Raw genomic sequence first — 72,089 nt, forward strand, 5'->3', positions numbered from 1 at the left:
TAGGGATGGTAGCTGCTTCCTGCAATTCTATGTTCCCTCAGTATTCCCCCTTTATCTTCCAGTCCCCAACACCTGCTTAGCCAGTTTCTTCAGGTTAATTCTTTCTATTAAAAAAAACACACAACTGTGTTTTTTGCTTTCTTGATTAAATCCTTACTATAGAGTTACTGCATTAATTTGCTGGGTTGCTATAACAAATTACCCCAAACTGGGTGGCTTAAACAACAGAAATGTATTGTTTCACAGTTCTGGAGGCTAGAAGTCTGGAAACAAGGTTGGCAGGGTTCGTTCCTTCTGAGGGCTAGGAGGGAAGTTTGTAAATGGCCATCTTATGTCGCTATTCTGTCTTCGCTCTGTGTGTGTCTGTCTTCAAATTTCCCCCTTCTATAGACACCAGTCATGTCGGATTAGAGCTCACCCTAATGACCTTGCTTTAACTTGATTACCTTTGTAAAAATCCTATGTCCAAACAAAGTTACATTCTGAGGTACAGGGGGTTAAGACTTCACCACACAGATATTGCAGGACGCGGCAGGAGGCCACAGTTCAACCCCCTAACAGTGGCCTTTAGCATAACGAGTAGCAATTAGAGAAAATTGTGTGTTTAACTTTTGGTTAGTCCACTTCTAGCTTTATGTCCTTGGGCAAGTAGCTTAATCTCTCAAAACCTCAATTTTTATCCTTTAGGAAATGGATACAGTAATTCCTACTTCAAAAATTAAGAGATAATATTTTTAAAAATTTCGGGGCGCCTGGGTGGCTCAGTCGGTTAAGCGTCCGACTTCAGCTCAGGTCACGATCTTGCGGTCAGTGAGTTCGAGCCCCACGTCGGGCTCTGGGCTGATGGCTCAGAGCCTGGAGCCTGCTTCCGATTCTGTGTCTCCCTCTCTCTCTCTGCCCCTCCCCCGCTCATGCTCTGTCTCTCTCTGTCTCAAAAATAAATAAACGTTAAAAAAAAAATTAAAAAAAAAATTTCAATTCTCTTCCCTCTCTTTCTTTCTTCCTTCTCCTTTGTTTCTTCTTTCTTTTTCTCCTTTCCTTCCTTCCTTTCTTCTTCCTTTGTTTTTTTGTATTTTCCTAGGAGAAGATAAACATGTTGCTCCTTCACCTTCTCCTGCTCACTCTATTATTCTCATCCTGTTTGGATGAAAAGATAGAGCAAGGGTTGTGCTGAGCATTGGAAAGTCACACCTCCACTAACCGCTCTCTGCAACACTTATTCTAACTCAAGTGCTGCCACTAGGGTTTCTTTTTGCCCCTCCCTCTGTAACTTGTTTCTCTGCTCCCTTTAACACGATCTGGGTGTGTCCCTGTAGAGACCCTACTTTCCCAAACAAGTCTTGGCCAAGTATCTTGCTGCAAATCATACCCCACGTCTCAGGGGAGAGTGCTTTTCCACACACTACTTTGTTTAGAAATCCTTGTTCCTGGAAGCTAACAAGCTATGAGTTTCTTAAAATGTAATGATTACCTATGAACAGGAAAGCTAAATATAGTCATGCAAAATGTAATATTTTGAAACAGAAGAGCATTGTTTAAACAAGATCATGTATAGTTTTCTACCACGTAGGGATACAGTGAGAGATCTCAGTGGAGTTTGTATTATATGACATTTTGTAAAAAAAATGTAATTTTTAGAGTGGTATGACAGTTAATTTTATGTATCAACATGACTGGGCCAAAAGGTGCCCAAATATCAGGTCTAACACTACTCTGGTTGTTTCTGTGAAGGTGTTTTTGGATGGGATTAACATTTACGTCAGTAGACTGGATAGACTGCCCTTCCTAATTTGGGTGGGCCTCATCCAATCAGTTGAAGGTCTGCATAGAACCAAAAGGCTGACCTTTTCCTGAATAAGAGAATTCCTTCTGCCTATCTTTGAACTGAGATCACAACTTTTTCCTGTCTTTGCACTCAAACTGAAACATCAGCTCTTTCTGGGCCTTGAGACTGCTGACCTTCAGATTGGAACTGCTGTTTTTCAGGTTTTGGACTCCTACTAGAACTATACCATTGGCTCTCCTGGGTCTGTAGCTTGCCAACTCACCCTGCAGACCTTGGAACTTGTCAGTCTCCATAATCATGTGAAACCAATGCTTTATACTAAATCTTTCTATATATATTTACATCCTACTGGTTCTGTTTTTCTGGAGAAACTGGTTCAGGCTAGAAAAAAATTTTAGCAGTTCTTCTCAAACTTCAGTGTGAATACAAATCACATGGCATCTTGTTAAAATGCAGATTCTGATTCAGGAGGTCTGAGGTGGGGACTAAGGCCCTACACTTCTAAAAAGTTCCTAGGTGATACTGATACTGTTTGTCCACTGACCACACTGAATACTGAAGCTTTAGGGATCATAATGCAGAGGTTCTCAACTAGCTGCACATTAGAATTATCTGGAGTGCTTTTAACAAATATTCATGCCTGGATCTCAACTCCAAGAGGTTTAACTGATTTAACTGGTCTGTGGCTAGACTCAAGCATCAGTGTCTTTCTTTAAAAGACAGGTGATCCCAGGTGATTTTAATGTGCAGCCATTTTCGAAAGTCACTGCTCTCATTCAGGGCCTCTCAAAACTTTAATATGTGTAGGAATCACCTGGGAATCTTGTTAAACTGCAGATTCTGAGCCTGGAGCCTGAGATTCTGCATTTCTAAAAACTTCGATGTCACTTCAGGGCTGCTGGTCCACAAACCACATTTTGAGTAGGAATGGTCTAATTCAGGGTTTCTCAACCTTGGCATTATTGACATTTTAGACCAGCTAATTCTTTGTTTTAGGGGGGCTCTCCTGTGTGTTGTAAAAGATGTTTAGTAGCATCCCTGGCCTCTATCAGATGCTAGTAGCACACTCCCTTACCCTGGACCAGTTGTAACAACTGAAAGTATCTCTGGACATTGTCAAATCTTTCCTGAGGGGCAAAATCACCACTGCTACCGCTATCCCCTGCCAAGTTTGTCTAAGCCAACTTCCTCATTTTGTTAGAAACTGCAGTCCTGTTACAATGTCCCCATCTTCTAAGGATCTCAGTATCTTTAGATATTTGAAAGCTGACAGATCACAAGGATGATAGCTCCCTCAAATGAACTGTCGTAGGTAGAATAATGCCTGCCTCCCAAGATGTCCATGTCCTATTCCTGAAACTTGTGCATATGTTACTTTACATGGCAGAAGAGACTGTGCAGATATGATTAAGTTAAAAACCTTGAAATAAGGAAATAATTCTGGATTATCCAGGTTGATCCCATGTAACCACTAGGGAATAGGAGAAGCAATGATGAAAGAAGGGCTAGAGAGAGAGAGAGAGAAAGAGAGAGATTAGAAGATGCTATGCTCTTGGCTTTGAAGATGGAAGAAGGGTCCACAATGCAGACAGCTTCTAGAAGGTAGAGTGTCAGAGGGAACAGATTCTCTCCTAGAGCCTCTAAAAGGAATGCAACCTTGCCTACACCTTGATGATGGCCCAGTGAAACCCATTTCATATTTTGAAACTTCAGAAGTGTTAAGAGAATGAATATGTGTTGTTTTAGGCTAACAAGTTTGTGGTACAATGCTACAGCAGCAATAAACTAATACACAGGGGAACATGATAAACAGGTAAACAGTCCTTTGTTGTGGGAGAACCTTTGTTGTCACGTCACACTTGGGTGGAATGGAGTGGATGGGAAGGTGACTGAGGAAGCTGAACAGACTCTGAACTGGGAGGAAATTAATAACATTGTTCCAAGTTAAGAGTAGTTTTTGGACAATACCATGTGGACCAAGGCAGGGCCAGTGGGAACAGATGGACAAGGCATATGCCTGGCAGATTAGGGTGGAGTGCATTGGGTGTGTTGTGTATGGGGGACTATAGACCATCAGCTCACTGTTTCTGAGTCATGGGCCCAGAGGGCTTGGATAGGGCTTTGTCATCCTCAAACTTTGCGCATTAGAATCCCTGGGAAGACTTAAAAAAAATCCTGCTGTTCAGTATGAATCTCATACCAATTAAGTAAGACTCTGGGAACTTAAGTAGCTTTCAAAACTTCATGTGATTCCAATGTGACATCACCCTTAGAAGAAGAACAGATGAGCAACAGACCAATAAATACACTGAAGTCTAAATTAATTGGTTTCGGGAATAACAGTCCTTTGGTACTTTGGTTTGGCTATGTTCTTGGGGAGGATAACGTGAATAAGAAACATGGTACCACCTGATGTCCCACAGCCAGTAAGTGGTGGACTAAGGATGCGGATGCAAGCAGGTGTTATGTAGGTGACACCTCACCAGCAGGCCAGGGCATCGGAGGAGAAGAAAGCTGGGAATAGTGAGGGCCAGGACTGAGAGTGAGCGTAGGTATCTAAATCATGGCATCCTTAGAAATTAGATATAATTTCTAAGTATAAACTTGTGCTGGCCTCAAGGTCAATATCAATAAAACAAAGGAAAGTCTCCAGGAACCCATGAACCACCAGAGCCTTCATGAGTATAACTTTCCCTGGTATTTCAGGGCATGTCTTAGATACTTCTTCCAGAATCCTCCCCTAAACTTCAAGTTCGAGTTAGAGCCTCCCTTTTATTTTTATTTTCAATTTCTTTAACTTTTATTTATTTTTGAGAGGCAGAGAGAAACAGAGCGTGAGTGGGAGAGAAAGAAGGAGACACAGAATCTGAAGCAGGCTCCAGGCTCTGAGCTGTCAGCACAGAGCCCGGCGTGGGGCTCGAACCCACAAACTGTGAGATCATGACCTAAGCTGAAGTCAGATGCTTAACCAACTGAGCCACCCAAGTGCCCCTAGAGCCTCCCTTTTATTTATTTATTTATTTATTTATTTATTTATTTATTTTTATTTATTTATTTATTGGTCATTTCAAAGTAGAGAGCCTCCTTTTTATTTTTATTTTATTTTATTATTTAAAAAAAAATTTTTTTTTTAACGTTTATTTATTTTTGAGACAGGGAGAGACAGCATGAACGGGGGAGGGTCAGAGAGAGAGGCAGACACAGAATCAGAAACAGGCTCCAGGCTCTGAGCTGTCAGCACAGAGCCTGATGCTGGGCTCGAACTCACGGACTGCGAGATCATGACCTGAGCTGAAGTCGGATGCTTAACCGACTGAGCCACCCAGGCGCCCCGAGAGCCTCCTTTTTAAAGCACTTCCTAGACTGCCACGTTTAATCCTTCCATCTGGTATGGTGGTTAAATGATCCTCTATGTCCTCAGGCTAAGTGTGATTTATGTAAAAGCAATGCTATTGGCCCCTATGTAGAGTCTATTTATTATTCTATAGCCTCTGGATAGCGCAAAAAGATGGCATCTGTGGCAGAGTAGGAAAGCATGCATTGAACCTTGAGGTTAAAAAAAACAACAACAGGAACTACAACCAATGTAGGTAATTAAGCTAAATGTTCAGGGTAATGTGCCCAAGGGCCTTTCTATACCCTGATAGGACCTCACCTCCCAACTCCCACCCCAGGCTGGCCATAGCCACCACCAGAGAGCATGTGTCAGGAGGGCCTAGAGGAGATCCCATATTTGTGCCTACCAAGTATCTCTAGTTGATAGACTGTATCCTTTCCTGACAGCCGTAGCTTTTAAGCCTACAGCAGCCAAGTAAAATTTGCATATAATCTGAGTGTTGGTTCTTACCAATTCTAAAACCCAGTCTTCTATTGGACTAGTGACCACTTTTCACTCAATATTATACTTGCCTGTTTAACTGTTTAAACCCTCCACCAAACCAGAATTTTTAAGGTGGCAGAGAACTCTATCTTCTTTACTTCTTTTATTTTCATTGTGAGTATAGTGCCTACCACATAGTAAGCTCTTATTTATCTTTGCTGAATGATTGAGAATGAGGATGAGTTTTTGGCATGTTGAGTTTGAGGAGCCTTTGAGACGAGACCTTGAGGTGAAGATACTTGCTAAACAGCAGGTATGTAAGGCAGAAGCTCAGGAGGTTGTTCTGAGCTGGAGTTAGAGAAGGTGGTTGATGCCCTGGATAGGAATGAGGTCACTAAGTCAAAGTGTCTAGAATAGAACATTATTGACACTTGGGGCTTGATAATTCTTCATTGTGGAAGGCTGTCCTATGCATTGTAGAACGTTTAGCAGCATGCTTAAACTCTTCTCACTGGACGCCAGTAGCATCTTCCAACTTGTGACAATCAAAAATGTCCCCAGATTTTTTCAGATGTTGCCTGGAGGGTAAAATTGCTCCTGGTCCAGGATGACAAAAGCATTGGGAGGGCAGCACTTATTTGTGTGCACGTCCCCCAACACTTGGCTGTGTAGAGCCAAATGAGGGGCACTTCCTCATTGCTTCATGATCTCATCCATGCTTCTATCCCGTTTCTTCAGCCCAGACACTCACTTTGATAATGGAAGTAGCAATGTAACATCAACAGAAGCAGTAATTATGACCATGCTACATAGAAAAGACAAAACAAAAACAAAGTCATAATCTCAGTCCTGTAAAACTGGGGCTCTTTCCCTCATTTCATGCAAGAAGAATGCCCCCTTCCAGATTGAGATCCCCTTCTGAGGTGCTACACGGCAACTTTGAACTCTTGGGCCCTTGGATACGAGCCGAGACTTCTGAGAGAATGTAGGTCTGCCTGGAGGTGCGGTGGTTCTGAGGAAGTAGTTTGGAGCAGGTGCCAAATAAGATATTTCTTCTGAGGCTCCACACATCAACCCTTTCCTTTCACACTTGGAAATATGTGCTGAGCTAACCACACAGTAGCCTCAGTCAGGCCAGTGAGTGATGTTTCCCAAGATAGATTTAATCATTGGAATGCTGCATGTACATTGAAGTCTCAAAATGAATTCACTTTGTTTCTTAAACGATAGGAACGTGAGAAATAAAGACACAGGGCAATTCAGAGAGGGTGGATGTATGTCATCTCACAGCAATATTGGTAGGATGTTTGGAGGGCTTTCCTTCGGGGTCTAGTTGGGAGCAGGAAGGGCTGGCTTTTCTCCCTATATCCCTTCCTATATCTCCCAGAACATTTGCCATGTTGGGAAAAACTTCATTTAGATCTCTTTGGGAAAAAGAAAATCAAGCTCGTCTAAGAAAACACTGCTTCTTCTCTGTTTATGGTACTAAGCATCTTATTTTCTACTATGTCTCATAATGAAATATTCATTACAACATGAAAGGGATCATAATATGAAAGTAAAAAGCATAGAAGGAGCCAGTGGTCTCTGTCAAAAGAGTAGCATAATGAAGGTGGGTAAATGGGTCACTTGACCCTCGTATCATTCAACATTTATGGAGCTTCTATTATGTTCCATTCTGTGTGCTAGGCGCAGTAGATGCAGGTAGAAAAGATACAATTTGGAACCACAGGTTGGTAAATAGCTGACTGCCAGCCAGGATGATAATCTCAAGGAGAAGTAAGGGGGGGCTTTGGGTACACGTAAGGGGTACTGTAGATGAGATGGGGTCTGGGAAAGGGTCCCAGAGGAGGTATCATGTAAGCAGGTGGGAGTTATCCAGGTAAAGGTGTGGCTGTTGGGATGGGCAGGGAGTGAGGATTCCAAGCCTAGGGCAATTCAGAGGCCCAGGGGGTAGAGAGAGAATGAAGACTAGAAGCAATTTAGTTTGGCTGGTGTAGACAGTGTCAACTGTTGGGGGTATGGGAGGCTAGCAGAGGAGGCAAGGGAGGTGTGCTTGGAGGAATCCATGTAAGAAATTCTTTGGTTAGCAGCAGGAGCCAGCTGGAAGCCAGATCTAGAGAAACGGGTATCTCCAACATTGGAGCCTGGTATGGCTTTAACAAGAAAGCCCCTTGGGCTTCCTGCTGACTCCAACCCACAGGCTCAGTAAGTAGCTAGCAGGCCCAGAGTGGGGTTTTGGTCTTGGCAGGTGGTGGAGTTGGATTTCTTGAGCTCTGCACGGGCACAGATATGTCTAGTGACACTGTAGTTCCAGGGCCAGACCGAACTTTGCTCCAGTGTTGGTAGGAAGTATTCTGAGGGAATACATATGTAGAATAAAACAATATGATTCATTTCAAAAGAGGAAGGAATTCACAAATAATTGATGCTAATTAGAGGTAAGTGACAACTTAGCTGGAGTTTCTGTTGGCCATCAGGGATAAGTGGATAGTGCCAGCTTGAAGGTAGAGTGTCAGGGTGAGCCCTCCTCCATGACACCTGTCAAAATCTCTTCTCCAGTTTGGCCAAGTCCGTGATCTCACCGGACCCCTTAAGAAATCCCAACTCAGTACTCTAAGCCTCACCCTGCAGCCGCCTTGCCTGTAGCACTTCTGTTCCCTCCCACCTACATGGTTGGCCCTCCATGCCTCAGGATCCCTCTCAGCAGCCACCACACGGGACTCCTAATAGAATTCCATCAAATTTAAGAGGCATATTTTCAGTTATAAAATAAGTCATGGAGATATAATGTACAGCACAGAAAATATAGTCAGTAATATTGTAATAACTTTGTATGGTGACAGGTGGTAACTACACTTATCATGGTGATCATTTTGTAATGTATAAAAATATTGAATCAGTATGGTGTATACCTGGAACTAATAGGATATTGTATGTCAATTATGCTTCAACAACAACAAAAAATTCAGAGCTAGAGGGAGTTTGCAGAGGAAGGTATCCAACTTCTTCATTTAACAGCTGAGGAAACACAATTTACAGCTGAGAGCTGTTGGAGGAAGCCATTATCTGCTATGCAAGCTGAGCAACAGAGAAAGCCTGACTGCAGCAAGAGAGGCCATGAGGCAGAGAAATACTCGGAAAGGGGCAGAGATGAGAGATGGTCAAAGAAAATGCCATTTGCCTGGTTCCACCTATTCTTGAGGTCCAGCTGCTTTCCTGCCTTCAGGCTCTTTGAGGCCCTCCTGGACCCTAATGACAAATTCTCTTTTCCCTTATGGTAGCTAAAGTCAGTATCGATTATATGTACGGGTGCTACCTCACACACATAATGAATCAGGATTCAGGTGTGTAAAGTCACCTGCAAGAGAAAAAGGTGAATTTCTAGCTGAAATTAAGTATTGGTTTCTTGTGGCCACTGTAAAAAAAATGACCAGAGTCTTTGTGGCTTAAAACAACAAAAATGTATTTTCTTACAGTTCTGGAGTCAGAGGTCCAAAATCAGGATCACTGGGCTGAAACCAACGTGCCAGCAGGGCCATGCTCACTCCAAGACCATGCTCCTTCCACAGAGGAGATCTTTCCTTCTCTAGGAGAGAATCTGTTTCTTGCCTCTTCCAGTCTCCAGTGGTTGCTACCATTCCTTGACTTATGGTCACTTCAGTCTCTGCCTGTTGTCTTCTCTCTATGCACTGAATGTCCCTCCTCTTGTAAAGATGCCTGTGATTGCATTTAAGGCCTTGTCATATAATCCAGGATAATTCTCTATCTCAAGATATTTAATGTAATCCCATCTGCAAAGACCCCTTTCGCCATATAAAGTAACATTCACAGATTCTACAGATTCGGATGTGGATATCTTTCAGGGGAACATTATTCAGCCTACCACATTTTGTTAAAAAACAAAATGCCAATTTAAAACACTGATAGCTGGCAGTGGAATGGTAAAGAAAGGCAGAGCCAGTGAAAGCACCAGATTGGATGAAGAACACAGGCTCTGACCCTCCAGGTCGGTATAGCCCCCTGGAGGAGATGGATACATCATGTTATCCTGGTCCAGGCACCAGCCACCATCCCTTGTTCTGATTTCAAGGAACTTTAATAATTTGGCTGCTTACGTAGATTAACCACCAGTGACAGAATGGGCTGATCTGTACACCAAAGTATCTAGTTTGTGGATCATTATATTTCTCACTGTGCATGTGAATATAATTTGCCAGCACCCTAATAGTAAATTCATCCCTGAAGGGGCAGTCAAACTGAGGAGTAGTAGCTTGGTCCTAATTTCAAATTCCCAAGAAAGAAGTTAAAAAATTTTAAGTCAATATCTGGGGCACCTAGATGGCACAGTCGGTGAAGAGTCCGACTTTGGTTCAGACCATGATCTCATGGTTCGTGGGTTTGAGCCCTGCTTCAGTCTCTGTGCTGACAGGTCAGAGCCTGGAGTCTGCTTCTGATTCTGTGTCTTCCCTTCTCTCTGCCCCTCCCCTGCTCACACTCTTATCTCTCCCTCTCTCAAAAATAAATAAATATTTAAAACAAAAACTAAATAAATCAGTTTCCTACTGTGGAACAATCAACTGTGTCTAGGGAAGGAAGCCCCTTTGAACATACTGCTTTTATTTTATGCTCATTTGGGAAGGATAAATTGAAAGTTGGGTAATATGGCAAAGGACATAACTGTTCCCCGCAGTCTGTGTCGTACTTAAATTCTCAGAGGGCATTCTATTTCCAAATGCTCCCTATGCCATCTAGTAACTCTTCTTCATGATTATGTGTTTGTGTGTATTTTCAGGATTCATGGTAAAACTAGTTTCTCCTTCCTCCCATTTATTCTTCTTACTTTCACCTAATTAGTCTCTATGAAATACCTTTGATGTATAATCTACAATGACTATTACTCATGTATAATTTCTGTGTTTTTAGCCTTATCTATGTATCACCTGTATTTTATTACTTAATATTTTGAAAAAATCAACTCACTCTATAATTAAATACATTAATTTAAAAAATTACCTGTCTCTACCATAAGTGAAAAACTAGTATCTCTATCCTTAAATAGAAGTTAATCATACAAATAAAAGTAGCAGGATGTTAGAATGTGGCTTTTAACCACCATTTTGACTGAGGCTCCAATGCAATATACAATAGATACATTACCAGAGTTAGTATAGATGGACTCCTCCCATGCAAGTTTACAAAGGAAAATGGGGATAACTTGTTCCATGGTTTTTGCATCCCTTAGTCAGATCAGTGATATTTAAAATGAGTCGGAGGGTGGAGGGAGAGGAAGATCTGTGAAGGATCTCTTAGGAGGGGTCTGGTGCCAGAGACCCAAGAGAGAAGGCGTACTGCCTTCTCCTCCAAGCTACTGTGACAAGCTTTGCTGGAAACACACAGAAAGCTATAGAAGGTGTTCCCTGCAATTAGGGGACATAGAACAATGAATGGCAACTGACTCTATCTAAGAAAGGGTGGAAGTTAGAAAGACTGGTTAAAAAGTTAGGATTGGGCCATACTCCTAGAGTTTGGGGGACAAAGGAGGTGTGACCTATTCCTGTGGACCAGATGTAGGCCACTTGGGAGAAAAACAGCTGGAGTGTAGTCAGATCATCTTGGGTATTTCCACTGAGTGGCCAGGAGAAACTCCAGCAAGAAAAACTAGAGGGAAGTGCTGGCTTCTGAGGGCTATGAAAGGAATCATCCATGACCACTTAGACTAGAAATGCTTGAGTTAAGTGCCCTGCGACAGGGAGTGATAGAAATTTCCATGAAATGCCCAGGCCAAAAGGAGTCCTCTAGCATGAATGATGCCTCAGCAGAGGTGAGTCTGATCACTTTCCCCAACTCTTCAATGAGGGCCAGCAACTCTGTATAATTGCTTTAAGGCACCTGGCTATTCCCAGTTTCCTGGGTGTAGCCCAGGGATGGTGGCCTTTAGTGATTCAGTACTGTATGGACATTGCCATGAAGGTAAAAGGTGAATGGATGCTTTTAGCCTTGTTGTAGGAAGCCATGGTCATTTGTGCAGTCAAGTTAAGTTTGTGAGACATGCCTCCCCTCCCCCCACAAGTGGTAGACAGCACTTGGGTGAAGCCAGGGGCCAACCTGTGAGTGTGGCAGTGGTGAGATTGGGCCAGCAGGCAGGTGGCAGTGGTGACTTAGTGGCCCTGGCATTTGTGTGCTGGTTTGTATATTCATCTGTGTACCCTGAACACTTCTTGTTTTCTATTTTCTGTTTTCTCTCTCTGATTTTCATTTCTCTGGGTTTTTTTTTTTTTTAAACTTGCCTTCCTATGGACTATGTGAACATTTTTTAGAATTCCATTTTGACTTTTCTGTAGTGATTTGGAGTATATCTCTTTGCATAGCTTTTTTAGTAGTTGCTGTAACAATTACCTTATATATATCTAACTTGTCAGTCTGTTGGTGTCATCATTTTACCGGTTTGAGTAATCTTAGGGAAGCCATAACTCCCTTTATGTCTCTTTACCCTTTCCTATTTATAATATAATTGTCTTAAATATTTTATATTTGAGACATCAGTGTCATAACTTTTGCTGTACTTATCAAACATAATTTCAAAAACTCAAGAGAAGAAAAAGTCTATTGTATTTACCCATATTTTTGCTTACTGTGTTCCTCTTTGGTGATGTTCCAACGTTTCTTCTTTCACTGTTTCCTTTCTGTTTAGAGAACTTTGTTTAGACATTTTTAGTGTGGGTCTTCTGATGACTAATTTTCTTAGTTTTCCTTAACCGGAGAATATCTTGATTTCCCCTTCATTCCTGAAGGATATTTTTGCTCGGTATGGGACTCTGGAACTGAAAGTTCTTTCTTTTAATTTTTTTTTTAACGTTTATTTATTTTTGACAGAGAGACAGCATGAGTGGGGGAGGGGCAGAGAGAGAGGGAGACACAGAATCCAAAGCAGGTTCCAGGCTCTGAGCTGTCAGCACAGAGCGCGACGCGGGGCTCGAACTCACGAACTGCGAGATCATGACCTGAGCCAAAGTCGGACACTCAACCAACTGAGCCACCCAGGCGTCCCTGAAAGTTTTTTCTTTTAAGAACTTGAAAAACATTGTGCCACTTCCTTTTGGCCTTCATGATTTCTGATGAGAATTCTGCTATACAAATTATTTTTCTGTTATAGGTAAGGTGTCATTTTTCTTTGACTGCTTTTGAGAGCTTCTCTTTAAGTTTTCCAAAGGTTAATGATGATATGCCTTGGCATGGGTTTCTTTCAGTTTATCCTGTTGGAAATTTGCTAAGCTTCTTGAATCTGGAGGTATATGTCCCTTGCCAAATTTGGGATGTTTCCAATTACTATTTCTTTGAATAATTTTTTAGCCCCATCCTTTTTATTCTCTTCTGGGACTCTGATGACCCAAATGTTAGGTCTTTTCTTATGATTCCACAAGTCCAAGGTTCTGTTCAGTTTTTCCAATGAATGTTTTTTTTCCTCTGTTGTTCAGATTGGGTAATTTCTATTGTTCTATATTTTATGTCATTGTTTCTTTCCTATGTCACCCCCCCCCCCCACTCCCATTATGCTATTAAGGCCATTGACTGAGATGTCTATTTTGGTTTTTGTATTTTCAGTTCTAAAATTTCCATTTGGTTCTTTATGTAATCTGTTTCTTTGCTGAGACCTTCTCTTGTTGGCTGGAGATTTTCTAGTTTTCATTTGTTTTAAACATTTCTAATTGCTCATTGAAGCATTTTTGTCATGGCTACCTAAAAATCTTCTTCAGATAATTCTAACATCTCTGTTATCCTAGTGTTGACATTTATTGATTTTTTTTTTCATTCAGATTGAGATATTCTGGGCTTTTGGTATGATGAATGATTTTTTATTGATATCCAGACATTTTCATATTATGTTATGAGTCTCTCGATCTTATTCAAACCTTCTGTTTTGTCTGGCTTTTTAGGACACTGCTCTGGCAGGAGAAGGGGACTGACATCTTGTTACTGCCAGATGGATGTAGACATCCAGGTTCCTCACTCAGTTTCCAATGATACCCAAGGCAATGAGCCTTTTGTTACTGTGGGATAGAAATGGGAGTTCTGATTCTCTATGAGTTCTCCACCATCACTGTGCTGGAGGTGTCTTGCTTACCACAAGGCAGTGTGATGGTGAGATTCCTGACTCTACACTAGGCCTCTTAAGATAGCATCCTAGCAAGGAGATTGAGGGATGTCTCATTACTGCTGGGTGGGAATGGAAGTCAGACTCCCCACATGGTCTCCACTGACACTGTTGTACCACCCCAGCAGAGAGATTGGGTGTCTCATTACAGCCTCCCAAAGGTACAAGTCTAAGTTCCCCACTTGGAGTTTGCTGGTATGAGAGGGGTTGAAGCATGTTTTTTTTCCTTTGGTGCTTGCTTGAGGTAGAGGGTGTTTTGCCCAAAAACTGTTTTGCTACAATGCCCATTTCCTGGTCCTTTGGTTAAAGAGAACAGGCTTTTGATGAGGGTTTTTTTGTTTTTGTTTTTGTTTTGTCTGCAACTATTTGGCATTTCTGAGTTGCATGCTTCCTCAGCTCCATTTCTGAGTTGTATGAAACAAAAAGAAAACCCAGGGAGTTCACCACCATGCTGTTCCTTGGATCTCAAAGTCCTTTCTTCTCTCCATCTTTCAGAGTACTCTTATGTTTGTTTTATATTTTATGTCCAGGGTTTTCAGTTGTGCTTACTGGGAGCAATAGGGAAAAGTACATCTCCTCCATCTTCGTGGAAGCAGAAGTCACAGGTATCTTTTAAATGCTAATAAACACTTGGTGATTTGACTTGAGTTTATCATTTCCTCCCTTTCTACTCCTACCCTTCGCACAAATACAAAAGAATAAAAGCACCAAATTAGTAATATATTTTTAATCAATTAATAATATAAATATATTTAATCAAAAGGCAATTTAAAAAAAAAGTAAATAAAATAAAGATATAATTTAAGATACATGTCTATCTACCCACATAGATATTTTTATACAAGTGATCACATGAAAGTTAGCAGATTCAAAAATATGTATACACTGATGCTGCAAATTGGTGAACGAACCGTGGGTATCTTCTAGAGGCTCTCAGTCCTTGGGGTAGAAGCTGATAGTTACACTGGCCAAAAGTCCTGGGCAGAATCAAGAGTAATATGTTTCCTATTCTGCATGCAGGCAGTAGATCAGGGCACTTTGCCTTTTAGTTTCCTAATACACATATTCTTATCCATCTCTCTTCTAGGACAGATACAGCAGGGTAGTCAGACAGATAAAACACATACTCCCTGTGACACACTTGAACTAGACTAAGAGAAAAGTGACTAGAAATGGTTTTAATATAAGAAAAGAGTATGTGAACAATTAATTAGGAAGCATGGTGGGGCGCCTGGGTGGCTTAGTCAGTTAAGCGTCCGACTTCAGCTCAGGTCATGATCTCGCAGTCTGTGAGTTCGAGCCCCATGTCGGGCTCTGTGCCAACAGCTCAGAGCCTGGAGCCTGTTTCAGATTCTGTGTCTCCCTCTCTCTCTGACCCTCCCCCATTCATGCTCTCTTTCTGTCTCAAAAATAAATAAACATGAAAAAAAATTAAAAAAAATTAAAAAAAATTAGGAAGCATGGTGTGGAACACTAGCATTTGTTGATATTATACTATGAATTGGATACTCTGTAAGTATTATCTCATTTAATTTTTTAAAATTTATTTTGAGAGAGAAAGAGAGAGAGAGAAAGAGAGAGTATGAGTCAGGGAGGGGCAGAGAGAGAGGGACAGAGGATCTGAAGAGGGCTCCATGCTGATAGTAGACAGCCCAATGTGGGGCTCAAATTCACAAATCATGAGATCATGACCTGAGCCTAAATCAGATGCTCAACTGACTGAGCCACCCAGGTGCTCCCATCTCATTTAATTTTTAAAGGTTGGTATTATTACTCCCTTTTAACAAATAAGTAAATTGAGGTTTAGAGAAGCTAAATAGCTTGCCTAAGACCACATCTAATAATTGCAAAGCCCAAATTCAGTTTGTTGGATTTGAAAATCTGCCTTGCTACCTATCTCTCATGGAAGAAGGTGGGATTCTGGGGAAAGTAGTGTTAGGAGATAAGGAAACAGAGATGCTTAATCAGTCTATGAAGTGACCACAGAGGACTGACTGATGTGGCTGGACTTCACTGCATTTTTCAGTCTCTTGTATTCTCACAACTGAGCTGTACGTTGTGCCAGAGTCTACAACCTTCTCTTCCTAGGATGCACTTTTATTTCAAGAGGAAAGTTTGGGCTGGTTCTGTTCTCCTCTTAGATTTAAAGGGAGTTGGCTGGTCTTCTCTTCCTGAGTGTATATGACTAAGAGAGATGGGAGGGGGCCCACAGCACAGAAACTCATTGCCAAGAACATCTCAGGGTGGAGAGACCTCTGGAACATTTTTTCCACTCTGCATCAGACAGATTAGCATTTAATTGGTTTCAGCTGTTCTTAACATGCTGCCTAGAAAACTTCGATGTACTTTGCTAAATTCAATATTCCTTATGGCTAACAGATTAAAAGCCAAAAATACTCTTGAAGATCCTTGCTTTGGATCACACTGAGTTCTCTGCTATTGTTCACCCATTTGGAATGCTCTGGGAATGCTAAATACTTTGGATTTTGTATAAAAAAAGAAACAAATTTGTCTGTTATGACTTTTGGAATCAAGATATCTAGATCATAGTCCCAGCTTTTTCTGCATAGCCTGTGACTTCAGTAAACCTCTTCACCTCACTGGACTGCACTCAGTTTCAATCTAGAAAATGAGGAGATTGAGCTCAATGATCTCAAAAGTTGCTTCCATATCTCAGGTTCTGTAATTGTTTTCATTGTTCTGATGTTTCAGTACAATTCTGAAAAAACAATGATATGATGGTTTCTAATTAAGAAGGGTGCAGGTCAGCAATGGCAAATTGCATCTTGGAACCCATTCAGGGAGGGGGTTCAAAGAACATAAAATGGATACGGCTTACTCAACAGGTATTTTACTCTTCAAAGGCCAAAGGACAAAAATGAAGGGCTGGGAAGATCTGTTTCATGGTATGCTGTTGGATAAGGACACTTCAGTCTCCACCCTTCATGTCTCCATCTATGAAATGCAAATAAGAACACCAACCCATTAATGCAAAAATTTTTAAGAGGTTTAGTCAAAAGATGGGATGCAAATAGTGTGTATCAGACACTGAGGACCACAGCGGGGGTACAGCTACAGTAACTACTCTTTTCTTAAACATCCCTCCTTGTTCTTCCCCACATTCCCTTAAATTGCTTATCCTCCAGCTTTTCTTTGCTTTTATTTCTTCTCCCTTGCTGAATCACCTTCATGGATCTTCTCTTTATCACTGCTAATTGATGACAGAGGTGGCACCTAGAGCAGCGGAAAGCTCAGAGAGGTTCTGCCCAGCTGTGTAGAATGACCTGAGGGGGAGCTTCTGAAGCACTGTTTGCCACTCACTTTACAGAAATTACAGGCCAGGCTTTACAGGGTCCCCAGCAGTTATTGCTACCTTATCACCCAATCTCAAATTAGCATTCAATTGACTAATTTTCAGGCTTAATCCCAAAGCCTGGGGGGACTCCCAACCCACCTCTGGCAGACCCAGGAGCTTCCTCACTTACCTTCAGGGCTTTGAGGCCAAATGTGGGTTTACTTGAGCTTGAGGAGAGAGAGAGAGAGAGAGAGAGAGAGAGAGAGATGTGAGGTGTCTCTATTAAATGTCTTCTCCATCCTCTAAAGCTAAGGATCCCTCTATGCCTCCATGAAGGAATTAATGCCTGAAATAGCTCACATTGTTGGTCCCATAGCTGGTGGTGCTGCATTCATGGTCCAGGGCCCATTTAGGGTCACAGGATTTTCAAGGCCAAAGCAAATGCTAGCACCTTGGTGCAGGTACTAACATTGAAGAGCTGTCTGCTTTGGATGAGATGGTTCTCCAGGAGTTCATGCCTTGCATAGGTGGAGTAGATTTGTGTTAGCAACACACAGAGCTATGACATTGAAGGCAAGAGTAGATATTGAAAGTTGTAGGCTGCTTGTAAAATTTCATGAAGGGGACTGTATCAACATGGAAACTTCTTCCCTAGGGAAAAATCATGCACTGGGAGTCTAAAGTGTGGGAGAGAGTTTAGTCTTGGTTATTGACTCACCTATTGGGAATGTCAGCTTTACTAGATTGCAAAATGGATGAACAGTGTTCTTTTCCTCTGGAAATGTCACATATCCACCTGAGAGAGGAAGGAAGGCTTGTAGACAGCAAGGTTTGCCCAGTCCCATCTGGCAGGTTTTTGCCATACTTTGAGTAGGACTAGCCTGCACATGCTCTTCTCTATACGTGGTGGAACATTCTAGCTCTCTGAACAGCCGCAAGGGTATAGAACAAAACTGAGCCTATTGAGTGAGCCCACCAGTGCAGCAAGTCCACAGTGTGTGCTGACCACTTACTTCCTCAGAACCCAGGTCTCACGTGATTATATGTAGAACACCTTACTGAATCTTTCCCTTGCAACTTGGAAATTAAACAGTATTTCAGGCATTATTTCTCTTAAGAGTTTACCCATGGTTGGAAATGTGAAGAGTCCATGGAATAAAAATGAAAACAAAAGAAGATGAAAGTTATTTGTAAACTCTAAAGTGCTGGTGCTGTTTATTCGTTGTTGCTATATAAACCCCATGGACGCTCCCCTGGTGGTCCCTATATTCTGTGTGCTGAGTCAGGGAACAGGGCCCTGTCAGCTGGTGACTTATATGCTCATATTCCCTGAGGAGAAGCCCAATCCTGTTCTTGTAGCCTGGCCAGCCTTGGCAGGAGGCCCAGGCTCATTAGGTCCTGATTGTGCTTTTCCTCCTCAAAGTCCTAGCGAGGCCCATGCACATTGACCCCAGGCACTTTCTCTCATTTTCCAACCTGGATTCACCTTCAGTTAAACACGGGTGATGGGAGATCACATAGTTTTCTTCTGTTTGATTATAAAGAGAGAACTTGAGGGAGCATGTGTTCCCGCAGTCCCTCCCTGCTCCCCACACATTGCTCTGGCTCAGGTGTCAGAGAGGAGGGTGTGGTTGGAGTCATGCCCCAAGGCCCCCCAGCTCTCCCACACAGCCTCTATTTCTCCTTTGAGTCCCCTTCCCAGCCCTTCTGAAGGCTTCTCTTTCTTTCTCTGGCATCCTTTCAGTCTGGACTCATGTAAACTATTCATGAGCCAGGCAGCATTATCCGATTTTTATAAACTCCACGATAGAGGTTTGTAAGAAAGCAAGCCCTGGTTGTGAAAGAGACCATGAACATCAAGTTCTCATACTGCTGCTTTAGAAATAGGTTTTATTAAAAACTGATTAGAATTTTTCTGGGTAAGGACTGCTAAAAATATTAGGAATTGACTTGAAAACTCTACACTTCATTATGTTCATTTCCCCCAGTTTATTTGTTTACAGTCAGAAAATCTGACATATCTTAAGTTGCTTGCTTTTGCCATAGGCCATAAACTTAATTTTTAGCTGCTGCACCTTGGAAACCTAAGACACTTAGACCATTGTTATTTATATTCAGGAAAAATTTTTATTGTAATCAATCAGGTTTACTTTACCAGTAATTAGGTCAGCTGGGATAAATCTGCATCCCCCCCCACCCTTTTTTAGTGGTGATTACATTATGAGAACTATTATATCCCATGATTATGCATTTGGATATTGTGCACTAACAAAAGAAAAACAATGAAATGAAATGAAATGAAACGTATAGGAGAAAACTCGATTCCCCTCTCCTCCCCATGCCCCTTTTTGGCTATTTGAACATAAACAGTTTTATTAATGTCCAGGGGAGTTTAAATTCTTCTTGTTAGGATGACTATTCTTTCCTAAGTGAAGATTTGTGCTCTGAAGTCATTGTATTCTTGGGCTTTGGTCCAAAGTGACTTCATTTTCTGCCTGCTGGGATTTCGGAGAGACTGCTAATGTAAGGGCGGCAGATTTGTGAGCCAAAGATGTCTTTTTTTTCTGACTCATGTTAAATAGGACTGAACTGTGTGTTAAGATACAGCAAGTTTCTCCAACATTTCAATTAAGTGTTGCAGAATTCTACTTGGCCCAACCATGGAGTTCATTAAAATGTACATTATAGATCTGATAAACTTAACAATAAATTGGCATTGGGAAGGCACAGGAACAGCTACTAAAACTCTAAAAATAACAGTTCTCAGAGAACAGTTCTCAAACTCATATTAAACACATCAGAATTAATTTCAGCTGCATCAAAAAGCTGGCATGCAAGTCAATCCAGGATTTTTTTTAATTGGTTTGAATAGAATGGCAAAATAATTCTAGGGTTTTGAGATGGAAATGAAGAGTTTACTATTCATGAGCCCATTTATTAAGAATGATGCAGCCATCTCAGCCAGGAACATCAAGCCTTGTAGAATTTGACACCACTGTGAAGCAGGTTAACACTCCAGGGAGAGTATGAGCTAGAAAAAACTGTCAGTTATAAGTTCTTTCTCTCCAGTCAGTTACTCCAGCCTTCTGAAAGAAGAAAAGTTTCAGAAGTCACCTTAAAAGATAATCCAAGATATACAGAAACAATTTTTGTAGAAGGGTGTTTATTGCAACATTATTTATCATAGTGAGAAACTGGAAACAGCCAAAGAGCCAGAAAGGGGATTGGTTAAACAAACTATGGTACAGTTACACCATGAAATACTACACAATCATAAAATAATGTTATGTTGTAATTTTAAAACTCAGAAGAAAATTTTATGATTAATATTTTTTTTCTGTTTATTTATTTATTTTGAGAGAGACAGCATGAGCAGGAGAGGGCAGAGAGAGAATCCCGATGCAGGGCTCAAACTCACCAACTGAGATCATGACCTGAGCTGAAATCAAGAAGAGTTGGAGGCTCAACCAACTGAACCACCCAGGCGCCCTAGAAAATTTTATGATATATTAAGCTACTTTTTATATGTGGAGAGAAAAAAAAAAGCAGGCTAAAAAAATAGCAGACTCCAAAAGTTAATCGCGGCTGTCTCTAGGGCAATGCCAAAAAAGCTGAATTTTTCTCTCTGCCCTTTTCTATAAATCCTTTGTAATCAAAGAAAAGAGAAATAAATGCCACAAAAATATATTTTGTTTGCAAAATCTGCCAAGAGATGGTGAATCTTTTAATCTCTTATTTTTAAACTAGAACTCTCAAATTATGTGGCTTTTTAGAGATTCATCTACTTTTGTATTTCTCATCAATGTTTAAAAATATCTGTCATTTCCTATCATATTTGGAAGTTTTCTGCTCTCCATTTACACAATGCCCTGGGGAAATTAAATTTGACCTTGTCAAAGTCATCAGAAAAGCCTTAATCTTGTTTCTGTGTGAAACCTCTTTAAAAGTTGTTAGGTGGTGTGAACAGGCTGTTAGATTGGTCAAGAGGCCACCAGCACTGAAATAAAATGGTTTTTTATCACTGCAAAAACCTCCATGGATAAACTCTACCCTCGAAGCAACATACAAACCCCAGAAACTCAAAAGAAGACATATATGCTAAGCCAGAGTGCTCCTGCATGCAGAGCACAGATCAAACCACTTGTTTGAAGATGCAGGATTGAGGCTTCAATCCCTAAGACCGATCTGGGTGAACATCAGGCCTTAGGTTAAACCACTCTTGTGTGGGAGGATCCCTGTGCACAATTTCACAGCACAATGAGAATGACTCTTGGTTAGATGGGAAATCCTACTAAGCCCTATTATCCAAGATTGTCGGGGAAACTACAGTGGTACTGTATTAGCTGCTCTTGATTTGAGACACATGTGTCAAAAAAAACCTACTCAATCCCCACCCACATCCCCCCAAACAGCACAAAGAGGGGCATTCTAAAATCACGACTCAGCAATACTTAGTCCTTAGTGCTCCTCCCACCACAGCTGTCTGCCCAGGACCTGTGGCGGCGCGTCATGTTTCATGTTTCCTACCTCCACGTTGCACTCCAACGTGCAAAAAGGATGATGGAGCAGCATTTCTCTGTGCTTCCAGCCGTAGGTTGCCCTGGGTGCATGCTCTAGGGAAGGAGAGAGCAGAAACTCCAGGCCACAGAGGCATGGCAGGGTGGCGTGGAGTGGTGGGGTACAGGAGGATGCAGTGGCCGGGTGCCCCTACCATGGGGATAAGGAGATCTAGGTCAGAGGAGCGGACGAGTAAAGTGAGGAAGAACAGAGGGAGACTAGAGAGGGGGTTAATAACGTGGGCAAGGTCGGGTCACCAAGCAGCGCAGAGGTGGGGAGGAGAGTGGGTGGGTGGCCCCGGGGCAGGGGGCGGGGTGAAGAACTGCTAGACGGTCAGGTGGGAGGCTTGGTGGGTAAAGTAGAGGTTCTTTGGACAGGGATCTGTGGATTATAGTTTTAGTTTTGTGTGTTTGAAAAATATGTTTATTTTTCTCCCTCACTCAAATGGTGGTTTAGCTGGATAGATCAGTCTAAGTTGAGAGTTTTATTCATCCAGTTTTGTTCACCTTGAAGCTGCTTTTTCCATCATTTTGTGGCATTTAATGTTGCTTCTGAGAAATCTGGTAGTATTCTGTGTGTGTGTGAGAGAGAGAGAGAGAGAGAGAGAGAGAGAGAGAGAGAGAGGGAGAGAGGGAGGGAGAGAGAAAGAGAGAGAGGGAGAGAATCTGTATTTTCTTTCTGGCACGTTAAGATTTCCTTTTATACTTTATGGTCTAAGTCTCATTACAAGGTGGGAATTTATTTTTATTTATCCTTTTGTCACCAAGAGCAAACTTTAAATCTGATGACCTATGGCTTTCTTTCCCTCTGGGGAATTCTTAGCCATTGCTTTATGCAAAGCAACTTACATGGCTTCTCTGTCATTCTTTCCATTCTCTTTTTTTGGGGTCTCATGTTATATGCATGTAATCACTCTTTTGTATATTTAAACTCTCTCTCTGTTGAATTTGGGGTGAGCACCTTAGGTTTGATCTTGCCAGTCACCGGTGCTTCCTTTACTGAGTCTAAAGTTCATTACACCTATTAAGTCGTTTTTAAAATTCCAAGGGCTACCTTTTCATTTTCAAGAGTTCTATTGGTTATTTTGCACATCTATCTATTCTTACTTCATTTATGCCTGATTTTGTTCCATATGGCTTTTTATAACTGTTAGTCTCTTATCTCTTTCAGCTTCCTTGTTTTAAACAATTTGTTATGCTATCCATTAAAATTAATTTTTTTCTGCAGAGAATTCATGTTCTGATTTAATGCTTTATTGACTGTATGTTTTTAGGTTAGGATTTCATGGATTTTAGAATTTTGATCTGCAAGCTTATTTTGAATTGGAATATTTTTACTGTTGTTTGTTTTTAATCTGCTTTTCCCCCTCTCTTCTATTTCTCTAAATCCATTTGGTTTTATAGTTGTCTCTTTACTTGGCCCCCTGGAATTCCATTTCAGAACCAGCTGCTATAAAGGCAGGTCAAGGCTCTTGGCCAAAGTGATGTCAGAGATAACTTGGGTCCAGTCACTGGGCCAACACATGGCTTGGTTCTTTTCCTGGTTTCATGACTAGATCGCTTTTCATCGCCCCAGGTACACAGACTCTCCTAACTCATACATAGCTCAGGCAGTCTCTCTCAGTTGGTCACCCCAATTTAGGTCCCTTGTTGCAAGTGGAGTAGGCTCCCTGTCTAGCAGCCACCACTTCCTAATTCTGGGCCTGGAGACCAGCAGGTCCATGGCTTCAGCCCAACTCAGTCTTTGGAATTCTGTTGCTTTTCCTTGTCCACAGAGATAGCAATCTTTTCTTTCCCCCGGAACTCTGTAATGTCATTTTTGTTTCCTTTTTTATAGTTTATATTTGCCACATGTTAGGGGAAGAACAGCAATGCCAAAATGTGAACTCCGTGTCCCATTTATTGAAAGTCCATGGGGCACCTGGGTGGCTCAGTTGGTTGAGTGTCTGACTTCGGCTTGGGTCATGATCTCACAGTTCATGAGTTTGAGCCCCTCGTTGGGCTCAGTGCTGTCAGCTCAGAACCTGCTTCAGATCCTCTGTTTCCCTCTCTCTCTGCTGCTCCCCTGCTCACGTCCTTTCTTTCAAAAGTAAGGTAAAACATTAAAAAAAAGTCCAGCACCTCTTTTTAAACATTTACCTTGCCATGATTTTACTTTTCTGTAACAGATGAGTAACTTTTAATTAATACACTGGCCATGGTTTGTAATGTTAAGGATTAAATGAGAATTTTATATTTAGCATTAGAATAACTTGCTGGCTATAAAAATAATAAGGCATGATTTTCCTTATCAAGGTTAAACTGTTCTTACTGGATCAAGAACTGTATATCTGAGTCAATTTGCAAATTCAGTGGTCCCCCAAGACCTAAAATCCAGAAAAAGCTAACGATATTCTCTTAAGATTTTTAAAAAGATATGTAATCATAGGATTTTACAGCTCAAAGGAACATCAAAGATCATATATCATTAGCTCCTCATTTCTGGACCTGGAAAAGGAGACAGAGAAATTAAAGGTCTTGCTCAAGGTTACCTGGTAGCAAAGCTGGAACTTGAATAATTGGGTTCTCCTAGATTTGCATTTCTTCAACAAAGCTGTCCGCAGTATATATCAGAAGTGAGAGGACTAGGCTGCTTGATAAATGACATCCACTACGATGCTTAATTATTTACAAAGTGGAGGCATTTTACAGAACAAACCACATCTAGCTTTTTAGAGGTCTCGATTTCAATCTACTGTGTGTTTTTCAAATGAAAATATGTGTGTACCAGCATTTCTTGGTAATAGAAAAGAGTCAGCCAATACACTCCTTATTCTGTCCTTCACATGGCTATATCCCATGAAGTATTTTAGATCAATATGGGAATAAAAAATAAGAATAGAAAAAAAAAATAAGAATAGATATGAAAATATTTCAGGGTCTACAGTTACAAGCCTCAGAAGATGACTCTGGGTAGAAAGTAACTTATTACAAGGATTTTGTGTAGCTCATAAAATTGTTGAAAGGCTAAAGAATCAGACCATGGGGGCACCTGGGTGGCTCAATTGGTTAAGTGTCAGACTTAGGCTCAGGTCATGATCTCACGACTCGTGAGTTCGAGCCTCTCATGGGGCTCTGTGCTGACAGCTCAGAGCCTGAAGCCTGCTTTGGATTCTGTGTTTCCCTCTCTCTCTGCCCCTCCCCAGCTCACTGTCTGTCTTTGTCTCTGTCTCTCTCTCTCCTTCAAAAATAAATAAACATTAAAAAAAAAAAAAAGAATCAGGCCATGGGATAAGCTTTCAGAAATGGGGCCCCAAACTGTAGAGCCAGCCTGCTGAGACAATCACTACTGCTGAAGAACTGAACACTAGTTGGTATAGTGAAGCAGATGCTTATAGGAACTGGGCTTTACAGTTGGCCCCAGCGTCAATGCCATTGGTGTGCAGAGCATACCATCCTGTGAATGATACCTCTGGAATTGTGCAGTCATGGGAGCTGAGCAGTAACCCTGCTGATCCTGAAAACCAGTCTCCTCTTACCATTTTCTGCAGCAATATGGATTCTATGCAGAGCTTCCTTCTTTTAAGTGGGGATCTGCTATGCTTGCATGTCTAATTGATGTACTCTGGCTTGTATGCTAATAAGCTAGCTGTAAACGAGGGGCCTGGGAAGCAAGTTTTCTTTCTGCCCTGGCTCTGAATATGGAAATGTCTCCAAATTTAGCAACCATGTTCAGGTACCAGGCAACTAGGAAGTTTGCTAACATGTACTACATTTAATTAAATACACTTTCCAAACAAATGAAGGAGAAGAAATGCTCATGGGGTTGCATATGGGGCAAGACCAGCGTTAAATATTCTCTATTTACTCCTCTGACATCACTCTCCACTCTTCTCCACCCTGCCCTGTGCCATCTGGAGGCTGATCTACAGGGACTGCATCAACCAGCTTCCTTGCCCTCTGCTTCCTGTTGGGTTTGGTCAGTGGGAGGGGCTGGCAGGAAATGGAAAGGTAGCAGAAGGGCAGGGTTTGGGTATTTAGTCCTCCAATTCCCTCCTGGCTGGACTGCAGGTTGTTCCTCTCCTGAAAGGTCTCTGTGGGGTGATCCTCTTTTACAGCTGCGGTTCTGACTACCACTCCTTTTTCCTGCCCCTTCAGGTTCTTGCTATTGCTAGCCCTGGGGCACTTATCCAACCCTTGTAGCTTCCCTTTCCCCTTTCCACATCTTATAAATAGCTTCACTTAAACTCTCCTCAATTATCCTATTAGCATGTTCTATCAGTTCCTTGCCAGGATCCTGAATAATATCTCCATCCCCAATGTGACATATGCTGGGGATCTTATTTTCTCATCTCGCCAAAGTGCTAGAATGTATTTCCTTTTGTTTTCTTCTCAAACCCAAATCACAGATAATTGAATTCTATGAAAATAATATTTTAAAAATATGACAGCAGGAAAAATCTGTCATTAGGGTTTCAAAATTTATTTTCTATAGCTATAACCTGGCCATGCATCATAAAAAGTACCCCCAACCAAATCATGAATTTGGGTTTCCATTTCAGACCAAGAGGGAGACTGGGTCATATATATCTTTTTAAAAAAGTGTTTTGGCTGGTCCTGAGGCAAACACAAAGATGTTAAAGATGAAGGAGTCACAGAAACAATACAAAATGATAGATACTGCTCCTGCCTTTCCACATATTCCAATGGACATATTGCCTCCTTCAAAGTACCACAACTATGAGGAGGCTAAAATTAATGCCCTGAGTGGATTTTCTTTTACAGAGAGAAAAATTGTGTGTCTGAATTCTCATAAAACTCTACAAAGGACTTCCTTGCTGAAATAGCTGTTTTCCCCACTTGCTTCTGATTGATGGATAATTTCCTCTCACATTTTAACAGATGTCTTAGCCATTTCTGCCACCTGTAACATAGAATCCTCTACACCTGAAACCTTTACTAATATGATATAATAATGAGTCAATTGAAATTCTACTCCACTTGGCTTACAAAAATTTCCAAGGAAACAAGGTCAAATAAAGGTCACAAATAAAAAATCAACTGTTAGTATAGGTTCAACTGCGCCCCTTCCTTATCTACTCTTGGAGTTATGTATGTGATCATGGGTCTTCAGAATGATGGATGACGGAACTACATTATCTATGATCTCAAAAAATTGTTTTATTATGTTTAATATTACTAATGCCTTTTGCATGCCTAGATCTTCTCCAAATTTTATGGGAAATGAAGAAATATTATGCAGTGCTTACTCTCAAAGAGCTTACAATATAATGGAAATGGCAGTGAAAATTATTGACATAATATTAAATGCTTAATTGTTGTCATTCAATGGAGAGAAGTTCAGAGAAATCTGGTATGTTTCTGTATGATATATTTCATTGTTCCTAATTGGTCAACCAGCTTAGACCAGTCAATCTTTTTTTTTTAATGTTTATTTTATTTTTAAGAGAGAGAGAGAGACAGAGTGTCAGCGGGGGAGGACAGAGAGGGAGGGAGACACAGAATGTGAAGCAGGCTCTGGGCTCTGTGCTGACAGCCCCGATATGGGGCTTGAACTCACAAACCATGAGATTATGACCTGAGCCGAAGCTGGACTCTTAACTGAGCAACCCAGGCATCTCCTCAATTGTTTATTCTTATCCTTTTCATAATACTTTCTCAACTATGTCTTATATTGTCTATATATACACCTCATAAAAAATTATTGAATAAGACAAGGATATGTACAGAGCAAGGACATGTAATTAGCCTTAGAGGCCTTCTCTATGATTGGATATTGATCCACTAACAGATTTTTGAATGCAATTGTCTGGCAGGCCGTTTACAAACTGGGCAACACCCTTTCATCTTGCTCAAATAAATACTATGAGCATCTTTGCAAAATATTGTGATTAAAAAATTGTGCCTGGTACTCTTATCTTTTATCTCTATCAAAAAATAATATGAAGTCAATTTAACCTGTTTTAATCGTTAGCTCACCAATGTTTATGTAATATGCATCCCAGGGTATTGCAGAAAGTAATACAAGCTTGCTCACTCTAAGGATTCCATAATCCATTTTTTTTCTGTTTTTAGAAAAATCTGTGTTTTTTCCTGGCTTAGATTTCTGGCACCTGTCCCATTTTCTGTTTCACTGAGACACGAGGCAGTGTTTCTGAGACCTATAATCTTTGATTCAGTCTGCAAAGCCTGTATACTGGGTTCTCTCTGACTCTCCTCATTTAGGTAGGACTCCAATTTATTCTCTGTGGTATCTGTTATACCCTCCTCAGTTTGAAGATCACGTTCCTTGCTGGAGAAGAAAGAAGCAATTGAGTAACTCTGCCTTTTCTCTGTTATCATTTAACAGGATCTTCTCTAAGCAGTTAGCTTATACTTTTCTTCATCTTCTTGCTTCAAACTGTGGGTATTTTCAAAGCCTTCTCTGTGGCTCTTATCATCTGGCACTCTTCACAGCCTTCTGTCACTTTCTTACAGGGTTTGTACAATTTTCTTATTCACTTTGGTTGGTGTCTTCTTTTATCGTTTGTATGTGTCATTTCAAAATATAGACTCATCAGAGAACTCTATGGTGGGTCATATTAGTTTCTGCAGGTAATTATTATACTAGAGAGCTTAATTTTTCAGAATATCACAATTTAAAAAACCCAATATATTCCTTTTGATTGCCTCTGGTCTTGGGGTTATGTTTATATTTCCATGAGCCTTTGGAAGTTTGTTTTCTTAAAGCCTCAATTACATGTCTACTATAGCCAAAGGTTCTTCTTTTTTTTCTACTACAGATTCTAGGAGGACCTGCTTTCTTTCTTTCATCTCCAGGAAAGCAAGGACTACATTTTATTTCATATGTTCGTTGAAATATTTTCATCATATAAACATCACCAGCAAAGCCTTCTTTTCTGGTCAGAATTGAGGCTAGGGTAGCACTTCCCTTCCTTCTTTCTTGTACTTTCTGAAAGATAAAATGATCAGGTAGGCAAGTCAAGAATGTATTAAATTCTAAGATTGTTGCAGAGATTTTGAACAGATGTCTAAGTACTTGAAGTAACACATCAATATTACATCTTGCCTGTGTGACATTTTTATAATTTGATTTCGGAAAGCATCCCCCAGCTCCTCCTCTTAGCCTGGCTTTCTTAGCACGCTCCTACAAATGGCAGAAATCTCTCACTTGTGTTTAATCTTCTCCATATGCTGTACTTGTGGATTCCATATCTTTGCAGTTTTGACACATGGTGGTACTATATATCCATTTTTATCAGATCTGTTTATATTGAAAAACATATACCATTTCATTGCTTAAACCAGTTCTATTTCCCCAAGTTTCAGGGACATCTAGGAAATTGTATTTATACGTGTGGTGTATCCACACATGATGTATTACCCATTTCCCTTCAGGAATAAAGGAATTATTCCCCAGTCAACTGAACTCAAATTGAGAGACATTCTACAGTATACCTGAGAAGAATTCCTCAAAAATGTCAGGCTCATCAAAAACAAGAAAAGTCTGAGAAATTGTCACAGCCAGAAGGGACTTAAGGACACATGATTGGAACTTAATGTGATATCTTAGACAGGATCCTTGAACAGAAAAAATAAAACTAATGAAATCCAAATAAGGTATGGAGTTTAGTAATAATGTATTATACATCCCTTCATTAGTTGTGACAAATGTATGATAGAGATACAGATGTTAACCACAGGGGCACCTGGATGTGGGATATACAGGAACTCTGTATTAATTTTGCAACTTTTCTGTAAATCTCAAACTATTCTAAAATAAAAACGTATATTTAAAAAACTAACAAAGGAATTATTACTCCAGCTCCTGAAGTGTCACTGAAGCGGGTCTTCGCCCGTTGGTCTCTTCTAGGACTGCCTTAGTTGGAGACAGCTGCCTCATCTCCCAAGACAAGTCCCTTGCAAGGTGGCCTGCATCCAATGACTGATTAATGTGGGGATGAAAGGTCAGCCCCTCTTGCTCCAGTTCAGGACAGCTCTGGAGGGTGATCACATCCTCAGAACTCAGCAGGTTTGGCTGAGGCATTCCATGGAGATGGCATCAGAGCACCACTTCCCCCTCTGTTCAGTTCTGCTTCTTCCAGGTGTTAACACCAAGAGCAGTCTCTGATAAACTCCCTGCAAGCTTATCTCCAGCTCAGAGTCTGCTTCCTGAGAAACCCAACCTGGGACTATCTGCTTGTTTTAAAGTTTCAGTTACATTGTATTATCTTGTATGTTGAAACATGAATATTGGAGCCTTAAAGTGTTATCCAGTATTCCTGGATGATATGACACTGACATGAGCCAGGTTTTCTTTTCTTTTTTTTTTTTTTTTTTTAAATGTTCATTTATTTTCGAGAGACAGAGCATGAGTGGGGAAGGGGCAGAGAGTGAGAGGGAGACAACGAATCTGAGGCAGGCTCCAGGCTCTGAGCTGTCAGCAGAGCCCAATGCGGGGCTTGAACCCATGGACTGTGAGATCATGACCTGAGCTGAAGCCGGTTGCTTAACCAACTGAGCCACTCAGGCACCCTGCTTTTCACTTTCTTAATCCTCCAAAGGCACAGCTTTCAGCCGGAAGAGCCAAGATAGTGCTGGTGCAGTTGGTACTCTGCCTGTCACCCTCCCTAACCAGCAGGGTCCTCTGTCTGAGGGTCTTCCACTGAGAGGATTCAGCATGAGGCACCCTGTCAAGGAAGGGTTCAGTGGGCTCACATCATTGGAGGGGTTCTTGGGGGCCAATGAGCCCTCTGTGTCAGTTTGGGTCCTCTGGGGAGCATGATGGGACAGAGTCAGGAGTTAAGATAAAGAGGGAGGAAGCAGGCTGGGGCAGGGAAAGATTTCAGATTGTGAAGTACTCTGACACCTGTGAAAGGAAAGTAGCGCAGATGCAGAATTGGGCAGAGCCCCAGATTGTGCTGCAGATCTAGCAAAGTCTTGGCCAGTCCAGTGGGGGAGATTTGCAGCAAAGACTGCTTATTAGGGTTGTCCTGCAATGGGCACAAGTGGCTGGGCCCTAGCACACCTGCTCAGGGTGCTCATTGACTGGGGACTGCCTGCGAAGTGCATGGCCTGGGCTTCAATGTTGAGGCAGATCCCAAAGGTGCTACAGCTGGAGGGCGTCAGAGAACCACTCCTTGCATCTGACTGGTAACTTGTTTCTTGATGAGAGATCCAAGTGGTGTACCTCCATGGCTGCCATAGTCCTCCCTCTGGCATTAGGGTCTCCTTCTCTACACATATTCAGGGAGCAGTCCCTCCATGGTTCCAGTGGACCCCTCTTCCTGAGGGCAAATGTAGAAGAGGGGGGCTAGTGGAAGAAATGCAGCCTACATGGTGCACAATACCATCCAGAATGGGGTTCTCATTGCCAGTGAGACAGTGAGGATAGAGGCACAGCACCTCATCTTATCATCTGCTTTCTTGAACCCTTGTCTACATTGCTTATGGCAACTGGGTCCTCCAGGAAGCAGATGTTGAGACACAGCCAGGAGTGTAAGACATTTATGGGAGGTGGGGGGGGGGGGAACAATGCCTGAGAAAGATAAAGGGAAGGAGGAAGAACAAGGTAGAGCAAGCCTTTCAACCATGATGCAGATCTGACATCTGCGAAAGGAAAGAGGGAAGGAAGCAGGATTGGGGAGCAAGACCATCAGGCTGCAGCGTGGATCTGACAGTCTTGGCCAGCCCAGTGGGAGCTCTGCATCAAAAATGATCTGTTACAGGAGTCCTGCATGTGGTGGGAGTGGCCAGGCTCTGGCCCCTCCATGCTCAGCCCTTGACTGGGGCTGCCTGGCAGGAGCACTGCCTTGGTACGGCAGCTGCAGGCAGTGGCGAGTTCTTTCTTGAAGCAGGAATCTGAGCCAAAGGCCTCTGTGCCATCCCTACCCCCCACCCCCGCCATTGCTCCAGCATGCTAACGCAGGCCCCAAGGCATTGGGGAGCCAACTCGCACCCCCTTCTGATGGCATGGTCACACATCCTGCTTGACCATGGTTTTACAAGGTAATGTGTCATCAGGGGGCCTAAAAGTCTAGTTTGAGGTGGAGGGAGGAAGCTCTTGTCTGTAAAATAAAGCATTCAGTCTTATGAGGAAGCTATCTTTCTAGGACGTGAAGAGAACATGTGTTCCTCAGTTTTTAGTGGAGTGGGATGTCCTGCTGTTGCTTTTTTTCTTTAAAAAAAGTGATAAATTTGACATTCAACATTGTATAAGTTTAAGGTGTCCAGCGCTTACTTTGGTATATTTGTATATTGTAATATGATTGCCAGTGTAGCGATATTTATCACATTATCTAATTATAGTACAATGTTATTGCCTATATTCACAATACTGTACATTAGATCTCTATAACTTATTTACTGTTAAGAATGCCTTTGTTATTTTGAATGGGATTGTGTTGAATCTGTAGATGGCTTTGGGTATTATGGTCATTTTAACAATATTAATTCTACCGATCCATGAACACAGGATGTCTTTCCGTTTGTTTGTGTCTTCCTCAATTTCTGTCAGCAAAGTTTTGTGGTTTCATTGTACAGATCTTTCATATCCCTGCTTAAGTTTATTCCTAAATATTTTGGGGTTTTTTTTATGCTATTTGAATGGGATGATTTTTTTTTTCTGATGTTTCATAAATAGTGTAAAGGAATGCAATTGATTTCTGCATGTTGATTTTGTATCCTGCATTTTTACTGAAGCCATTGATTAATTCTAACAGTTTCTTGGCTGATTCTTTGGAATTCTGTACATACAAGATCATATCATCAGCAAATAATGACAATTTTACTTCTTCCTTTCTGTCTTGGATGCTTTTTATTTCTTTGTCTTGCCTAATTGCTCTTACTAGGACTTCCAGTACTATAATGAATAGGAGTGGTGAGAGTGTACACCCGTGCCTTGTTCCTGATCTTAGGGGAAATGTTTTCAACTTCTCTCCATTGAGTATAATGTTAGCTGTGCGTCTGTCTTATATGGCCTTTGTTATGTTGAGGTATGCTCCTTCTATACCTGTATGTTAAGGTGGGTTTTTTTTTTAAGTTTGTTTGTTTGTTTGTTTCTTTCTTTCTTTCTTTCTTTCTTTCTTTCTTTCTTTCTTTCTTTCTTTCTTTCTTTCTTTCTTTCTTTCTTTTGAAAGAGAGAGACCACAAGCAGGGGAGAAGCAGAGAGAGGGAGAGAGGAGAGAGAATGGGAATCTTAAGCAGGCTCCATGCCCATTGCAGAGCCTGATACAGGACTCGATTCCACTACTGTGAGAGCGTGACCTGAGCTGAAACTTAGAATTGGACTCTCAACTGGCTGAACCACTCAGGTGCCCCTGTTAAGGTTTTTATCATGAAAAGATATTGTGTTTTGTCAAATGCTTTTTCTGCATCTATTGAGATAATCATGTGATTTTTGTCTTTCATTTTATTGGCATGATGTATTACATGTATTGATTTGCCTGTTAAATCATCCTTGCATCCCATGGATAAATTCTGCTTGGTCATAATAGTGTGTAATCCTTTTAATGTGTTCTTGAATTTTGTTTACTAATATTTTGCTGAGAATTTCTGCATCTGTATTTATCAGGGATATTCGTCTATATACTTTTTTTTCTTGTGGTGTCCTTATCTGGTTTTGGTTTCAGAGTAATGCTGGCCTCCTAGAATGAGTTTGGAAGTGTTTCCTTCTCCTCTATATTTTAGAAGAGTTTGAGGAAGATTGACGTTAATTCTTTAAATGTTGATAGAATTCTCCAGTGAAGCCATCTGGTCCTCAAGTTTTCTGTGTTGGAAGTTTTTTTTTTTTTTTTTTTTTTTTTTTTATTATGGATTCAATCTCTTTACTTGTCAATCTGTTCAGATTTTCTATTCCTGATTCAGTCTTGGTAGATTGTGTGTTTCTAGAACCATATCCATTTTGTCTAAGTTATGTAATTTGTTGGCTTATAGTAGTCTCTTATGATTCTACATATTTCTTAAAAAATTTTTTTAATTGTTTTTTTCGAGAGAGCAAGCAGGGGAGGGGCAGAGAGAGAGGGAGACACAGAATCTGAAGCAGACTCTAGACTCTGAGCTGTCAGCACAGAGCCCAATGTGGGGCTCAAACCCCCAAACTGCGAGATCATGACCAGCCAAAGTTGGGTGCTTAACCAACTAAGTCACCCAGGTACCCCAATTCTACATATTTCTATGGTATCAGTTGTAAGGTCTTCTCTTTCATTTTTGTTTTTTTTTTTACTGTTTATTTTTTAGAGAGAGACAGAGTGTGAGTGGGGGAGGGGTAGAGAGAGAGGGAGAGGCAGAATCTGAAGCAGGCTCCAGACTCTGAGCTGTCCGCGCAGAGCCCAATGCCCACACACCACAAGATCATGATCTGAAGTTGGATGCTTAACTGTTTAACTGGTGGAGTCACCTAGGCACCCCACCTCTTTTATCTCTAATTTTGAGTCTTCTCTTTTTTTTTTTTTTTAGTTAAGTCTAGCTAAAGGTTTGTCAATTTTATTTATCTTTTCAAAGATCTGGCTCTTAGTTTTGTTGAAACTTTCTATTGTTTTTCTGGTCTCTATTAAATTATTTCTCCTAAGCCTTATTATTTCCTTCCTTCTGCTAGCTTTGGGCTTAATTCGTTATTATTATTTTTTCTAGTTCCTCGAGGTGCAAAGTTAAGTGTTTATCTGAGATCTTCCTAATTTCTTTTCTTTTTAAGTTGAGAGAGAAAGAGAGAGAGAGAGAGAGCGAGCTGAAAGGGGGAGAGAGAGAGAGAATTCCAAGCAGGCTCCATGCTATCAGTGCAGAGCCAAACGCAGGGCTCAAACTCATGAACCTTGAGATCATGACCTAAGCCGAAACAGAGAGTTGGACGCTTAAGTGACTGAACCATCCAGGTGTCCCTCTAATGTCTTAATGTATGTGTTTATCCCTCTAAACTTTCCTCTCAGAACTGCTTTTGCAGCATCCCCCAATATTTGATTTGTCATGTTTTCATTTTTGTGTGTTTTGAGATCATTTTTTATTTCCCTTTTGATTCTTGCTTTGACCCGGTGGTTGTTTAGAAGAGTGTTGTTTAGTTTCAATATATTTGTAGATCTTCTCACATTCCTCTTGTTGTTGATTTCTAGTTTCATACCATTGTGGTCAGAAAAGATAGTTGGTATGATTTCAATCTTAAATTTGCTAAGATTTGTTTCATCGCCTATCATATGACCTACCTGGGAGAATACTCCATGTGCACTTGAAAAGAATGTGTATTCTGCTGCTGTTGGGTGTAAGGTCCTATATATGTCTATTAAGTCCATTTATTCTAAAGTATGTTTCAATTCCATATCAATTCTTGTTGATTTTCTGTCTAGACAACCTATCTATTGCTGATAGTGGAGTACTGAAGTCCTCTACAATTATTGTACTATTGCCTACTGCTCCCTTAATATCTGTTATTAATTGCTTAACATATTTCAGGGCTCAGGTGTTGGGAGTGTATGTATTTACTATTGTTACGTCTTCTTGATGTATGGACCTCTTTATCATTATATAAGGACCTTCTTTGTTTCTTGTTGCCCTTTTTGGCTGGAAGACTGTTTTGTCTGGTGTAAATATGGCTACATGTAACCTTCTTTTTGTTTCTGTTTGCTTGGAATGTCATCTGACATCTTTTCACTTTATGTGTGTCTCTAGAGATGAAATGACTCTCCTCCTGGCAGCATATAGAGGGTATTGGTTTTTATATAGCCAGATACTTTGTGCCTTTTGATTAATGAGTTTAATCCATTTACTGTTGTTTCCATCTTGCAGATGGTGAAACTGAGGACTAGAGAAGTGCAGTGACTTTTCCAAGGTCATATGGAGAGCAGGCAGTGAGGTCAAGGTGTAGATCAAAGCAGCCTGTCTCCAAGTCCCCCTAGGAACTCCTAGACTACACTGCCCATTTAAAGATTCCTCAAGCCTCCCTATGGTGCCTCAAGAAATCTTACAGGAAGAATCAAGAATAGATGGTCACTTGATAAAATTTAAGCCAAAGAAAGGTCCTTTGCTGGGAGGGATCACCCTTTTGTTTCTCCCAATGGGAACCAACATGCCATATGTCAGTCCTCCTCATGAAGGCTGCTAATTCTAGTCCTTCTGAGATGACTCTTTTCAGTCTGAACTTTGGTCTCCCTTTAAATTGTTACTCTCCACTCCCCATTATATGTAGCCATGGCCCCATGGCAAAGCAATTGACACCTGGAAAGGAGCTTATTTCCCCAGTGGCATTCTAGAATAATTTATTAATTTCTTTCCACTTGTTTGTCAGGACTCTTCATTTAGTGAGCCTCTTAGTCTAGGGGCCTGTGAGAAGCCTCTCAAATTCACTTTGGTTTTTTTATGTACTGTTACTTCCTACCCTTAGGAAACAAGCAAAGCAATGAATGCTTAGTAATAAATTAACATGGAAAGTACACTAACTCATTTTAGAAAGATTTTTCTACTGGAAGGTTTTTCCAGTTAACCTTCCATCTCATATTACCCAGAAAATTGAATTAACAAGAATGTCCAATTCCCGGAGCAAGCTGGTCAATCCATAGTTCAACGTAAAACAAAGTTAATATTTATGATCATTAATCTAATTTTTCTCTAGAGACTCAATTCATTTGGTTAATATTTTTCCTTGTAACTCTCTTACTTACCTTGTACATCTCTCCAATCTAGTTTCTCCTTGTTTGAAAATGGTTTAAGAATTCTGTCCTGAGTATAAGAAAATGTTCATGGAATTGGTCCATGGGATAAATATCCAGAAGAGCTACTCATAGGACATAGAAACACACATCATTGGTTTCATCACCTTAAGCAGGACAGTTAGACATCTTTGAGGTTCTGGTTTGTGTTTCAGCACAGGCTAGACAATACTGATTGGTCATAATATTGTATGATGTATGTTATCAGTTGTTAGACTTAATTGTGAAGTCAATGCAATGTCCTTTCACCAAGTTCATGGATATAATATTTATATGATTCTTCAAAGCCTGTGGAACATTTCCTACGTTCTGGGAAGCCAGGACCATGTTTCCCAAATCATGGTCCATGACCATGCACATCAGATCATCTTATGGATAGTGTCAAAAATGCAAATGGCTAGGCCCCTGGCAGAACAACTGAATGAGAATATTCAGAATCAAGCCCAAGCACATGCATCTTTATAATTCTTAAGCACACTGAAGTTTGAGAACCACAGGTTAGCCAAAGTAAACAGTTTAAGAATCAACCCAGGGTAGAACTTTTTGTGGACATTCACAATCTGATTCTAAAATTTATCTGGAAAGTCAAAGGAATTAGAAAAGTCAAAATGATTCAGGAATAGAACAAGGTTGGAGGCTTCAAAGCTTACTAAAAAGGTACAGTAATCCTGGAAAACATTATGGAATTTCCTAAAAAGATTAAAAATAGAGCTACCCTACGACCCAGCAATTGCACTATTAGGTATTTTTCTGAAGGATACAAAAATGCTGATTTGAAGGGGCACATGCACCCCAATGTTTATAGCAGCACTATCAACAATAGCCAAATTATGGAAAGAGCTCCAATGTCCATAGACTAATGAATGGATAAAGAAGATGCAGTGCACACACACACACACACAGTGGAATATTACTTGGAGATAAAAAAAGAACAAAATCTTGCCATTTGCAACAATGTGGACGGAACTAGAATATATTATGCTAAGCAAAATAACTCAGAGAAAGATAAATATATGATTTCACTCATATGTGGAATTTAAGAAACAAAACAGATGAACATAAAGGAAGGGGAGTAAAAATATGGTAAAAACAGAGAGGGAGGCAAACCATAAGAGACTTCTAAATACAGAGAACAAACTGAGGGTTGCTAGAGGGGTATTGAGTGGGGGATGGCATGAGTGGGTGATGGGCATTAATGAGGGCACATGTTAGGGTGAGCACCAGGTGTTATATGTAAGTGATGAATCATTAAATTCTACTCTTGAAACCAATACTACACTATATGTTAACTAACTTGGATTTAAATTAAAAAATTTTAAATTCAACAATTTAAAAAAAAGATAATAAGAAATACACAAAAAACCACCCCAAACTTTAAATGGGTAAATTGTATGGTATATAAATTATATCTCCAATAAAGTTGTAAAAAAAAAAAAAAAGTACAGAAATCACAACTGTGTGGTATTGATGAAAAGACAGATACATAGATTGGTAGAACAGAATAAAGAATCCAGAAATAGACCCACAAAATTTGGCCAACTGAGTTTTGACACAAGTGCAAATGAAATTCAATGGAGAAGGGACAGTCTTTTCAACAAAAGGTACAGGAACACTTGGATGCCAGCAAGCATAAAAAGTGAACTTCAAATTATACTCCAAACCTTATATAAAAATTAACTCAAAATGGGTCACAGAACTAAATATAAAATGTAAAACTATAAAGGTTTTAGAAGAAACAATAGGAGGAAATCTTTGTGAGCTTGAGTTAGGCAGAATTCTTAGAACGACACAAGCATCATCCCTAAAGAAAAAAATTGATAAATGGGACTTGATTAAAATTTAAAACTTTGCTTTGCACAGACATTGTTAAAAGAATGAAAGATAAGTTACAGACTGCGGGGAAATATGTGCACATCACATATCTGACAAATGGCTTTTATCCAAAATATATAAAACTCTCAAAACTCAACAGAAAGAAAACAAACAACTCAATTAAAAAAACAGGTGAAGGATTTGAACACATACTTTCTCATAGAAGAAAATACATGGATGGCAATAAACACATGGAAAGATGCTCAATATCATTAATTATTATGGAAATGCCAATTAATACTGCAACAAAATAACACTAAATTCCTATTAGAATGTCTAAAAACAAAAAATTCCAAGAGCTAATGAGGATATAGAGTAACTGAAACTTTTAAATATTGCTGATAAGAATACTATGAAGTGGTACAGTTCCTTTATTATATATTATATAAATTATATATACGTTTATCATAACATGAAGAAATCCCCTCTTAGGTATTCATTGAAATGAAATGAAAATTTATGTTAACATAAAAACCTGTATGCAAATATTCACAACGGCTTTATTCATAATTGCCAAAGATTGTAAACAACCCATGTATCTTTCAGCTGGTGAATGGATAAACAAACGTTGTGCAGTTATACAATGGAATACAGCTCAGCAATAAAGAATGAACTACTGATACATGCATCAAATGGATGACCTTCATATGCATTTTTCTAAGTGAAACCAAACCAAATCCAAAGGCTACATACTGCATGATCACCTTTATATGGCATTCAGAAAAGAGCAAAACTATAGGGACAAAGAGCTGACCGGTAGTTGCCAAGGACTAAAGGAAAGGGGAGTTTGTTTTTGTTGTTTTAGAGAGAAAGCGAGAGCATGAATGGGGGAGATGTGCAGAGGGAGAGAGAGAGAGAGAGACAGAGACAGAGACAGAGAGACAGAGAAAGAGAGTATCCCAAGCAGGCTCCACACTCAGCACGGACCCCAACATGGGGCTCGATCTCACAACCCTGGGCTCATGACCTGAGCTGAAATCAAGTGTTGGACACTGAACTGACTGAGCAGCCCAGGCACAAAAGGGGAGTTTTGAATACAAAGGGGAAGCATATGTGAAAAGTTTATGGAACTCTTCTGTATATTAATTGTGGTGGTGGTTACCTGTCTCTATGAATCAGAAATATGCCAAAAATATAAATTTTACTTATGTGAATAAAAAAGAATCAGTAAAGGCATATCTGATTTAAAACTGCCAACGAATCCAAACTAATGTTTGTTGAGCACGTATTATGAGCAGGGCCTGGATTGGTGTATGAGAAAAACAAAGCTTTATAATTAGTCCCCTCTCTCCACAGACACCAATCCACTGGAAGACACAAACCAGTACACAAATAACTTCCATGGGGCACTGAGAGATATATGCCCAACAAAGGAACAAAGAAGGTATAACTGGAGAACATTGGATTTTTACAAGGAGAACTGTAATCTTGGAAAACTATCTGGCTGAGTCATAGCAGAAATAAATCAGACACTGACCAAAAATTAGACAGGACAAAGTTATGAGCATGGAAAAATGTGATTATTGATCAGGGAAGGTGGGGTAACAAAAAGCAAACTCTAAATGTCATGAGACACATTCAATGCATGTAATGCTATCTTTTTTTTTTTAAAGACGAGTCAAACAATTCAGTACTGATTCTTCCCAAGGAAGGGAAATGAAAAGATACAGGGTGTGAAGTTGTGGTAAAAGTTGTGTTGACTTTGGATTCCATGAACAATTTCTTCATTCCCTCCTCCCCCATAAAAATAGTTCCCTCCTTTGAGAACTACTGTCAGAAGAAAAGGCAGGTCTTCCATAAGTAGAATATGAAAGTTATTGTCAGGAGAGACCTCTGTGAGAGAGTCATCTGGTAGTTAGATCCTAAAGAGGAGGTTGATGTCAATGAGGCTTAAAATTAAAACTACCCCCTTTTGGCATTATGTATCTAGTAGGACAGTCGTTCTCAAAGCATGGACCCTGGACCAGCTGCAAAGCTTCATTTGGGAACTTGTTAGAAATACAGATTCTAAGACTTTAAGCCAAACCTACTGAATCAGAAACTTGGGTTGGGCCCAGCAATGTTTCAGCAAGCCATTGGTGTGATTCTGATGAATCTTTGAGGAGTTTGGGAGTTTGAGATGTCAAAACTGAATGCTGTGCTTAAACTACTGTGACCAGCTGAAGGTGAAAAAGGAATATTAACTTCTAGTGATCCCCCCCCCCCCCCCCCCCCCCGCTTCCAGACCCTTACTGGATCCAGCTGAAGGCTCTCCAGACCAATGAACAATGGCACTTGTTTTAATTTTTTTTAATGTTTATTTATTTTTGAGAGAAAGAGAGAGACAGAGCATGAACAGGGGAGGAGAGAGAGAGAGGGAGACACAGAACCCAAAGCAGGCTCCAGGCTCTGAGCTGTCAGCACAGAGCCCAATGCAGGGCTTGAACTCACAAATGGTGAGATCATGACCTGAGCTGAAGTTGGACGCTTAACTAACTGAGCCACCCAGGTGCCCCAATGGCACTTGTTTTAACCAATCACATAAGACCTTTGGACTGGCTCCATTCTATCAGAGTATTAGTTTCCAATCCTTAATTAGCATAAACATCTTGAATCTCTTCCACTCTTCTAAAGCACTTACAAAATTCTGACTTTTCCCCCTCAGCGAACTAGTCAATGATTTTTTTTTTTTAACTGATGAGTGTCTTTTTGTCAGGCCAATAAATAAACTCTAAAGTCTGCTTTCTTTTTTACTGGTGAAGCTCTGGTGGTCTTGTCTTATTGCTTTACAGACAGCACACAGTCAGCAGGTTACTCTAGGATGTAAGCTTACGTTTTCATCCCCGGACAAGTACTTTAGAATAGGAAGTTCTGTATTCTAATCCTTGTGTCAACCCAACTTGTGGAAGCAAGCTGCTTAGATCTTGGAGTGTCAGTTTTCTCAATTGTAAAAAACAAGGAGGTAATCATCAATCAACATAGTGGCTGTGAGGTTGCTGGGTAAAGTGGAAAGTGGATATACACAGAAGCATTAGTATCATTTTGTGAGCCTTTCTCCATACTGCATTCAATACCTTCATTTTTTCCCTTGTCATCAGAGCACCCCACAGGGGAAGCCTGCAGCCTGGGCATGGTCTATACTCCTCTGGAGGCCTTGCCAGCAGGGCAAACATCATTGTTTTGGAATTAATCTGGGTGAATGGAATGGCAGAAAATATTCCAGCTTGAGGGATCATAGATAAAAACATTAGATGATTATAGGAATACATTATAGACTTTCCATCAGAACTTGGAAATGACATTGCAAATTGGTGTGCAATTTACAATAAAAAATGCTCTTCTAATCCTTGGAATGAACAATTGGCTTATGGCAAATCTTCTGAGCCTCCCCAAATGAAAGCGTTCTGCATGCAGAGCATCTCATTACCTGACACAAACAAATAGGGTACAGCTGATGCCAGTGTCTAGCAGTCCTAGGAAATAAACTGCTGCTTCTGGTAAATAAGTGGGAGCTTATATTGAATTATTTGCTAAGGGTCAAATTAGTCCCTTGTAGTGTATGCAACATTTCTCAAGAATAAAAGATGTTTTTCTGCTTAAATAGTACCCTGACCAAGGCAATTATTACTGTAATGTATCTGACATAGGAATGATCCTGACACTTCCCTTGGGTCTTTAGGAATAAGAGGATTTTTCTAAAGCATGCTAACATTAAAAAGAAAGATCTCTAGACAAGCAGAGAATATATTTAATGGAGAAGAGAAGGTAACATCATTTGTCTAGCTCTTACTCTGTGCCAGGCACTGCACTAAATGTTACAAGTATTAACCTTATCCTCACAATAACTCTGAGAGGTAGCTATATTCCCCCACATTTTAACAGAATAGGACACTGTGGCTCAGACCAGTTAAATGGTTTTCACAATGACACAGAGCACACAGTTTATGGCAGAATGGAGATTCAAGTTCAGTAGGTGGTCGTTATCTAGACAGTTGCAACAGCCTCCTGTGCTAGATAGCTTCCTATGCCCATCCAGATGCCATCTATACCTTTCTCCATCTTGCTTTGCACTTGGAGAGGCTGCCCCAACTTGCCTTCTACTTTCCAGTTGTGTTTGACCCACAGGGAGTATTGGCCGGAGGCAAAAACAGGGAGGCAAGTGAGGCCAAGGTTTTTATGCTCCCCTCCCTAGCTCTTTCTTGCTCCATCATTCAGAAATCTTAGCTCCTCCTCCCTGGCCACATCTCCCCAAATCTTCCAATCTCAGTGTGCCATACAGTTAATTTTGCTTTGACCAGCTTATAACACATCAAAGCTTAGACATGACTGCCCCTCCATTTTGTTGTTGTTTTGTTGCTGGTCCTCATTCAAATGAAGTTGTTGAATGATGGACACGTTCTGCTTATCCTACACAGTGTCCTACCTGAATAGCTCCTGGTTCAATGTTTAGAGAGTGTCTCTACCTCTGGCTACTGCTCACTGAGAAAAACCAAAGGGTTTTTATGAACAAAAGCACCTCACTGAGCCATATGTGGTTTCTGAATGATGACATTCAGAGTCTGGTGAAAAATAGTAACAGAACCTGACATTAATACAAAGTTCTATAGCTTTACATTCATTGCTTTCTATTTGAGGATACATTAGAAGATAGGTGTGGACCCGGAAAAAGAAAATAGCTGAACATGAAGTTAAAGTTTTTTTTAAAGACAGGTAATGACTGAACTCTGATCAAGACACATAACAGCTGTTGAAGGTCTCATCTTTTTCCAAACTATTTTCATTAAGCTGATGAAACTAGTCTGTTTGGACAGTGCTAACTAACTCCTGTTTTTTTGAGTGAATTTATTACCCATGACTTCAGAAGAATAAAGAGGAAATAGACTATTAAATAGGACAGATACAGTGAGTATTTCTCCACATGTTAATGCTATAGGTACAAATAAAACCCTTGGTGATCAGCAAATGTAACAGTCCCAACATTTTCAAAGGTGCCATTCTTAAAAGTCTAATGTGATGCATGGATGGGCAATACTTTTTTAAAAACCGGCTTCATGATATTTTTGTGCTTGAAATGACAAGATATTTTGGAATCATCATCTTACCAGAAGGTAGTTACTCTATTATTAGATAATTATGGCACTTAACACAAGAAAGGAAGATAGAAATGGGTAGTATTTTAAAATGTCTTCTCATAATTACAAAATATCCCTTTTAGTCTCTAGTGATACTTCTTACCTCCAAGTGCACTTTGCTGATATTTAATTTTGTCAGATTTACTTTAATTAGTGTTTATGTAGTAGATCTTTTCTCATCCTTTTATTTTCAAACATCCTCTTTTTACTTAATGTGTGACTCTGGTGAATAAATAGCATATAGCTGGGTTTTGTGTTTTTTAAATGCAGTCTGACAAACTGTCTTTTAATTGGATTATAGACTACTGACATTTAAAATTATTAATAATTAATGGTAGAGTTTGAGTCTAACACCTTGCTATTTGTTCTCTTGTGCTTTGTTCCTTTTTTTCTCATTTCCTGCCTTCTCTTGCATTATGAAAACATTTTTTATTATTCCATTTTTCTCTGTTCACTTTATAGTTATACATCTTACATAGTTCTCTTAGTTGTTACAGACACTACAATAAGCATCCTTGATGTGTTATAGTCTACCTTAAATGAGTACTCTTGATTTTACCACTCCCTAAATGAGGCAAGGACCTTTGCAACAGTTTAACTGTATTTAGTGCCCACCACAATTTGTGCTATTCTTGTCATGTACCTTACTTCTACATATGCATCTATTATTGTTCTGATGCAAACAGTCAATATTCTTTTATATTTAACCATGTATTTACCCTTTCCAGTGCCCTTTCATGCTACCTTCTGAGATCATTTTCTTTCAGCCTGAAGAACTTTCTAGTGTTTCTTTTGGTTCACAGCTGCTGGCACTGAAGTTTTATTTGTGTGAAAACTTCCTTATTTTATCTTCACTTTTATTTGTCCATCTGCACTGTGGCATGATTTACATATAATATTCATTCATTTTAGGTGTATAGCTTGATGAACTTTGGTAAATTGCATATATATGTGCATCCATACACCCCCCCCCGCCCCAAATCCAGTTTAGAAACTTCTATTACCCACAAAAAGTTTCCTTCTGCCCTTTTGCAGTCTATGCTTGCCCCAGGGAACCACTGGTCTGCTTTAGGTCGTTGTAGTTTTACCTTTTCTAGAATTTCATATACATGGAATCATATAGTATGTTGCTTTTTGTGACTAATTTCTTCCATTTAGCACGGTGTTTCTGAGATTCATCCATGTTGTTATGTGTACCAGTAGCTCATTCCTCTTAATTACTGAGTAATAGCCCATTGTGTGGATATGCTGTATTTTGATTCACTAGATGTTGGACATTTATATGGCTACATTTATGACTATTATAAATGCTTATGCTGTAAATATTCATATACCAGTTTTGTGATGATGTGTTTGCATTTTTCTTGGGTAGATATCTGGGAAATTGCTGAACCATATGGTAAGTATATGCTTAACTTTTTAAAAAATTGCTAAACTGATTTTCAAAGTGGTTCTATATTTTACATTCTTGCTTGTGATATATGAGGACTCCAGTTGCTCTACATTCACCAAGGCTTAATATTGTCAGTATTTAAATTTCAGCCACCATACTGAGTAAACTGTTAATTTGCATTTTCCTAATGGCTAATGATTTGGTACATCTCTTCATGAGCTTGTGGGCCATCAATATACTTTTTCTGGTAAAATATTTGCTCAAATCTTTTGTTCAATTTGTCTCTGTCAAGTCTTGAGAGTTTTTAAAATATATTCTGAATATAAGTCCTTTGTCAGATACATGTTTTATTTTGCAAAGATCTTCTGTCTGTGGTTTGCCTTTTCATCTTTTTTGATATTAATATGATAGATGACATTGAATGACTTTGAGATATTGAACAACATCACATTAACAGGATAAATTCCCTTGATTCTGGTATATTATTCTTTTTATATATTACTGGATTCAATTTGCTAATATCTTGTTGGGATTTTTATGTCTCTGATAATGGAGTATATTCACCTCTAGTTTTCTTTTCCAGTACTTTGTTTGGTTTTTATATCAAGATAATGCTAGCCTCATAAAGTAAGCTGGGGAGTGTTACCCCTCTTCTGTTTTCTGGAAGAAATTGTGTAGAAATAATATTAATTCTTCTTTAAACATTTTGCACATTCACTAGTGAAACTGCCTGGGCTTGGAGCTTTCTTCTTTGGAAGATTTTAAACTATGAATTTATCTCTTTAATAGCTATAGTACTATGTAGGTTAAAGAAGTTAGTCCATCTCACCTAAGTTGTTGAAAATTTGTGTGTTGAGTTGTTCTTCACTGTATTCCCTTATTATTTATTTATTTATTTATTTATTTATTTATTTATTTATTTATAATGTTTATTTTTGAGAGAGTGTGCAAGTGGGAGAGGGGCAGAGAAAGAGGGGGACAGAGGATCTGAAGCGGGCTCTGCACTGATAACAGTGAGTCAGATGAGGGGCTAAAACTCATGAACCATGGGGTCATGATCTGAGCCAAAGTTAGACACTCAAACCAACTGAGCCACCCAGACTTATTCTTTTAATGTCTGCAGGGTCTATAGTCATATCCTCTCTTTCATTCTGATAGTGGCAATTTCTCTCCTCTCTGGCTAAAGATTGATCAATTTTATTGAGCTTTTGATCTCACCGATTTTTTTTTTGTTGGTCTTGTTTTCAATTTCATTGATTTTTTGCTCTTATATTTATTTTTTCCATCCTGCTTATTTGAGTTTTATTTTACTCATCATTTTTAAGTTTCTCAAGGTGGAGTTTAGAATATTGATTTGAGAACTTTCATCTTTGCCAATAAAGCATTTAATGCTATAAATATTTCTCTAAGCAATGCTTTAATTGCATACACATATTATGATATGTTGCATTTTCATTTTTGTTCAGTTTTAGATATTTTCTAATTTTTGCTTTAGAAAAGTATTTTAAAGAACTCAAGGTGAGAATACTCATATTTACTTATATATTTGCTATCTCCTTGCTTTCTCTTCATTTCTGATGTCCCAAGTTTCCTTCTAGTAACATTTTTCTTCAGTCTGAAGGATTTTCTTTAGCAATTATTTTTGGGTAGGTCTGCTTGCTCTTAGTTTTCCTTCATTGAAAATGTCTTTCATCCAGATGGCCAACAGACACATGAAAAGATGTTCAACATCACTCATCATCAGGGAAATACAAATTAAAACCACACTGAGATACCACCTTATGCCAGTCAGAGTGGCTAAAATGAACACATCAGGAGACTATAGATGGTAAAGAGAATGTGGAGAAAAGGGAACCCTCTTGCACTGTTGGTGGGAATGCAAACTGGTGCAGCTGATCTGGAAAACAGTGTGGAGGTTCCTCAAAAAATTAAAAATAGATCTACCCTATGACCCTGTAATCGCACTGCTAGGAATTTACCCAAGGGATACAGGAGTGCTGATGCATAGGGGCACTTGTACCCCAATGTTTATAGCAGCACTTTCAACAACAGCCAAATTATGGAAAGAGCCTAAATGTCCATCAACTGACGAATGGATAAAGAAGATGTGGTTTATATATACAATGGAATACTACTTGGCAATGAGAAAGAATGAAATCTGGCCATTTGCAGCAATGTGGATAGAACTGGAGGGTATTACACTAAGTGAAATAAGTCAGGCAGAGAAAGACAGATACCATGTGTTTTCACTCCCATGTGGATCCTGAGAAACTTAACAGAAGACCATGGGGGAGAGGAAGGGGAAAAAACAGTTACAGAGAGGGAGGGAGGCAAACCATAAGAGACAAATACTGAGAAACAAACTGAGGGTTGATGGGGGGGTGGTGGGAGAGAGGTAAAAGTGGGTGATGGGCACTGAGAAGGGCACCTATTAGGATGAGCACTGGATGTTGTATGGAAACCAATTCAATAATAAATTATGTTTAATATAAAAAAAGCAAAAATAAATAAAAAAAAGAGAGAGAATGTCTTTATTTCATCTTCCTTCCTAAAGATTGTTTTAATGGATATAGAATTCTGGTTTCAGTGTTTTTTTTCTAGCATTTTATGAATGTTGTTCCACTTCCTTCTGTCCTCCATAGTCTCTAGTAAGAATTCTATAGTTATTCAAATTATTGTTTGCCTTTAAATAATAAGTCCTTTTCCTCTGGGCACCCTCAAGTGTTTTTCTTTGTGGTTAGTTTATAAGTTTGCTAACAATGTATCTGGGCACAGAATTCTTTGGGTTTGTCCTGTTGAGGTTTTCTGAACTCCTTGAGTCTGTAGATTTATGCCTTTGACAAAATTTGGGAATTTTTAGCCATCATTTCTTCAAATACTTTTTCTACACTCCACTTCTATCCTTCCCTGTGGGACTCTGATGACATCAATGCTAGATCATTTGTTATTATTTCACAGGTGTGTGAAACTCTATTCTTAAAAAAAAAAAATCTGTCTCCTCTCTCATTCACTTTGGGTAAATTCTATTGATCTGTCTTCAAGTTCACTTATACTTTCCTCTGCCATCTCACTACTGATGTTGGGCCCGTTTAGTTTTTGTTTTACAGTTTTGTGTTTTTTAATTCTAAAATTGCCCTTTGTTTCTTCTTTATATCTTTAATTTATTTGCTGAGACTTTTTAGCTTTTTATATTTAAGAGTGTTTGCCTTTACTTTTTGGAGTATTTTCATAATAGTTGCTTTCATTATCAGATAATGTGTGTCATCTTGGCATTGGCATATATTGATTATCTTTTACTACACAGGGTTGAGATTTTCCTAGTTCTTTATGTGTTGATTATTTTTGGATTGTATCTTGGACATTTTGAATATTATATTATGGGATTCTGGGTATTTGTTTTGTTTTAACAGACAACCAATCCAGTTGGGTTCAGGTACACGTTCTAACCAGCTTTCTGTGGCTTCAATATAATGTCTAATTGCAAAGATTTCTCAGTGCTATTCAGATCTGTCTTGCATGTGCACCATCCAGTGGATAGTTTGGGACCCTGGCAGTGGTTAATTCTGTAGATTAGTTCTTACAGTCTCTGGCATGCTGTTTAGGGCTAGATCCATGTGTGTATACTTGGAAATGAGTTCATAAGCAACTTTATAGGGCTTTTCCAATATCCTCCCTATGGTAATTTCTTCAGTACTTACTGGTTACCTGGAGTTATCCAGCAAGAATTTGGGTTATATTTATCCACTATGTTGCACACTTTTTGTAATTACAATGATGTTCAGGGCTAACCAGTATGATAACACAGAGAAGATAAAAAGTAATGGGGGTTTGTCTAACCCTCTGAGAATCACAGCTCCTCTAATCAGAGAGGAAGGTTCCCCTCCCTCAGCCTTTTAGAATCCTGCAGGCCAGTTGTCACTACAGTTGCTGCCACTGCCACTGCTGTTATGGGATTTCTTAGAGGGTGGGGTATGAAAGAATGAGGAAAAGATAAGGGGCAGGGGTTTCCCCCATTTGAGAATTAGGAGACTTCCATGCTTTGGGGGCCAGAAATAGATAGCTTCTCCTGGAGCTCTCTCTGTCTGTGCAGATGCCCACCTCCAAGTTTTGTGTTGCTTACAGTTCACCCTGATATATTGGAAGGAAAGGATAATAAACTCACCACCAGTTTGATGGTACTTCAAATTCTAGTCCTTTCCCCCAACCACCAGCTACTATTTAATTTTCAGAGTCCTTGAAAAAGCTGCTATATCCCATCTATCCAGGTTTTTATTCCCTGCATCCTGTGTGGACTATGTTTATTCCAGTGTACCCAGAATGGGAAGATTCTATCTTGTTTGAGCCACTGAATTATTGTTGGGTCCTTGGTAACAGTACTGAAACCCATCCAGACTTACTGGGTCATTTCCATCATTCCTTTGTTTTGCATTGCACCTACTCTGCAATCCTTTAATCTTGGATTAATCCTAAAATCCACCTTTTTGACCCCTACTCCTAGAATGATGAGCTGGGCTGAAGAAAATTCATTCAACCATGTGGGCTGGTGTCTTTCACTTGTTAAATATCTCTGCACAGCTCTCTTGCTCCTCAAAACTCTTACTGCCATACTCTCACTTTCTCAGCAGATGTCTTTACCTCCTACTACACAGAGAAAATGTCACTAGTAGGCAGTTTCTTACTGCTTACCTATAGCAGTGTTTTCCTCTTGTTTTAAATAGATATCGCTCCTTCCCTTCTCCTGTTGAAGGAGCTATTGCTTCCTGCGCTCTGGATCCTGTCTCCTTCTGTTTTCTTAACATTATCTATAAATTATTATCCTTCTTTCTTCCATCTTCCACTTAATCTTCTTCAAGGGCTCCTATACTTCAGCATATAACATGCAAAGTCTCTATTTTACCTCAAGTACCACAAACATCTCCTAATACTCTTCCTGTATTAGTCAGGGTAACCCAAAAGGTATTTTTTAAATGATATTTATATCTCTGAGGCTTAATACACACAAATTTTTTTTTTTACTCATGTGAAGTTCAACATAAGTGTAATTGGCTGGGTGACTCTCCTGGGCACCCCTTTTCTGACTCAGGCATTCAGGTTCCTTCCATCTTGTGATAAAAACATTTTCAACATGAGGCCTTCAGGTTTTCTGTGGAAGTGAAAACTGTATAGGGTAGATTCACTTAACCCCCTTGGCTCAAAATGACCTACACACTTTAACTCACATTCTTTTAGCAAAAACTGGTCACATGGCTCCACTTGGAGAGAGCTGGGATAGGTCGACCCTGGTGAAGCAAAGGCTTCCCAGAATCCACTCAATACTGTAGAATCTTGAATCACTGAATCATAAATCTTCAGTGGCCAGCCACCTATTTCAGTTATACTTCTTACCTCCGGTCTTACCACATATCCATCTACATAGAATCCATTGTGATCTTACCTAACACAGATATGATTGTGTCACTTCCCTGTTTAGCACTCATCAATTACTGCCCACTACCAAATAAATGAATCCAAACCCTTTGTCAGGGCATTCAAGACCATTTAGGATCTAGCCCTTCCAGCTTCATCTTTATGAGGTCTTGTCTTAGGCACCAGACCCATGAAACTGTTTCCAGTCCCCAGAAGCCGCATTATTGTTACTTGCCTCTGTACATTAGCACATGCTCTTCTGTCTGAAATATCCCTCTTTTCTGTGTCTAGTGGGAAAATGTCTACCTCTCTTTCAAAACTCAGTATAAGTATCTTCCTCTGTGGAGGCTACTTTCCTCCTTAGGAAAATTTTATCCTTAGGTAGAGTTGGTCCTTTAGTTTTTTTTGTGCTACCACTGAGCTTTCATCAAACTTCCATAGTAATACCCATTACACTGAGTTGAAATTTTATTTTTACATATGTGTCTCTCCGTTTTTAAACTGTGGAGCTCCTTGAGAAAATTGGAGCCATGACTTGCTATCTTGCTATTTCTATTTCCTAATACAGTGTCTGCCACATGATGGATGCTTAATAAATGTTCATGTAATGAATAATTAAATGATGAATAAATGCAGTACAATTTCAGATATTTCTTACACTTCAATTTCAGTTTAATGTCCATCCTATATTTAAAAACTCTTAGGAAAATTATGAGCTTGTGCTATATTTACTGTCATCTTCTTCTAATGGAGAAGAATGGAAGACATTAAATTAAAGCCTTACAGAAATACACTAATATAAATTCTTGATTTGGTGGGGGAGGCTTCTCTATACTAAATCAACAAACTTAATGAAAGAATGAGCTGAAGCTATAGAGATGTTAAAGTGATGTTCTTCCCCTAGCCAGACTTATCAAAAAGAAAAGGGAGAGGACCCAAATAGATAAAATCATGAATGAAAGAGGAGAGATCACAACCAACACCAAAGAAATACGATTATAAGAGAATACTTTGAAAAAATACATGCCAACAAACTGGACAATCTGAAAGAAATGGACAAATTATTGAGACTCACACACTACCAAAACTGAAACAGAAGAAACAGAAAATTTGAACAGGCCTCTAACCAGCAAAGAAACTGAATCAGTTATCAAAAATCTCCAAACAAACAAGAGTTCTGGACCAGATGGCTTCACAGGGGAATTCTACCATACAGTTAAAGAAGAATTAATGCCTATTCTTCTCAAAGTGTTCCAAAAAATAGAGATGGAAGGAAAGCTTCCAAACTCATTCTATGAAGCCAGCATTACCTTGATTCCAAAACCAGACAAAATCACACTAAAAAGGAGAACTAGAGGCCAATATCCCTGGTGAAACTGGATGCAAAATTCTCAACAAGATACTAGCAAACTGAATTCAACAGAACATTAAAAGAATTTCTCATCATGATCAAGTGGGATTTATTCTTGGGCTGCAGGTCTGGTTCAATATTTGCAAATCAATCGACATAATATACCACATTAATAAAAGAAAGGATAAGAACTACACGATCCTGTCAATAGATTCAGGAAAAGCATTTGACAAAATACAGCATCTTTCTTGATAAAAACCCTGAAGAAAGTAGGGGTAGAAAGAACATACCTCGGGGCGCCTTGGTGGCTCAGTCAGTTAAGCGGTCGACTTCAGCTCAGGTCATGATCTCACGGTCCGGTCCTTGAGTTCAAGCCCCGTGTCAGGCTCTGTGCTGACAGCTCAGAGCCTGGAGCCTGTTTTGGATTCTGTGTCTCCCTCTCTCTGACCCTCCCCCATTCATGCTCTGTCTCTCTCTGTCTCAAAAATAAATAAACGTTAAAAAAAAAAATTAAAAAAAAAAAGAAAGAACATACCTCAACATCATAAAGGCCATATATGAAAGGCCCACAGCTAATATCATTCTCAATGGGGAGAATCTGAGAGCTTTCCCCCTAAGGTCAGGAACATAACAAGGGTGTCCACTCTCACCACTATTATTCAACATAGCACTGGAAGTCTTAGTCTCAGCAATCAGACAACAAAAAGAAATAAAAGGCATACAAATTGACAAAGAAGAAGTCAAACTTTCACTCTTTGCAGATGACATAATACTCTGTATGGAAAACCCAAAAGACTCCACCAAAAAATTTCTAGAACTGATATGTGAATTCAGCAAAGTCACAGGATATAAAATCAACATACAGAAATCAGTTGCATTTCTATACACCAATAATGAAGCAGCAGAAAAAGAAATCAAGGAATTGATCCCATTAAGAATTTCACCAAAAACCACGAGATACCTAGGAATAAAGCTAACCAAAGAGGTAGAAGATGTCTATGCTGAAAACTATAGAAAGCTTATGAAAGAAATTGAAGAAGACCCCCCCAAAAATGGGAAAATATTCTATGCTCCTGGATTGGAAGAACAAATATTGTTAAAATATTGATACTATGCAAAGCAATCTATACATTCAATGTAATCTCTATAAATATAACACCAGCATTCTTCACAGAGCTAGAACAAACAATTGTAAAATTCATATGGAACCAGAAAAGACCCTGAATAGCCAAAGTAATGTTGAAAAAGAAAATCAAAGCTGGAGGCATCACAATTCCAGACTTCAAGCTGTATTACAAAGCTGTAATCATCAAGACAGTACTGGTGCAAAAACAGACAGATAGATCAATGGAACAGATCAGAGAACCCAGAAATGGACCCCAGAATATATGGCCAACTAATCTTTGACAAAGCGGGGAAAGTATCCATTGGAAAAAAGACAGTCTCTTTAGCAAATGGTGCTGGGAGAACTGGACAGCAATGTGCAGAAGAATGAAACTGGACCACTCTCTTACACTATACACAAAAATAAATCCAAAATGGATGAAAGACCTAAATGTGAGACAAGAAACCATCAAAATCCTACAGGAGAAAACAGGCAGCAATCTCTTTGACCTTAGCTGCAGCAACTTCTTACTAGTTATGTCTGCAGAGGCAAGGGAAATAAAAGCAAAAATGAATTATTGGGACCTCATCAAGATAAAAGGCTTCTACACAGTGAAGGAAACAATCAACAAAACTAAAAGGCAACTGATGGAATGGGAGAAGATATTTGAAAATGACATATCAGATAAAGGGTTAGTATTCAAACTCTATAAAGAACTTATCAAATTCAATACCCCCCCCAAAAAAATCCAGGGAAGAAATGGGCAGAAGACATGAATAGACACTTTTCCAAAGAAGACATCCAGGTGGCTAACAGAGACATGAAAAGAGGCTCAACATCACTCATCATCAGAGAAATACAAATCAAAAACACAATGAGATATGACCTCACATCTGTCAGAAGGGCTAAAATAAACAACTCAGGAAACCAGATGTTGGTGAGGCTGTGGAGAAAAGGAAACACGTTTGCACTGTTGGTGGGAATGCAAATTGGTATAGCCACTCTGGGGGAAAAAACAGTACAGAGTTTCCTCAAAAAGTTAAAAATAGAGCTACCCTATGACCCAGCAATTGCACTACTAGATGTTTTTCCAAAGGATACAAAAATGCTGATTTGTAGGGGCAAATGCACCCCAATGTTTATAGCAGCACTACTGACACTAGCCAAATTATGGAAAGAGCCCAATGTCCATCAACTGATGAATGGATAAAGATATGGTGTGTGTGTATGTGTGTGTGTGTGTGTGTGTGTGTGTGTGTGTGTGTATAATGTAATATTATTCGGTGATCAAAAAGAATGAAATCTTGCTATTTGTAACAACGTGGATGGAACTAGAGTATTATCATGCTAAGAGACATAGATCAGTCAGAGAAAGATAAATATCATATGATTTCACTCACATGTGGAATTTAAGAAAAACGGCAGATCAACATAGGGTAAAGGAAAGAAAAATAAGGTAAAAACACAGAAGAAGGCAAACCGTAAGAGATTTTTAAATACAGAGAATAAACTGAGGGTTGCCGGAGGGGGAGCAGATGGATTAAATGGGTGACGAGCATTAAGGAGGACACTTGCTGGAATGAGCATTGGGTGTTATAAGTAAGTGATGAATCGCTGGGTTCTACTCCTAAAACCAATAATACTACACTGTATGTTAACTAACTTTAATATAAATAAATAAGTAAGTGAGGTTCTTACTGATGCAAACATAATAGTTAAAGTTTCAACTCTGGAAAGTGAAAGAATACAGAGAACACTAATAGGGACTTGAGAGGGTTTGGGTGATTGACATGAAAAGCTGGAGGAAACATTACTTCAGTCCATAATACAGTCATGAAAGGTGCAGAGGGGCAAGAATGCTTCCCTGAACTCTTCTGAAAAATGAGAAAATAACTACAGTTCATTTAGATTTTGAATTAACCATATTTCATTAATAATTCTGTGAGAATCATTGTTCATCTATTTCATATATACTATCTCTTAATTAACTAAACAGTTCAATCAGCTTATCATTCCATCTGACCAGTTTATGTAAGTAAAAATCACTCTATATTCAAAAGCAACAAACCATAAACCCAAATCCAAAAATCCCACAAATACCCTGATGCCTGTATTATTTATTCTGACCCATAATCAGTTACTATCATAATTTGGGTGGCCTCCAGCTTGATCTATTATAGAAGTTTGCCACCTAGGGTGGCTGGGGGCAGAGGGATCAGTGGGAAGCTGGAGTGAGGCAGGACTATTCTTTATCAAGTTGAGATAAGAATCAGAAAAACTGTCCCAGCTAGAGGGACTAATGCAGAGCAGGAAAAGATTCTGAGAAAGCCTCAGCCCTCATTTCTGACACCAGGATATGGACGCAACAGTGGGAAGCCTGCCTCTCCATGAATTTGGAGATTAGGGACATAAGGTCACCTTCTGAGTTGAACTAGTAAAATTCACAGACAACGGGGATATGATTAGTCATCTGTGGGAGTAAAACAAGACACTGTAAAATGCGTGGACCTCACAAAGCTCCAATCAAGATAGGTGATTTGGTGCAATCAGAGGAAGCCAAGTCCAGGATGTGAAGGTCATTTAGCAGAGGATATTTAATCAATTGAATTGTACACTGCCTGGAGGAAGACTGGGTGAAAAGTGGATGGCGGTGTGGCCAGAAGGGGAAGTAATCAACTTGGGCTACAGAAAGTGAAAACCCAAGCACTGTGCAGAGGAGAGACCCTGCCCTTTGTGGCTGCTGGAGAAGTATGCTCTGCTGGGGGATTGGAGTGTCTCTTCTGATCTCTCTTCAGTACCCTTTGCACTCTTTGTTCAGCATTCATGTTCATTTTGTTCCTAGGATTGGCTGCCTTGGACAGTGGACATAAGACCTTCAGTCCCTGGGAAGAAATGTCTCCCACTGTAAATTTGTAAGTTGACTATTGAGTAAACTTATGGTTTTGCCTGATTCAAGTGACCTTGAATTCTGGAAACTTCTGAGATCCTGATGAGCATAAACAATAAAATTTGGAAGGTGGTCAAGGGGATACTACCTATGAGACCCCTTGATAGGCAGCCACAGCCTTCCCCTGGGAAGGCACTGACCTCATCTTCAGTCTTTTCTTGCTTTCAACAGACAGTGCCGCAATATCCACTGAGGTCAAGGATTCTTTTTTTTTTTTTAATTTTTTTTTTTAACATTTATTTATTTTTGAGACAGAGAGCATGAACAGGGGAGGGTCAGAGAAAGAGGGAGACACAGAATCTGAAACAAGCTCCAGGCTCTGAGCCATCAGCACAGAGCCTGACGCGGGGCTCGAACCCAAGGACCACGAGATCATGACCTGAGCCAAAGTCAGACGCTCAACCGACTGAGCCACCCAGGCGCCCCAAAGGATTCTTAATCTGATGAGGCCAATGAGCTAATTGTTTTTTAAAGAAACTGTTTCTTTTCCATCAACCTTATTTCATTTTATTTGCCTTTGTGGAAGACCAGCTTAAGACCACTCAGTGGTTATTCTTACCCACTCGGTGGCCTGAGGAGTGGGAGCTGCAGACCAGTCTTCAGTGGTAGACTGAGTGCTCCAGTCTTCAGTAGGGAACTGCTGAATAGGGACAGAGGAAACTTGCATGCCCTCAGACCAGTCTGTGACTTCAAGTTGAATCACATAAACTCAGGAGCTGGAGTAGTCCATTCACCCTGAAATTCCTCTTCGGTCACAGCCTTTTTAGCAGCAGCCTGCTCTTCCTTTCCAATCTCTTCAGGGTCTCTGTATAAGTAGACATCAGGCATGACCTTCCATGGATGTTCATGGGAAATGGTGTCACACATGCACAGAACTCCCCAGGTCAGCATCAATTTTCAGACCCACTGAGTGAGCTCCCTTGTTATTGCAAGGGATGGCAATGTCCACATAGCACAGAGGACAGTCTCTGTTACACAGAACAATGGTAGGCAGGTTAACTAAGACACCTCTCTGAGAGGCTGGTGGTCAGTCCTTGGATTAGTAACCACGAGAAATCTCAGCTCCCAGAAGGCTGCCTGGATCTGGTTAGTGAAGGCTCTGGGAGTGAAGCAGCCAGCAATAGGAGTGGCTCCAGCAGCAAACTTCAGCACAGCTTGCTGGCCAGTATTCCTGGATGATATGACACTGACATGAGCCAGGTTTTCTTTTTTTTAAATGTTTGTTTATTTTTGAGACACAGAGTGCGAGTGGGGGAGGGGCAGAGAGAGAGAGGGAGACAAAGAATCTGAAGCAAGATCCAGGCTCTAAGCTATCAGCACAGAGACTGACACGGGGCTCGAACTCACAAACCGTGAGTTCATGAACTGAGCTGAAGTCAGACGCTTAACCGACTGAGCCACCCAGGCACCCCTGAGCCAGGTTTTCAACGGCAACAATGGCTCAAGCTGCCAAGAGAAGCTTCTCCCAAGTTCTCTTCAGATTCATGATGTAGATACCATCACTTTTCCTTTTGTAGATGTACTGTTCCATTTGGAATACCAACACAAGGTTGGTACCACTTAACTGGGTTCCTGCTGCAAGGAATTTGAGGGCATCCTACTCCATTTGCAGGACGTCAAGGGCTCCAGACACTGTGAAAGTTTCCTTTTAAGTTACAATGGGAACATAAAACAACGCCATTATAGACCCCTCCCTGGGTAGCGCAGAAAGCCAATGACCTAATTTTAAATGAATGTTTTGTTAAGTCCCATTTACTACTATGAAAAGAAATTCACAGATAATAAACCACCTATATACATATTTTTAATATAACATCCTAACTATAAAAATAAAGAAAAATACTGTTAGAAGAGGAATATTTTATAATAAAATTTTAATATGTATTAGAGTATATTAATGCTTGGGGATGACTAACTAGAAGATAGAATAAAGTAGTCCATTGCTTTGAGATCACAGTGAATGTGGCAGAGACAAATGTAGACAGAGACAGGTGTGTTGGCAACTCAAATACCAAGAACGATGTCACTGTCAGTGAGATACTTTTCTGAAATTATGACTATTGCTGGTAAAGTTCTGAACCAAACACAGTACAGTCTTCTCTTTCTTTAAAAATGCTTAGAGGGCATGTATGGAAAATTCCATGTATATTAAAACTATGCAAAAGTAACTTGTATTTCCAAGTAAAATGGGACTGAATTCCACATCCAGACAATTATAAACAGATTTTTGCACACAAATGTCCAGTGTGACTTTTGAAGGTTATACGGGACACACAACATTTCTTGGTTAAGGTGCCTGTGCTGCACACAATTGCACAATAGCATCCTTGGTTCCCTCTCACTAAATGCCACTAGTGCCCCTCCCAATAATTGTGGCAATCAAAAATGCCCCCTTGAGTTTCCAATACATCCCTCAGGGGTGGTTCCACTCCTGTTGAGAAACACTGAATTAAATCAACAGGACTCAATATGAGGGTCCAATTAGACAAATGTGCCCTGTCCCATGGCATAATCATTCCATGACCTGGCATCAGAAAACCCCAGCTTGTGGGAAGAAGGGACAAGGATGGATGGAATCTAGTTCTAGAAGGAGAAGAAAGTAAGTAAGAAGTAATCGGGAAAGAAGTAAGAACTTAGGAGAGGAAACCAGGGTAATAGCTCACCTCTGGGATTTGGGCCAACATACAGGGAAGGGCCAACATAGAACTTTGGCTGTGGGGCCACCCATGTACCCAGGTTAGTTCTGGGTAGTAGTTATCCAAGACCTGGCTTAAAGGGAAGAATTTGTGGTCAACATGGGAGCCTGGATGTAGTCACTTGGTTCCTAGCACTTGGGTCTGGGTATGTGACTTATTTCCAAACCCCTTGTGCACAGCACCAGCCAGAAATGATTCAGCATTAGGCCTGGGTTTAAGTCTTCTCAAATCATAGCAGCTGAGAAGATGAGAAGATAGCAAAGGAAGGAAAGACCAACAGCCACAGTTTATCAATGCCACACATGTGATTGGAGAGGGGATATCTACACATTTGATTTTCTTACATTAGAGTGTTTTTTGCCCTCACTTAAACACAAACTAATCAACTCTTTCTTCAAACAAAAATGCATGTTCAAGAGAACAGATTTGGGCATTCACAAACCATTTCACCCACCCCCACATCATTTATTTATTGGCTTCCTGTGGGTAGACATAAAACAGCTGCTTGGAACTCAGATTTGGAGTCCATTTCCAAAAGTGGGGTCATGAAGGCGTGGCCATAAATCAAGGCAATTGTTACACTGAATACCACAATTTATAAGGATAAATACATAATTTTTCCTGGAGCCTGGGCTAAGGCCAGCCCTACAACCCATGCTTTGTGACTCAGGAGCCAAATAACACTCACGTACACCCAATATTCCCTGAAGACCATCTCAACAGGATGATGCTTCATCTCCTGTGACCCTTCCCAAAGTCCCATCCATGACAATTATCTAATCTCTGCTCAGAAATCAAATTATCCAATGCTTTTACTCTATTGGCTTGAGCAGGCTTCTTTGTGCATACAGTTCCTGGAAAATACAAAAAGATGCTCTTATTTCCATCACCACCCTTTCAAAGTTCTTATTACTTCATCTGTCCCACATTCATTAGAGTGGATGGTCATGAGAGCAAGCTCGGCTTTATAGTGCTGGATAGAATGTATTAGCAAAATCGAGTCTTAAAAGACACAGAGAGAAATAAAAGCATTCTGTGCATGAGAAAAGATTTTCCATTTTAGCCTGTAAAAAGAGGGAAGGGACTAAAGAGATTATCTGCTATTACAAAATAATCAAGGAGATAGCTGACAATATTTTTGCCTCTTCCAGAAACTTTGATTCAATCATGCTTAAGATATCACTGAACTATACACCCAGGGTTCCAACTCATTTTGCTGAGCTCTCACTTGCTGTCTGACATATTCTTCCCTCCACTCTTCCCCACTGTTCCTGATCCGAGGTCTCCTATCTCCCTGTAAACACTATCCTCTAAGCCTATCTCAGCCCCTGGCTTTTGATCACGTACCTGGGTAGATTTCAGGTCTGTTTACATTTTGGTTGTTCCCTCCATGCCACCAACCAAGGATTTATCCCCTTTTAGCTTAAGATCTGAGAAGCCAATGGAAGTAACTGCACAAGGTTCTCTACGAAAAGGAAGGGCATCTGTACCTATGTACTAATATATTTCTCTGTGCTTTTTTAAAATGTGAAGGTGTCCTTAGGATTTCCTTCCTGTGTACAGTGTCTCAATTTAATGCCCTAAATTGAGATCCACTTCCCTGCTCAGAAACTTTTGGGGTTTTTTTATGTTTATTTATTTGTTTTGAGAGAGAGAGAGAGAGAGAGAGAGAGAGAGAGAGAGAATCCTAAGCAGGCTCTGTGCTGACAGTGGGGCTTGATCGTATGAATTGAACAGTGAGGTCATGACCTGAGCCAAAATTAAGAGTCAGACACTTAACCAGCTGAGCCACCCAGGCGCCAGCCTGCTCAGAAACTTTTCATGTTTCTCCTTTTGACCACAAAGTCAAGTCCAAGTTTGTAACGTAGTATTCCAGATCCTCTATGATCTGCCACCAACACACCTTTCCAAGAAATCAACCCTTCTAGCCACAGTGAGAGAAGCAGTGGCCAAATATGTAGCCTTTGGGCTCAAATTCCAGCTCAGTCACTTATAAGCACTGTCCTCAGGTAAATTACTTAAGCCTCTCTATGCCTCAGTGTCTTTGACTATAAAAATGCGATAATAATAGTACTAATTTGAACTGCATGAGAATCAGAAGAATTAATGTTAGCTGAGACAATGTAACAGCTGAGAACAGTGTCTGATACATGATAAGCATCATCTACTATTGCAATTATCTTTACTTACTACCCTCAACACACTTGCATTTTCCTATTTTTGTATCTTTTCTCAGTTACCAATTTCTGTAATGCTCTTTCAAACCTTCTCTCCACTCCTTTGAATTCTACCCATCCTTCAAAGCCCTGATGAGGTTTTTCCTTTTCTACAAGCTTCCCTGAACTGTTCAGTTCACAGTGTTTTTTCCTGTGTACCAACACACAGACTTTCTATTCCAGTAATTTTGCAAATGGTTACTTGTTGCCTCATGGCACTTCTTGTATCGCTACCTTGCGATATTAACTTAAAATAAAATATCACCTGGTCTCCCCCAGTTAGCTTTTGAGTCCTTTGAAGGCAGGGACTCGGGCATGTCTTTGTGTAGAGCTCAGCACCTGTACATTGCCTTTCCAATAATACCTTAATAAATATCTGTTTATTTGACCTAATCTGATCCACAGGTTGAATGCAAGTTTGCTGGATGCTTTTGGAAGTGTGAACTGGATGCAGTGTAGGAGATGTGGAACCTTAGTTATTCACTTGTAGAGCATTTATGGGATGTCTGTGCAACATGTTCCACTTCCACCTTATACCTGACAAGGTATCAGCCCCTTTGCTCCAGGAGGAGGCACCAAGACTGGTGGGTGGAGATCCACTAGGATGAAATCAGGTACTGGGTTTGGCCAGAGGGGGCAGGCTTGGTGGCCAGAAGGGCTTTTAGAACAAAAATTTCGGTTCTCTCTCTCCCTACAGGATGCAGGGAGGCAAGGACACAGTCCCAGGGCTGGCTGCAACATAAGAAGGTCTCCTAAAGAGCAGTAGTTTCCACAAAGCAGTTTTGCAAATTCAGACCTTCCTTCCTTGGTTGCTCAGAGTTGCCCCTGGGTGGAAACCTTTGCCATCTAAGAGGGCCAGGGTGGGTAAGATAGGAGAAGGGCTAGTGTGGTACTGGGTCAAGACTTCTGGGTTCTAGGGGCGCCTGGGTGGCTCAGTCAGTTAAGCGTCCGACTTCAGCTCAGGTCACGATCTTCCGGTCTGTGAGTTCGAGCCCCGCATCGGGCTCTGGGCTGATGGCTCAGAGCCTGGAGCCTGCTTCCGATTCTGTGTCTCCCTCTCTCTCTGCCCTTCCCCCGTTCATGCTCTGTCTCTATCTGTCTCAAAAATAAATAAAACCTTAAAAAAAATTAAAAAAAAAAAAAAAAGACTTCTGGGTTCTAGTGCAGATTCTTTCACTAACTTCCTGGTTGGTTTGGACACTGATGCCATTGCCATTTTCTTAAGTCCCCTCATGTGTCAACGAGGTTGTTGGATGAATATGTAATAATCTCTAGGGTCCTGGTTCTCTGTAATATTGTATCACCCTAGAATTGTTCTCATAGTAGAGTCATTGTTATCTACAAGGTAAGAAACAGAGACCTCCTTTGTCTGAAATTCAGATTCTTCTGACCAGTGAAACTCAACTGAGTCAGTCCCTAGGGTACGGGATGGTCTCATTTATTGGGAGTGGCCCCACTTGCTTACAACAGTCTTGGAATCCTTTTCCTTCTCCACCAAACCTGGGAAAGTAAGGACTTGCGATACAGGGTAACGAAGAGGTGGCAGGGTAGCAACGGGGCAAAGGTCTTAAACTGGGGCCATCTCTGTTTAACTAGTCAATTGTCCTTGCCTTTGGATTATCACTGAGTGTTTCCTCCCTGTAGCTCTGGTGAGAAAACTGGAGTCACAGTTGCTGATGAGTTCTAGGGAGATGAAGCAAGATGGCCCTGAGGTTTGGTGCCAAGTGAACACTGTGGTCAGAGAATGTCACTGGCCTTGGGCTCCGCCTTACTGAGGCATCCCCCAGGCACATTTACCCCTCCCACTGCCAGAAGGCACTCTCTCCTTCTGGTCACCCAGATGTCCTCAGCAGTGTTCCTTGGATGCTCTTGCTGCTCCTGCTTCACTACCACCCCTCCCTCTCAATTTAAGCTCATTACAGCCCCTCCCATGGACCCACCTCTATTCCCCAGCTAAGGCAGCCAGTCTGCCTTCTTTACTTACATCAGGATCCTGGGGTGTGAGATCACTGAGGTTGTTACCTCTTCATGCTTGTGAGCTCATCTTGGGCCTGGAAAATTATGTCGAGGAGGAAGATATTACTGCTGCCACCATGGGAAACTGCTGTATTCTAGGATTTGGGAAATAGTGTGGCTGGCAGATGACTGTCTTGGACAGAACATGTACAAGGATACCAGTTCTTATAGGACATGTGGTCAAATGTGGAAATGGACATCTGTCCCACTTACTTAGTTTGCTTTCTTTACTTTGCCTTACCTCTTCCTGGCAATGCAACAGCTTTGGCTAGGTGCTTGGCTCTGTGACAGTTATGAGAGCGAATGGGAAGGAAGAGAAAACACACAGCCCGAACCTCCAAGGAGCTTGCAGTCTGGTCAGGGAAGCAAGGCATGCACACATTCGCAAGAATTCATAAGGGTGGCTGAAAGTATGGGAATTTTACCTGGAGTCTATGTTGAGTTTCAGCATCTAAAAATTCCAAGTTTATTTTTCTGGAGAGAAGGTCCAGAATTCTCTGATTTCAAAGGCACACTGGACTGCTCACAAGGATGAGTAAATGAGCTCAAGTTAGAAGACCTGGGCTGGAGTTCTGGCTTTCCACTTGCTATCTGTGTGATAGCACATTGTCTGACTGCCCTGATCCTCAGTTTCTTAATCTCTAAAATGGGGGTAATAATTTGTGTCCTACCTCTCTCATAGCATAATTGTGAGGATCAAATAAGACAAGTGTGTGAAAGTGCTTTTGAAACCATAAAGCACCATACAGGTAAAAGGTGTCATAGCCAAGACCAGAGGACAGCCTCTCCAGGGCCATGCTCTGGAACTGCAGGGGAGCCAGACAGCCAGTGCCCAGCACAGCTCTCTGACTCTGTGAGCCCCGGGGCCTTGTCTACTGAAGGCAGGGCCTCTTGCTCCCTCAGCTGCATGGAAAATACTATCTGGCTAAACCTGGATTTTTTTTTAAACCTCTTCACTCTCTTCTTCTCTAGTCCCAATTTCCATTCCTTACCACCCAGCCAACCTCTATGAAAATGGTTTCCAAGTGGAATCTGGGTTTCAAGTTACATCACCACCAAATAATTCATGCCTTTCTGGAAGAGACCCAGAGATAAGTTGGGAACAACTTGTGTGGAAAATGAGAGGCCTGGTAGCCAATCCAAATATTGCGGACAGAATTTTTGTGAGCAAAGGCTTTCTAAAAAAACATTTGCCAAGATGGCTCACATCCCTGTAAGCAAAGATCAAGGTACAAGTTCATGAAACAAATGACACAGAGGCGGCTTAATGAAGGGTCTCTGGCATGTTGGTGAGAGGTGGGCCAGTGGGGACCGTGGGCCTTTCATCTGTCCATTTCTCTCTAGCTGCTGCTAAAGGCCTCTAATGCCATAAGAGTTCTTTTCTTTCCCAGTCTAGAAGAGAACCTGGGAGCTAGCTCATCCAGGACATGCCTCTGTGTCTACCCTGGATGTTACCTGCAGCATTGTGGAACACAAAGGCTCTGTTCTTTCCATAAATACCTCTGGAGGAGAGTCACAGCCATGATGACAGCCATCCTCTGTGACCCATTTTAGTGTTTAACAGTTGTCAGATCTTGAAAAGTGGGCCTCACAATGACCTTAAGATGCCATCTTAGCAGTTTTTGTTTATTTCCTGTTTCCTCTGGCTTCTACTGATTAGAGGAGGGGAATAGCCACTTCTCAAGTTTTCCACTTAAAAGTATGCCTTTAAATACTTGATCATAGTGGGCCCCCTTAACCTACATTTATCTAGACCTAATAATTTAAAAAACATTTTATGTGCTCACTAACTGGATTATAAACTTCTCCAACTGTTCTGTAATCTCTGCTACCTGACCTCCAGCTCCCCCTCCAAGAACTCCCCCACAGTGCTCCCCTCCCCTTATTAGGCACCCACCTCTCTTCCCTTCCTAAGAACCTTTTCATCTTCAGTTCACCAACATTTGAACAGCTGTACAAGCACAAAATGTTTAATTTGGGAACAGAGTCTGTGGGAAGGAATGCTTTGTTAATTTCCAAAGTAACGCAAAGCCTAATTTAGAAACTCATATAGCAATTCTTTGGTTCTGGAAGTCACAGAGATTATAGATTGCACTGCAGAGGCAACCTGCCTGATGATGTTAGCACTTTGCAGTGCTGGGTTTTTCTGCAGCAGTTTCATTTTTATTCCCATCAGAGAGACAGTGGGTCACTCCAATAGAAGCATTTGCTCCCTGATGACAGGGCCCATGTCTTGTTCAGACTCTCTGTATGGCCAGGGCCTAGAAAGGGCAAGAAAGTGGTAAATATCTTTAAATTGCATTGCCTGTCTGTCCCCCTACTCCCTACTTTAGTCTTAAACTTGGTTCCAAACAGGTTCTGGAACTAGGAAGCGATGATGGTTACCAAGAATTGAGCAGGGCAGAGATAACTGATCTGATCGTAGCACCACTACCATCCTTGAATCCAGGAGGCTTAAAGAAAGTTAAGATAACAAGAGTTAAGGTACTGAAGTTAAGGTACTGAAGAGTATCATGTCCTACCAGATCTAATATTAGAATCCACCTCTCAGGGACACATATGACTGGATCTTAAAAATAATGAGAACCTGGATAGAACAGAATAGATTTGGAGGTAGAGACTATAGCGTGTAGAAATGAGGATACATCACTGCCACTGCCATAGTCACAGTACTTAGGGCTGGAACTGAAATAGCTCCTGCTGAGCATCACTGCCCAGGAGCTATCTGTGTGCTGTGCATGCTCAGGGTCCTCTTTTGGCCTCTCTGGGCTCCAGGCAAAGCTGCCTTCCATCAAATGCTCGGGGTGCTTGACTGTCCCAGGATGCTCTGGAACCTTAAAACATACACTCAGTTGCATTTCTTGAATCTCCAGTGCTCAAAAGCCCAGAAAAAAGAATTCAATCTTTTGGTTGTTACCCCACAGACTCAGATATACAGATTGTGTGATAAACTAAAGGTCCCTGAGGGTCAATCTGGAAAGAAATACAATGAGGAAGATCCCTGAGAGAAAGTCACCATGAATGAAGATACTGCGACAGAGTGGACCAGATCCAGTCCAGCACCTGAATATTAGATAACAAGAGGTTCCATGTAGAGTGCAAAGCTGAGTCTCTCTATTTCTCCCCTGGAGCCCCTCAACCCCTGATCCCACAAGAGTTTCATGTTCTGGAAATGAGGGGCTGGGTCTTATTTAAGAAACACTGTGTCACCAGAGGTTCAGCTATTCAGGTGTGGGCATCTTCTCTAAAAGACCTGGAAAACCTTGTCCTGTTGGTCAGGGAGGGAGACAACTACTGGAGGTCAGTAGTTGGGGGAGGTGGGCAACAGCTTAGCAGTAACCAATGGCAGTGGAGAGACTGCAGGGTGGCAAGGGCAGCAGGCCTGAAGGACAGAGACTAGAGAATAGACATGAAAGACGTGACTGCACAGCTAAGTAATGGCAGAATTAACCACTTTTGTGGCACAGCGTACATTTTAATCAAAGCATTAGTTTTTGCAAGATCTCAAAATCTTTCAAAACTCAGTTCTTGGGTGGGTTCATCTCCATTTATTTTTCATTTATGTGACTAGCAGACCTAGGATGATACAGAGAAATAACAAGAAAGAAGCACAGACAGAAACACAGATTCAGAGAAAACAAGAATTATAAAAAGAGGTACAAAGGGTTACTGAGAGAGTTTGAGAAAAAGGATTAGAGGTCGAACAGAACACAGAGGAAACAATTTGGGGGACAGAGGCAGGCAGACAGACTTATGAAATCGGTGTTCTGCGAGATGCTAGCTGAGTCCCCTACAATGATGATCAGGTCATCCTGGACTGAGCCGGCCTGGATTAAGAATCCAAGAGAAACCACAAAGGTTCATTGTTTTGTTTGTGCGGAGTTTTGGCTCCAGGCAACCTCCGCGCCGGCGTTCTGACACACTGCCTGAGCTCCCCCTGCTGGCCGCTCTGCAGAATTTCACCATCTGGGTCCAAGCGGAATCGGATTACGTAAGTCTTCTGGAGCTTTGCACATCCATGTTTTTCCTTTCCTTTTTTAAAATTAAAAAATTTTTTATTTCCCTAGTTCCTGGTTTCTCCGAAGCCTGCTCTTTAATTCTGGGTTTTAAATGCCCTGACAGATTGCCATGGCCCTAAATGCCCAGTGAAGGCGGTCCTGAGAGACCCACCCTAATGAGGGTACAGGCAGGAGGCTGGCTGAGCAAACATATTTAATGAACACGTGCCACATACAAAGTGCTGTGGAAAGGCCTGAAGGGAGCTCATTTGGCCTTTAGTCTTTTTGCCTGAAAAATGACTGCTAGAATTAAACCGGTCTTATGGGGTTGGGGTGAGGGTGCTCCAACCAGACCAGCCTTCCACAGTAAGTCCTGAGAAGAGCCTACTGGGGCAGCAGCGATGGTGCCCGTCCTTCCTTTTTTCCCCTTCTCCTTTTCTTTATGAGGAAGAGGAATTGCAATGGCAAAACCCCTGGGGTGGGAAGGAGAAAAATACAAGTCTCCCCAAATGCCAAGCCGATTTGACTGCTAAGAATAGCTTTTATCTCTGGGAGGAAAGGCAGAAGACCTGGTTCTCTCTTCCCTCCAACTTAAGGTTGATTTTAAAGGGGCAGCATCCAGCATGGGAACACAGTAAGCCCTGTCGTTTCTAAAATGATTGAGTTCCAAGTCACAAAGCCTAGAGAGGGGGGATGTAGGAGGAGAGAACTTGCATCCAGAGGACTAGGGAAGGAGGTAAAGGTGGAGGCAAGAGGAAGATGGAAAGGAAGAGATCAAACAGGACACAGGAATCTCTGTTACACACTGAGCCCTGGTTTCTGTGGTTCCAAGGAGACTGACAAGGACAGTGAGACTTTTGGGGGGTGGCCTTGGGATGAGCAGTGGAACCAGTGGGGGCTCTAGGCAGTGGAGTCCCCACTATGGCTGTACTTTCGGGAAGGGGGACAGATTTCCAGAACTCTGGCTAGAATGTATGCTCATCATAACGAATCATTGTGAGTCCCCTCCTTCCCAGCTACTCAGATGTTAGAAACACAAACTGTGTCTCTAAAAATTAAGTTTTCTTTCATGAAAGTGCTGCATTTCTCTCAGGGAAGAAAGTTAAAATGTTCCTAAAACATGAGTTCAGAGGCATAGAGCTATTCTCAAGGACTCTGGATAAAAACATCGAAAGGATTCCTTCTCCTTTGTTACCTAAAAACTAAACAGATTTTTACTGCATTGCAGAAAGCAGTAATGGTCCTCAGGGAAGCAGTCACTTCTTTAGTCCCCTGTTCTGCCCTTGTAAAACCACCTTCCCTCCTCTACTTTATTTTCTTTCCTCCTGCCACCACTTCAGCCTTTTGCTTACATTGTCTCCTGGTCTCCTTAGGCTCTGGCTTCCTTCCCCACTTATCTTTCATGTCCCTCCTGGATCTGCTTCCCTGGCCAGATTGCCCACTTGGTTGCCATGTCTGCATGGGATCCCCAAATGTCTGATGCCCTGCAGCTTTCCAACAGGGCAAGTGGGATATCCCACAAAACTTGAGGAGAATCAGTCCCTGGGTCTTTCTTTACTCAAGGCAGTCTACAAACCACCTCTGGAAAACTACTAGGCAAGATGATAGCCCACAACTCATATTATGTTCTATTTCAAGTAGCCTTTGCCCACTTCTACCATGGAAGAGTATTTTAGTGACTCATGAGTCAATAGGAACAGAAGGGTCTTGGCAGGCACTGCATAAATACAAATAATGGTTATTTATCACAAATGAAAGTGGCTCATAAGTAACTGAAACTTACTTTTGAATAAAAGGGAAAAATCTACAAACATCAAAAAGTAAAAAAATACAAGAGGAATACCCTGCAGAAGATGCCATTTCTCTGTATTGCTATAAGCTGAGTAAATGGTAGCAATTTCCTAAATGCTCCTGGAGAAGAAATGATTTTGGAAGAAATCTGCTCAGCGGCTCCATGCTGCAGGTCAGGGCCGGCTAAGACCACCAGAGGGCAGACTTCAGTTATAAACAGAAACCTGCAGAGCAGTTGGTGGGGAAAGGGCAATTTAGGATTCCAAGGTTGTACCTTGCTTATTCCAGGCCATGCATAACCCTGAGAGCATAGTCCAAGATTATGGACAGGATACAAGAGACTAGATTTCAAGGAATCAGTTATAAGCAGGGAATGACATGACTATAAATGTTCCTTTGTTTATAAGATTAAAGCCTGGTCAGAAGAGGCTGGTTCTGTGTACCCTCTCCGGGTGCTACAAGCTGCTGTTTAATGTGAATCACTGCAGTGACTGGTCCCCATCCTGGGCCTGCCACAGTTACTCGAAGCTGCATGTTGTGTAGAGTGGAGATGTTTGGGCTTTGTAACTGATTTGGAAAAGCAAAGACTGTGTCCAGGATTTGGTGAAGAAGTTCCTGCTTTGATCGTTCCCTTTTGTTTAATGAATGTAGAGAAACTGTATTCCCTGGGAAACAGATAGGAATGAAGACCACTAGAAATGGTTCCTTAAGATTTTAGCCAGCCTATCAGTTCCACTTCTAGATAGATACCCAAGAGAAGTGAAAACATATGTCCACACAAAAACCGGTACATGAAAGTTCATAACAGCATTATTCCTCATAGCCAAAAAATGGAAACAACCCAAGTGTCCACTAACTGACAAAGAGATAAATAAAATGCAGTCTGTCTGTACAACTGAATATTATTTAGTCAAAAAGGGATGAAGTACTAATCCATGTTACAACATGGATTAACCTTGAAACCTTCATCCTGATTGAGAGAAGCCAGTCACAGAGGACCACATATTGTATGATTCCATTTTTATGAAATGTCCAGAATAGGCAAAGTCACAGAAATAGAAAATAGATTAGTGGTTGTCAAGGGGAAGGGGCGGGGGGAGAGACGGGAAGTGACTGTTAATGACTATGGGATTTCTTTTGGGGGTGATGAAGATGTTCTGAAATTAGATAGTGGTGATGTATAACTCTGAAAATACACTAAAAAGCACTGAACTGTACACTACAAAACTGTCATAAAAAAAAAAAAAGATTTTGACCAGGGCAGATGTTCTACAGGGAAAATCAGAGCAGGAAATAAGGAGAAAATAAAGAGAATATTTGACTTCTGAGAGACCCAGACCTACCACCAAGCAAAGATATATATATGTGTGTGTGTATATATATATATATATACACACACACACATATATATATATATATATATGTATTATACATATAGTAGTTCAGTGCAGGCAGGAAATAGAGGTAACCAAACCCGGTATAGAAAGCAAGGAGAATTATCCACAAAGCTGAACTGACCCTGTATCTTCTCCAGCTGACTGATTTGTAAAGGGTTGTCACCTTTCTGATTGTGCAGGCATAGTAACATGGGTGCTATTTCACTCAAGGCAAGAGGGCTGCATTTGTGTTGATGTCATGGTGCACCCCTGTGTGGAGCGAAATAAGGGAGAATTACACTCCTCAGGCTACGATAACAGGACAGACTTTCTAAGACCTCAGGAGCTGATGAGGAAGGAAGGTGATAATAATTAAGTCACCAGCTCAGCTCGCTGGGGGCCTCGTGGTCACACTTGAGTTCCAGGTATATAATCAGTAATGCCCACAAGAGTCTAGAAGCGCATACTTTGTTCTTTCTGTAGCTCCCACAGCACCTTGCAGAGGCTAAGCCCATGAGAGCCCTTGGTCAATACTTGCGAAAAGTGGAGGGAGGAAGAAATAGATGAGCACACAACTGAAAAGGCCTAGTGAAGTACCCTGGGATGACTGAAGCCATGCCAGGTATAGCCTTGGTCAACACACCAGAGAGGAAGTGGCCCTAACTGAGAAAGACAAGAAGACATGACTTTGATCGCTCACTCTCTCAGAACCACCCATCCCCAGATCACTGGGCCTGCCTTGCTGAGTCCTGAAGCATTAATCAGAGCAAGATCCCAGGCACACCTGAGTGTGCCCTTGTACTACAACATGCTTGACAAGTCTTTAATTTCTTACCTTCATCCAGTTCCTGGACATAAATTGCAATGTGTTACCATCCTTGTGTACTAGCATCCTTGCATCAGGATTTGCTTCATTTCTAAGATGTACTGTGAAGAAACTCTATGAAAGTTGCCTTTTAAAATTTGTGTTTACTGATTAGAAAAAAAAAAAACAGCACCGTTTTGTTCTGTAATTGCTTAAGGTGACTGAGGAGAGCAATGATACTGGAGTATGATAAAATATTTTCCAGTTCTGTGTTTTTCTTCAAGCGTGGTCCTCTGGGTGAATGTTATACATTTTAGGGAACCTGGGACTATGGCTAACTATGTCTTAAAAAAACCTGCTTAATTATAGATTCAGCCAAGAGATGGAACTCAGTAACTAATTAGGCAGCTAGAGCTTCAAACAGGCATAGAAACCAGAGCTCATAACACTTCCAATTATATAGTAAAGAAGGGGTTAAGAACAACTGGCCAAATAACAGTTGTTTTTAATAAATTGTATAAATTTGGTGGTAGTAAGAAGTAGATTTGGGAGTTGAGCAGATCTGGATTTAAAGCTTGGCCTTTTCCTTCAGTTTCCTTTAGTGATATGCACCGATCACCTATGCACCAGGCACTGTGTTTGGCATTGATGACAGAAGCACGAACAAGAAAGTCTCTCTCCTGGGGCGCCTGGGTGGCTCAGTCGGTTGGGTGTCTGACTTCGGCTCAGGTCATGATCTCACGGTTCGTGAGTTCGAGCCCCGCGTCAGGCTCTGTGCTAACAACTCAGAGCCTGGAGCCTGCTTCTGACTCTGTGTCTCCCTCTCTCTCTGCCCTTCCCCTGCTCATGCTCTCTCTCAAGAATAAATAAACATTAAAAAAAAATTTAAAAAAGAAAGAAAGAAAGAAAGTCTCTCTCCTGAGGGGGCTTACAGTCCCAAAAGCTACATAAAATACTTGTTATCTTAAAGGAGATGCTAAGCCTCTCTGCATCTAGATCTGTCAAATGGGGAGAAATGATATCTAATTTAAAAGTTATAGTAAGCATTAAACTGAATAACAAACAAAATGTGTGGGACGTTGTATTTTAAAAAATGTTGCTTTTCTTCCCCTTATAAAAACTTGGTATCATTTTATCATTTGCTATCACATAGCTACTATTTTAATTGAACATTCCTAGTTTAAAATGAGACCACATGGCTCAAGGCCTTGAATGGAATCCCCAAAGCCAAGTCCATTAGGAAACATTTAGAGTACTTCAGGGTAATAGGTGTGACATAAATGTCTAGGATGGTTGCTGATCAAAATCCAATCCTCTGATGCATGAAAGGAGAGCCCTTTGCTCTTCTCTGCATCTGCTTCCCTCCTCCTTCTTTCCTTTCAACCTACAGCATCTCCATGTTGTTGCTTCTCTCTCCTCTATTACAGTAATTGTGCTCCCAGACCCTCTGACTCAGAGACAGAGGCCTCTGTTGTGAACACACACAGTGCTGGCTGACCAGCACACTGGACAGTTCTGTGTCAGGGTTCTGTTGAATATTGACTTTTAATGACTCTAATGATTTCATCATTTTGTAGATTTTTGAAAAAAGATTGAGGGCTAGAGAGGTTGTGACTTGCTCAAGGTCTCACAATGGGAAGTAGAGTCGGGAATCTGAAATGCCTCATGCTCCACTGTATAAGAGCTTTGGTTTGGCCATCT

General features: G+C 40.7%; 1 long non-coding RNA gene, 1 other non-coding gene and 1 pseudogene across 3 annotated transcripts; all 3 read right to left on the reverse strand.

The window, feature by feature from the left end:
• Positions 1-16,596: 16,596 nt before the first annotated feature.
• Positions 16,597-36,317, reverse strand: LOC122230702. Of its 2 annotated transcripts, none has more exons than XR_006207747.1 (3): positions 36,258-36,317; positions 17,247-17,283; positions 16,597-16,716 (listed from the first exon to the last, which is right to left on the reverse strand). It is a non-coding gene; the product is annotated as an uncharacterized LOC122230702 (long non-coding RNA). The 2 variants fall into 2 exon arrangements; XR_006207748.1 differs by lacking the exon at positions 36,258-36,317 and adding an exon at positions 21,584-21,716.
• A 19,509-nt stretch (positions 36,318-55,826) lies between these two features.
• TRNAQ-UUG lies at positions 55,827-55,911 on the reverse strand. Its single transcript has one exon. It is a non-coding gene; the product is annotated as a tRNA-Gln (tRNA).
• Position 55,912: 1 nt separating this feature from the next.
• Positions 55,913-63,215, reverse strand: LOC102971869 (annotated as a pseudogene).
• Between the last annotated feature and the right edge of the window lie 8,874 nt (positions 63,216-72,089).

The sequence above is a fragment of the Panthera tigris genome, chromosome C2, assembly GCF_018350195.1.
Source record: "Panthera tigris isolate Pti1 chromosome C2, P.tigris_Pti1_mat1.1, whole genome shotgun sequence".
Classification (NCBI taxonomy): domain Eukaryota; kingdom Metazoa; phylum Chordata; class Mammalia; order Carnivora; family Felidae; genus Panthera; species Panthera tigris.